Source organism: Cherax quadricarinatus, chromosome 41 (assembly GCF_038502225.1).
Source record: "Cherax quadricarinatus isolate ZL_2023a chromosome 41, ASM3850222v1, whole genome shotgun sequence".
Classification (NCBI taxonomy): Eukaryota; Metazoa; Arthropoda; class Malacostraca; order Decapoda; family Parastacidae; genus Cherax; species Cherax quadricarinatus.
The window spans coordinates 14,899,387-14,971,475 of NC_091332.1; the positions used below are offsets into that span (position 1 = coordinate 14,899,387).

Below are 72,089 nucleotides of genomic sequence, written 5' to 3' on the forward strand. Positions count from 1 at the left end.
GGTTCAGGAAACGTTATGAATTTAAATTGCAGGCGTGGATGTAATATAGAAACTGTCGATTTTAGGTAATTTTAGTATATTGTAAATAACATTATTAAACAGCCATTAAAGAACTATTACATCTGTCTATTTTGCTTGTTCTATTACAACTACAACTACGGCTACAGATAATACTGCTGCTATTATTTCTACAACTATCACTACTATTAGATGTATAGGTGCAATGCAGACATGTATAATTGTAAAGAAAATATGTAGAAGAAGCCTATATTGGGACTATGTGTTGTTGAGGGAAAAACTTTATCATCACATTCGGAGGATACATTATATCCACACTCACTTTATATATGTAGTCCAGAATAGGTAAAACTGGTCAATTAGTAAGAACGCATTTAAAATTAAGTCCTTTCTAAAATGTTCTCTTATATGTTTAAAGATATATTTTTTCATTTATCTTAATGTAAAAATTTATAATTTTGTACCAAAAAAAATTTAGAAAACGTGCCTAACCTTATTATAACAAGCCTTGGCACACGCCTCGACCCACAGACCATCCGCATCGGTGTTGCCCTTCTACTTGCCGCCCCTATTCTAGCCGAACACAGGTGTATTTGTGGCAGTGAAGCAGCAGACCGATTCGGGTACCACGGTCTTGTGTGCCGTAAATCCGAGGGAAAGATTGCAAGACATGAGGAGGTTAATAACATTATCAAGAGAAGCCTCACAACAGCCGAATGCCCAGCAGTAAGGGAGCCACCCCAGCTATGCAGATCTGATGGCAGCCAGAAGCGTCCAGATGGTATCACCCTTCAAGCCTGGACAGATGGGAAGCAGATGGTGTGGGACTATACATGTGCATCTACCTTGGCTGATTATTATTATTATAATCAAAAAAGAAGCGCTAAGCCACAAGGATTATACAGACCTTGGCTGATACCTATCTCCAATACACCAGGGAGGAAGGAGGGGCAGCTGCCAGCTTCAGGGAGTCCCAAAAGTCTAGAAAATATGAAGAACTTGCCCATCATTATATGTTTGTTCCTACAGGCTCAGAGACCCTTGGCTCATGGGGGAAGAGTGCATCTAAATTCCTTGAGGAGCTGGGAAAAAGACTCATCAGGGTATCTAGGGATCCCAGGGCAGCTAGTTTTCTGTTCCAGCGGCTCAGTGCGGCTGTTCAAAGGGGTAATGCCTGCTGTATTTTGGGCACACGCCCCAGCTCTGAGGAGCTGGATAAGATTTTCTCCCTATAATCGGTGATACACACGTAACAACATGTACCTTATATGCCACCTTTGTATCAACAATGTATCTCTTAAATCTTTTGTACCATATTATGTAATATATATATATGTATATATATATATATATATATATATATATATATATATATAGATATATATATATATATATATATATATATATATATATATATATATATATATATATAGTTCTAATCAAGGGTTTTTTGTATATTTGATCTATATCTGTACTTTTACTACTACTACTGCTACTATTATTATGACGAATGCTACAGTCATTATTATCGTTATTTTTTCATTACCATTAGATCTACAACACTGAGTAAAATCTCAACAGCTACTGCGGCAGCTGATGCTACTATTGCTGTTGCTACTAATACTACGACTGCTGATATAGCTATTGTTATTGTTAGTAATACTATTGTTATTATGCTACTAGTACTACTACTGTTAATGCAACTACTGTTGCTGTTGCTACTAGTATTAATGCTACTATTGCTACAGTACTACTACAATTGTTGCTATTACCTCTGAGGCTTTTTGTACAAAGATCGAGGCTGTTATCCGAAAATGTTTGGTATTTGCGTGCTGTGTAAGTATGTATTATTACAGATTGAGTACACATGTATTACCTACCTTGTAAGGATTTGTCCTTGATATTATTGTCAGAAGAAAGTAAAGTAATATTCCACAAGAAGAGCTTTACAAGGCTTTACTTCTTAAGTAATATGTATAGTATTTACACTGTTGGCGCGAAACACATGTATTACGATATAAGCAGACTTTATAATATCTACTACTAATACTAATACTGCTACATAGTAGCATGGCTACTACTAACATTGTTTTCAAATTCTAAACATCATTAGTCGTTCTTGTTATTATATTCATGGGTGAGGGTTACGGTAGTGGAGAATTCAAGAAGTAAATTAAAATCAAAGTTAGTGCAATATGATAGTTTCTGTTAAATTGTAAGAAAGAGAGAGAGTGCGTCAAAGGTATGACTTCCAGCGAGGAGGTGAGAGTGTTATGTATTAATATATGGTGAACTGACAATGAGGCCTGAGAGTCCTTGCAGAGTGGTGTCCGACGCTCTTGCCTGGTGTCCGCGAATGAGTCGTGTGTAGCCGATGAGAAGTCGAAACGAACACGACATCGACATCGGTGGGAATAATGGTCATACAACGCCTTGGACAATGGGAGGCATTCAGGTTCAGTCTAAGGAAGGGAAGCACAGGCCCAATTCCTTAGATCAAGAGCCCCTCACCGGCATCAGAAAATAATTTTTTCCAACTTTTCCATTTCTGTTTCTGTCTGCTATATCCGCATAATCAGGTCCGGACACTATGGCACTCTGCTGTCTTCTTACTCTAAAGTGTACATTACAAAACTCAAGATCTATTTAATATAAACCATTTCGGTGTTTTAAATTTCACAGTGTTGAAAAATTCTAATTCCAGCTTGGACGGAGTCCCTTCTGGAATTAGCATCTTAAGTGTCAGGTATTAAGGAAATTATTATTATTATTATTATTATTATTATTATTATTATTATTATTATTATTATTATTATTATTATTATTATTATTATTATTTAGAAAGCACTAAATCCACTGAGATCAAGCAGAGCGTGAGTAACGGAAGATAACCAGGCTTGATGCAAGCGGAGAGTAGCTCCTATCCCTCTGATCAAGACCCGTTCAATATTAAGCATACCCGTCTCCTGTAAGGGACATTAAAGGTATATTCCTACATAAGGTGCGTCATCACTAGGTTTCGATGGTATCATCGCGCTAAAGATAAAGTACTTGGTAGTCAAGGTGCATCTACCTTAAGGTGCCAGTGGGAAAAAAAAATTGGACGTCTTTATTTATGAACCGATTACATTCATTTTTGGTGTACTATTAGAAGCTTATATAACACCTCCTGTGCTGAAGTTTCAAAAATATCGGCCAAAAAGGAAATGAAATATGCAAAATTTACGAAAAATTACATTTGGCAGTACTCAAGTACTCAGTGGTACTTGGAAAAGTGGTTTTGACACTTTCTGCTGATAGAACACTTCTACTTTGAGTGAATTTGCTTTTCCATTTCGTACCTTCCTTTTTTGTTTCTTCCCTTTGTTCATCGCTATCACTTTCTCCTCACCTTGGAAGTGTGCGCTGGTACACATTTTTGACAAGGGACGACTGGACCAGTCATCCAGCTGTTCCTCTCACTTGTACCTAAAAAAAATTCTCCCCTGAATTATCTCACTATAAATTATTTTTGCTGTATTCATGGGGAACCCCCATGAATACAGCACGGGCTATGATTGCACCCTATCTTGATTACACCTTATCTGCACCATATCTTGATTGCACCCTATGGCATGAGCTATGATTGCACCTTATCTCCACCATATCTCGATTGCATGCTATCTCCAGGCGCCTGGAGATAGCGTGCAATCAAGTTTGATCTGGAGAATAGCTGTAATTCTTGCACCATGAACCCCTTCACCAGCATCAAGCACGACCTCTGAAGGGCCATAGGCCTACAGATGAATTCTTGGGCAGGACAAACGACTGTTTTGCGGAGAACAAAATATTGAAAAGACAGTGCTGTCCGAAATTTTAATATAGATTAGCCAGTTTGATGGTTGTGTTAATAAACATATCTCTTGTCTTCCTTGGTAGTGTGACTTTTTATTCTTTATTCATTATAATGTTGAGTAATTACAGTGTATTAATTATTATGCAAGAAAGGTATAAAATACCGACAGTTGAAAGTTAAGACACATGTGCAACATCTGGATATCTTTATTGTAGACGTTTCTCCATCCAGTGGCTTTATCAATACAGATTCTAGGACATAATTAGAAGACAGTAGAACTATATACAAAAGATGAGGTAATCAGTCCCTCAGCCTTGGAGTTAGTGTTCACACCACGATGCTGTAAACACTAACTCCAAGGTTGAGGGACTGATTACCTCTTTTGTATATAGTTCTGCTGTCTTCTAATTATGTCCTAGAATCTGTATTGATAAAGCCACTGGATGGCGAAACGTCTACAATAAAGATATCCAGATCCAGATATTGCACACGTGTATTAACTTTCGTATTAATTATTAACATATACACAAAAACTTTGAACTCGTGTAGGTCAATCAGCTTTATTTTATTTGACATATGTATAATTTTTTAAATAACTGTAAGTTTGTAAAGAAATGTATATTTGTGTGTATGTACGCCTAAGAACCAGCGTTTATTAGCTATTTTTAAAAACGCAAATAATGTTCGTCTACTGCAGATGGAAGCAGCTCGTAGCGCTGTAGTAGTGAAGTTGACTCAAAACCGTTAAATGGGTTAAAACCCGGGCTGGAAGAGACATGTTGGCAAACCTCGTAACACTTGCTGCCCCAGTTACCTAGCAGCAAATACCTTTAAGGTATCCATTTAGATTTTCCTGAGGGAAGGTCTTAAAGGAATTCAGAGGAAATCAATCACACTGCTTCGCCTTCTTAAATATTAACCTCCTAGGTTACTAATTACATGTAGTTAACGATTACATGTAAACGATTTCGGGGGTCACCGCCCCCCACAGCCAGGTCCCAGACTAGTTGGCCTCCAGATCAAGCGAAAGTTTCCGAGGTAACAAAGCTTTATGGAAGCCCACTGACTGGAAACACAGATGGGCCATTATTGATAATGGCAGATATAAAACATTATAAAAAAACAATTTTCGTAATGCTTTAAAAGTATTAAGAACAATAACAAATTTAAAAGCGAAGTCCTTAAAGCGTCAAGAATGAGTAACACGGGAAGCATCACTAGCACAACGATAATTCCTACACGCACGTTGTACTGTTGACATATTTTTCTTCCTCATTTTAGATACTCTTCTTTCCGGGACTTTGGCTATGAAAACATCTTTTCTTCACATCTATAAAGCATTCCACAAACTTGTTTTTTTAAATAGTTTCTTATTTACCATTTTCGAAGATGCCTCTTTAGGTGTATTTTCAGTGGTGTCCGTCAAGGTACTGTATTACCTCCTATCCGTTTTTTTTCTCATTGTTAACCTCAGCCGTATTCCTTACATGTATACTATGTTGTTATCTCAGGTTAATGAAGGTTGACTTCAAGAAGATTCTCTCCTTCATTTATTCTCACACAGACCTCACATCCACTGTTACTTCTGATCTGGTCCTTCAGTGAAGAAGCAACAAGATTGTCAGGTTCATCTTCATGACAAACCACTTTCTTCTGAAACCACGAAAGAAAACCCGTCTTTAATGTTATCAGAATGTAGTTCAAGGGTAAGTGTTAACCCGTAGGGGTCATACATCTCTTAGGGAATGGAAGACGATCAGGTTTGAAGAATGAAACACTTGTGCAACATTTTAGAATCTTTATTGTGGAAAAGTTTCGCCAGCCAGTGGCTTCTTCAGTCTAGTACAGAGAAGAATGGTGGAATATGGGAAGGAGTTTGAGGTTATCAGTCCTTCAACCTGGAGTCGACGTGTTCAGTCCATCAGTCTTGAAAAAGTACCAAACGTTGCACAAATGTCTCATACTTCAACTTGTCGGTTTTCTAAACCATTTACGATCATTTTTGACTCGAGGAAACTGAACACTCTGAACCTTAATGTTCAGAGTGTTCTGAAAAGCATTTTCTTCAATCTGTCGCCTTGGTTCAGCTCAACCACTTTATTTCATAAAAAAATACAAATTTCTTTTACGTCCGGCTCTGTCCTCCCTAAATCCTTTTAAGGAAATGTTTGACTGTTAATCAGTGCTAAAGCTTCATAAAACTCTGTTCTTGCATATCGGAGAATTTTTCCTTAATGTAAGCGAGTAACAGCTTGAATATTCATTATCTCAAAAGCCTTTAGCTCCAACCTTTCATCTCTCTCTCTTCTGTATGTATTTCATCTGAATTCCATTAAAAAAACAACGGCTTGTCCATCTCTTCTTTGCCAGACTTCGAACAATCTTCTCGCGAGAATCTGAAGACTTCTCATGCCAGACTTCGAACAAATATTTTATCAGATTTTTGAACACCCGTCCCATGAGGCTGCAAACAAGTGTCTTGACAGGCTTCGAACACCAGTCTCATGAGGCTTCAAACGCCCGTCTTGAAGGGCTTCGAACACCTGTCTCACAAGCTACCAAATACTGCTCAGTAATTTTTAACATAATCTTAAGAATTAAAAGATATGATAATGATTTTTCTCATTCCACGAATCAGTATGATTGAATCCTTCAAGACACGAGGCAATATTTACTCGACGGAAGATACCCATTAGTGATCCCTTCCCGAGGCTTGTAATAAACTGCTAATAATAATAATAATAATAATAATAATAATAATAATAATAATAATAATAATAATAATAATAATAATAATAATAATAATAATAATAATAATACCCCTGCTGCTGTTCTCAAGCTGAGAATTATAAGGCAGTGAGTTGATGGTAATTTCGTGAGGAAGAGAGAGAGGGAGGGATGATGGGAGGGAGGGAGAATAGGAGGGAGAGAAAGATGGCGAGGGAATTAAGGTGTACAGAAGCACTGGAAAATAGGAAGGATGGAGGGTGTTGGGGCTGGAGGAAAGGCGTTGGTGAGGGAGGGAAGAAGGGTGTTGGGGAGGGAGGAAAGAAGGGTGCTGGGGAGGGAGGAAGGATGTTGGGGAGGGAGGAAGGGTGTTGGGGAGGGAGGAAAGGCGTTGTTGAGGGAGGGAATAAGGGTGTTGGGGAAGGAGGGTGTTGGGGAGGGAAGGGAGGAAAGGCTGGAGGAAGGTCAAGGTCGAGGCTGGAAGGCAGCGTGACTATGTTGTCAAGGTTTCTCCCCCCACTTCCCCTTCTATTCCCTCTCCACCTCGTCAAACCTCTCCTTATCCTCTATCACCTTTCCCTTTACCCCTCTGTCGCCTCTTCCCTCTCTTCATCATCCCTTCTTCTATCTCGTATATTTCTTCCTCTCTTACTTTTCTCTTCTCTCTCTCACTTTCCCCTTCCCTTTCTCACTTTCCCCTTCCCTCTATCACTTTTCCCTTTCCTTTCTCATTTTTTCCTTCCCTCATTGATCACTGCCTACATTCTCCCATTTCTTTCAACATTCACTAGCGTCTTACAAAAAAAGTGGAATCCCATAAGGGATTATCATAGGTCCTTCAGTATTCTCGTACAAAGTAAACAATATGCTCATTAATGTCAAAAGAAATCTCTTGCTGTAATGCCAACGACAACAGTGCTCTCATAGTGCCTAATAAAGTTTTCAAGGGATACAGCTAACATGTTATAGTCTGACCTAGCCACACAGACAATGGGTGATACACAACAAATTGCCTTGGCAACCCGGGAAAACAAAAGCAATAGTGGTGGTGTCACTGGAAAAATGGCGACAGGGTCTGAAAGATACAAATACAGAGATCTTTATATGCACAACGTTTCATCCAACACTGGATGAAAAGTAAATAGCTGGTATGATAGACAATTGAGCTTTATCAAGTACATAGCTGATATGAGAAACAGTGTCTTAGAGAAGCACTCGGGGAGTGTTGTAACATATGAGAATGTCATGGGCTTAGGTGTGACCATAACTGATATTTGGATTTAAAGCTAAAAACGAGTAAACAGTTTTACTTTAGCTTGTAAAGAGTAACATGTCAATAGTAACCTCAATGAAATATCCAAAAATACCCTGTTTCTTGCTAAATCCGAAAGGGAATGGAAGGTGAATAGATCTGATCATATTCTCAAATCTGACAGACAGGGACATAAACCAGACAACTGTATGATCCTGTGCATGCGATACTAAAATTTGTATGAGAACGGCATGCATAGAAGACACAGCTAGCGTCCAAGATGACATAAACCAAGTCTCCCAGTGGGCTACTGACAACAGTAGGATGTTCAATGAGAAAAAACTTTAATTACTACAGTACGGAAGGACTGAGGAAATAAAAACAAAATCTGAGTACAAGAAAAACGAAGATTATTCAGTAGAACGTATATTTAATGTGAGAGACCTAGGAGTGATAATGTCAGAAGAGATCACGTTCAAGGAGCACAGTAAGTTATTATTGCATCTGCAAGGAAAAGGATAGGATAGATAACTAAAACTTTCAAACAAGAGATGCTAAGCAAGAATGATACGCTTCAGGTCACTTGTTCTCCCTCTAGGCTAGAATATTGTTGTATACCTTTCCAGCTCGTTTAAAATTAGTGAAGTACTTAAATTACTGTATTCGTATGGAGTCCCTCGACTTGTATTCCTTCCTGGAAGATAGTAGAGGGATTGGTCCCAAACCTGCACGCCGAAATCACTAAATATAAGAAGAGGCTTGGCAGACGGTACAAGACACCGTTGAAAAGCATAGGAGCGTAAGTACACTGGGAGTGAACTCACTAAGTGTGAATGACCCAAGATTCGTCAGCACCCTCCTTTCATTCATAAGGGGGATTACCAACAAACCTCTAGCTGTCTTTCAGAGGGAGCTCGACAAATTTCTCAAATCAGTTGCTGATCAGCCAGGCTATGGTGCATACGTTGAACTGCGGGCGGCGAGTACTAACAACTTGATCGATAAGGGCAGCAACCAGGAGGCCTGATTTGGGACCGGACGGCGGGGGCGGTGACCTCCGGATGCAACTACAGGTAACCTACAGGTAACAGGTAGCAATAACCTCCGTACATCAAGCGGCCTTCCCTAACATCAAAGCCTTGAAGGGATGGACAGAAAATCGCGAGTGTTTACGCTCGCGAGTAAGTGTGAGAATGTCGAAGTAAATCATAGCGAGTGAATGTGAGAGTTCTTGAGATCTCACTCAACTTATTCTTCCACGTTCAATAGAAGCTTGCTAAGTCATGACATTATATTCTGTTTTACCAAGACTTGTGTATAGTATTTCTTAAAATGTGGCTACAGATGAATGAATGGATGGGTAGGCGGACTGAGAAACGGATGGATGGATGTATGAATAGATAGCGAGAGGAACCAGATGTCATTTAGACACTGAGGCAGACATAGGAAAAGTCTTCCGTGGCTGACTCACTCTTCTACTTGAACCTGGCTCTGACCTGAGGGTCACCAGGGGTCAAGGCCAACATGGCCGGAAGAAAGAATCCTTATACGTTCTAAATGCAACGTATGCGGTCACCCTCATAGTGACCACTCACTTGACAGTGTCCTTATCTAGCACACACACTAAGAGTCCGGGATTCGATCCAGGCACGAGTGAAACGTTGGGTATGTTTCCTTGCACCTGCTGCCCCAGTTAACCAATCAATAAGTAGGTACCTGGGTGCTAGTCGACTGGTGTCGGTCGCATCCTGGAGAGAAGATTAAAGGACTACTATGGAAATAAGACAGACAGTCCTTGATGATACAGATTTTTTTAGAATATCTTGAGTGGTTAACCTCCAGGATAAAAATCCGAACAAAATCTTGTCTTATCTTACCTTCTGCAACACTGTGTTCTTGTTTGTCCACTTACTGAGGAAAATAGATATATAATATATATATCTTTATTTCTACAAGTACATATACAAGGTCTACAGGCCTAGCTAACATCAATGACATACTGCTATACAGAAAGCCGCTTGTTATGCAGAGCATGTCTGGCAAATTAGGTCAATTTTTTCGCAGGATACGACGCACACCAGTTTACTAACATCCAGGTACCCATTTTATACTGACGGGTGAACATGGACAGCAGATATTTTATGGAAACACGTTCTAATGTTTTCCAGCCGTACCGGGGATTCGAACTCCGGACCTCAGTGCGCTAGCGTGTATGTTATTGTATTTTATTAATGAAAAATAATATACCAGAAATTCTAAAGCGAAATCTTAAATATCATCTAACAGACATACAAACGGCAGACTTGAGTATACCCCTGATGGTTAATTCAGGGATAGGGTGTAAGTCTTTGGGTACAGATTTTCTCTCGCACTACCGATGAATATGGGGTGCACCATAACCATCCACATCGGTGGCAAAATTCCAACTCGTGTTCTTGCGCCTCAAAAAAAAAAAAAAATGTCGAAATATCTTTTATAAAGAATGGCTACTTAACAATATCTGCAAGAAAAATGCTTACTTGGGGATATTTTATAAAACGCTTACTTAAGCGTTTTATAAAGCACCCTCCTAAAAAACGCTCACCTAAGCATAACAATAAGAATGCTCACTACGGCTGTCTGTGAGATTTTTAACTAACACTTATGAGATTAACAAAATTACAGACCAAGCGTCTCCTTGCCTGCCAAGTTTCGCTCGCTTGGTCTAACAGTTACTATCACTTAGCGCTTATCATACTGAGGCTAGTTATCCGTGCCTGCTGGAGTTCTCCAGGGTTCTTGTGTTGTTCCTATTACAACCGCTGAAGACAAGCACATGACACATCACCTCTTGTTTCTCTCACATCATCTGCATGAATGTTTCCCCTGCAGACTGTTCAAACCTTATTACTACAAGCACTTACTGTCAGTGTAACATATAGAAATGATTTGTAACTCAGTTTTGGTGTAAACTTCATAACCAAAAAAGGACCTGTGTTTGATTCCCAGACAGAGCGAGATGTTCACCTAGCATTTAGTCAGCAATGAGCTAACGGTAAATGAATACCGGCAGATTGAATGATAACAAACACAGTGCAATTAAGGATACTTTAATGATAACGTTAAGCTACAAAATAGATTTTTCAAGTCCCACTAAAGTGAAAAAAAAGTCTGTTGTACAGGCGATGTACAACAGATTCAAATAATTACAATAGATGTAATTATTTAAGTGTCCATAATTGCGCCTTATATGTGTTTAGTCGACGGTTGCGGGTCACATCCTAGGAAAGAAGCCTAGTGGAAGTAAGACATACTTCGTGGCGTTATTTGGTTAACCTCAACTCTCCTGGGTTACATTGTCCTAAGAATATCTTCGGAAGAGAACATACGTGACAAAATTCCCTGGAACACGATGAGTAACTGACAGTGAACACTACTCCTGTAAGTCACCCCAGGCTGAAGAAATTCCATCTTACGTACTATGACAACAGGCTCAGCTTCGTTAATTAAGGAATAAGATGATGCCGTCCACACACCCACGCGCCCAAGTGTGGGAGGATGGCCATCTCGCTTACGCGGAAGATCACGCCCAAATAGATTACTACCTCAGTTTTGCCCTCGGGCAAATTCGTGAGAGAGGCTATGACTTGGGCAGGGGTAGGGTCCGTCCCGGAAGCGCGTGTAGGGAATGTGTAATATAACAATTTGTAAATATAACAATTTGTATAAATAGATAGTAATGATGGCTCGAATCGTGGTTTACTTGGTGGCATCCCCACACCTATATACCTGTATTTTGTAAAATATAATTCCGGGGAATGGCGAGGCGGCTTATCACGGACGATGAATCAAGTTAAAATTCCTGTTTTGGGCAATTTTAGCGCTTCATAAAATATAATAATAATAATAATAATAATAATAATAATAATAATAATAATAATAATAATAATAATAATAATAATAATAATAATAATAATAATAATAATAGTACTGTCGTACTCCAGATGTGAATGCTTAACTCACGAACTCCAGTTTAACACATTGGAAAAAAATTTCAACACTCGTGTACCTTCCTACTTATGAGAAGGTTGGTATTATTTACAGAGTGGGTAGGTGCCATTTTGCCACTTTTAATATTATTATTTAACATTAATGTATTACTTTGCCTTAGTGGGGGGTGAGGTAGGGTACTTGGCCCGGGTAGCACGCATGGTACACAAAGGCAGTACTCAAGGTCACCACTTTTTCATCTTTTAGGCTCCCATCACTCCCTCACACCTTCATTATACACTCCCTGAGAGCAGAGTTACATGGTGGTGGCTTCAGCAGGCTGCCTCTCACGGATGCTCTCACCGGAAACGCTCCCGGGCGCTCCATCTTCATAGACAAATTTCTGGTGTTTATTCACACTGAAGCTGCATGCATGATCACTAGTTAACCGGATGACGTGTGTTACCTTGGGGGCGCCAGTGGCCTTGTGGTATGTTTGGTGTAGGTGTATTTTAGTGCACAGGCAGAATGTGTGCCCAGGGATGTGGTGTTCATGCACTGTGTAATGTGCAGATTAAATACTACACATTTTGATATCCCGGAACTGAGCGTGGGCTAGAATAAATTTATGTTGTATAAACTTATTACAATCTGTTTAATGTGGCCTAGTAGTCTCTTATATTAATGGAACTTTAGTACTATTTTATGTCAAGTGTCGACTTCTTGCAGTTAAAGTGTAGCCTGGTTGCAGTTGAAGTTTAGTATAACCTAATAACATTTTAATGTGCGCATTAAAATTGCTCAAGCTTTTTTATGGGTTGTTCGTGTGGCTGAGAGGGAGGAAAGGGTGTTTGAGGGTCACGAACTTGAGTCTACAGGTTGCAGCTGCACCAGGTACACCAACATGACTATCACCACCATCCTGAAGGCGAGAGATGACTGGGTTGTGATAGATCAGCTGACCAGGGATATACCAGCTGGCTAGAGATACATCAGCTGGCTACGGCGATAGTTTACTAAATATCCCCACCCTCGGAGATATGAACCTCCAGGCCAGAGATTTAAAGGTCGAGAACTTACCAGCTATGAAATAATGTTAACATCATTGTATTAATTGGGAAGCTCTAAACCGTAAGTTATACAACGCCTGGGAATGGAAGATAGTCTGATTTGAGTTAATGAAGGGAGAAAAAATATTTTCCATTCCTTGAATCGACAGCCCTTCACCATTGCATTGAACTCTGTCACGCGGCTTTATTACCGAATTCCTGGCGTATATACTCTCTTTTTTAAATATTCAATACTGTCATAAATGCTCCCCATCCCTTAAACAACCCATTCCTAAAGAAATATATATATGTGACTAAATGTAAGTAATAAAACCTGTGACGAAATATTCACAACAGTTAATCTAAAAGATTAAAAGATCGCATATAAATCATTAGCATAGTCAATAAACTTGACATACTAAAGCATAAAGATCTATTTAAAGCATAGAGATTCAAAAGGCATAACAACAGCATAAAACCCGAGGCAGGAGGTGCAGCACAAATGAGTATAAAGTATATTTTTCAGAGTTATAGAGCTGGACTAGCTTACAAACTCAAGCTTTAAGTGCAAAAATAAACTCTGTCCTTAAAGGCATGGCAGGAAAAATATTTTACATATATGGTATTTTTCAAAGATTGTTGCCAATGGCACCGTGATACTGTTCTTATGATGGACAGTGCCATACCACTGTCAAAGATCACTTATTACTTTTATGATGTTATCTAATTTATTTTCTAAATTTTGAAATAGATTTGCACTCTCATAGAGTTGATGCGATTACCAACTCAATTTATAACTGAAGATAAGTACCACATTCCCTAAACATTCACAGTGTTCGGAGGATTTTTCTCCCAGTGACTGGGTTCTCCTCAGCACAATGAACAAACGATTACATCCGTCTAACATAAATAAATTTTCATTTCTCTTTTAATACTTTTTCCTGTTACCCGGGAGAGGCCTGCCAAAAGGATGTCAGGATACACGAAGGCATCCTCGTTAATGTTATCACTAAAATATTTTAACAAAGCTAATTAGCTTGGTTAACTACAACTATTGCCCTCAAGAGTCACTTTAAAAAATAACACATCAGGCAATGGGAGACAGCAAGATAGACTTCGTAAATAAGCATAAAATCAGCAACCAGACCGAGCTATTGAGATGGCTTAGTGTCACATGGGCGGCTGAATCCTAGTTGGCAGCCCACTCAGCAGCCGCTCGTGTGTGGTACACACCCTGATTACGTCCAAGATCCGGCCCTGTGTATGATATTTATTCTATAAATGAATCACACACACACACACACACACACACACACACACACACACACACACACACACACACACACACACACACACACACAGCATATTTGCACTTGCTTTGTAGTGATCGACTAGCCCCGACTTTCGCCAGGGCGCCTCACTCCCAGCACTTGTTATGCGTATTAAGATACAGAAGAAAACTGAGCGTGTGGAGACAGTCTTGCGAACTGAAGAGCATATAGTATATTGTATATATTATACATGTATAAACAAGAATTTCTTGGAAGGAGACGCACCGTCTATTTTTTCACGACTAATATCAGAGTAACTCTTCCATCATTAGGTATTCTGTTAAGCAGGAAAATAAATAAGAAACTTAATGCACTCTAAAATTGTCCAAACAAAATATGAAAGTTAAAAGAAAGCCCAAAAACTAAATTCAAAGTAACTTAACCATCCATTCACTGTGACATAGTGAAGGTTTGCCTCTAGCAGCTTATGAGGTCAACTTTCACCTGCTGCTCCAATTCACTTAGCTGTTATATGTACCTGGATGATTATTGACTGTTATGGAGTGGCATCCTGGAGAGTAACAGTATACTCATGATAGAACTGGGGTTTAAAATGAACTCGGGTAGAATTACACCTCTCACTCAGCCTGCACATTCATTTGTGAAAAAAAAAAATTATGCCCAAGTTTCCATAATCCTTCTCTTCTTATTTACTTAGCAGTAACTAGGTACATGAGTGTTAGTCGGCAATTTTGAGTCGCATCCAAAAAGTCCTCTTTTTCTTATATGCTCCTCCGAAGAGCTCCCTCTCCTCTTCCTGGATCTACTTAAGTTTACATTCTGGAGAAGAGTTGGTAAGTACAGTTTAATCTCACCAGTGACTGTTGGGTCACCACAGTTGATATTCAGTGCCCACACATGAGTTTCCAGGATGAAATATTATTAATACGTACGTACAAGAGCTTTGTCATTCCGACCATGAGTTCTAGTAGACAAGATCCCTTTTCCATATGGTCCTGATGCAACCGAAGAACTTATCAGGGCCATACTACAGGCGGTTGAAACCGCAATCCTGCACAAACCAAGCGACATGTGTAGAAGGAGCTAATTATTGTACAATGATGTGCGTGAGCAAAAAGACCGAGTCATTAAGTCACCGTATATTGCACAGACGACATCCAACACAAGTAAATAGGTCCTTACTGAGAAAAATGGTGAATCGTATACATCACATCTCCAGTTAAGGTGGATAGAAGACCTGAATGCTGCTCCCCGTTTGATGAACTTACCTTTGTGTCTGAAATTTGGTACTGGTTCAAATAAGCCACTGGCAAGAGGCCGGTGAAAACCTAACCCACACAAAACCCTTGTATGATGCTGTAAGACTTGTGGAAATCGTTAACTTCGAATTAACATCAGAATTCTTTCTCAGGATACCAAAGATCTGTAGTTAGAAAGCCTGCTATATTAACAAGGAGAGATCAGAATCACATATGGACAGTTAACATGACAGATGCTTTACTCACTATACAAGATTATTATTATATTCACAATCACAATAGAAGAACTAAATACAGCCATCAAACAGAGAAGTAACACTGCACTTGGCACTGATGGAATCACTCCATGGTGTAACACACTGCTGCACAAGAAGAGGAAACAATCTTTACTTTGATCAAAACCTTTAAAACAGCCAAAATCACATCTAGCCTGAAACCAAAAGAGCCCCGCTGAAGTGACCATTTGTTGTATTTCATTCTTTCACATGAGTTAGTCTGTGCCATTATATATATAATGGCGGTACCTCCCTATATGTATGTATATATATATATATATATATATATATATATATATATATATATATATATATATATATATATATATATATATATATATATATATAGGGAGATATATAACTGAGGATGCAAAATAACAGCATTTGAAAAAAATTTGTACCGTAATATCCTGTAGATTGGTTGATGATGTTTTAATATATTTTGGAAAAACCCTTGAGCTGCCATGGACCAGGATGCATCCCCTCCGTCATGCATTGTTGGCTGTCCCTATGTGAAGCCTCTTACTTGACCCACGACCCGAGGAGGGACACACTAGCTCTCTCTCTCTCTCTCTCTCTCTCTCTCTCTCTCTCCACTTGTCTGTCTTCATGCAATATTTTATCAGAAAAATGCAATTTGTTTAAGCAGGTAAGTAATAAAATTATATTTTTTATCAGTCCAGAGACATGCATATGTTTAATTTTTTTTCCAAGAGGAAGGAGACATAACGACTCCAATTTACATTCTTATTAATTTAGTCTATCATCATGCCTTTAAAGGCTTAGTTTTGTCCACCTCCAGGATGACTTAACTAACACTTGTGCAAGGTGAAACTCAGACTCCTACTACTAATACTGCTTCTAATACTTCGAGTAATACTTCAGATATTATTTCTACTAGTACAGCTGTTATTACTGCTAATAGCATATAGACTTTACTAGTGTTAGTACAACTATAGCTATTGCCAGTGTTAGTATTAATATAGGTGTTATTAAAAGTACTGCTACAGCTATTACAACTGCAAGTACCATGACAATTGACACTATTATAGATATTATTTTTGCTGCTGCTACTGTACTATTACTGCTGCTTCTATTATCGTTATTACTGCTGCTTCTATTATCGTTATTACTGCTATTGGCATGTTTATTTCTGTTACAGATTAAAGTAAATTTTTAGAGTGAAGATGCTGAGAAACACATATTTTTTGTATGTACAATGTTAAAAAGTTGACTTTCTCTCTGTTTTCTCAAACTGAATGGGAATGAAAACAAATCTATTGGGAATTTAAAACATGACTATAGAAAACGTCAGTAATTTATTAGCTTAACATTTTAGCAGCCTACAACAGAGTTAAATAACTGTAGTCTTGAATACATTAATGGAGTACCTTCAAGAAGGCACTGCATGGTGCACCCAACGTTGTAAATATCTACAAGAATACTGGTTAGTATATGCTTCTTTGGTGCTTATGTGAGGGGCTCTTTAAGATAACTGGCAAACACCTGAAGCAGCACCTTAATTAATATGACTGGCTCTCGGGTGTTCCCGTGAAGCAGTTCCTTAATTAAGGTGAATGGCATATAAGTGTTCGCGAGGAGCAGCACCTTAAGATGATTGATCAACCATTGTGTTTAGCTAAATGGGGTTGCGTAGGTCGAATCTCGGGCAACAGGTGCTGCACTGAGATTCTTCTGTTGTGTCTGGCCAAACAGGCCCCTCCTTAGTGAGTTTATTCAGGTATACACACATACAGTTACATAGATTATCATACATAGCAGCATATGTGTAGAACAATAAACATGGGGATCCATACCTCCCTTAAACTAGCAGTAATCTCCAATTCATGCTGCAAAGGAAAACATCCATTGACTGAGGTTCGAGCCTTCACCACTACGGTTGAATAAACCAAAAGGGTTCAGTTCTTTGCATAAATATGATTGCTACAACAAATAAGTCTATATCATGCGAATGATCTGACATGTGTGTGTGTGTGTGTGTGTACTCACCTATTTGTGGTTGCAGGGGTCGAGACTCAGCTCCTGGCCCCGCCTCTTCACTGAGTGCTACTAAGTCCTCTCTCTCCCTGCTTCATGAGCTTTATCATACCTCATCTTAAAGCTATGTATGGTTCCTGCCTCCACTACCTCACTTGCTAGGCTATTCCACTTCCTGACTACCCTATGACTGGAGAAATACTTCCTAATATCCCTTTGATTCATCTGGGTCTTCAATTTCCAGTTGTGACCCCTTGTTTCTGTGTCCCCTCTCTGAAACATCCTGTCTCTGTCCACCTTGTCTATTCCACGCAGCATTTTGTATGTCGTTATCATGTCTTCCCTAAACCCCCTGTCCTCCAGTGTCGTCAGGCCAATTTCCCTTAACTTTCTTCCTAGGACATTCCCCTAAGCTCTGGAACTAACCTTGTCGCAAACCTTTGCACTTTCTCTAATTTCTTGACGTGCTTGAGCAAGTGTGGGTTCCAAACAGGTGCTGCATACTCCAGTATGGGCCTGACGTACACGGTGTACATTGTCTTGAACGATTCCTTACTTAGGTATCGGAACGCTGTTCTCAGGTTTGTGTGTGTATGTGTGTGTGTGTCTGTCTGTCTGTGTGTTTGTGTGTCTGTGTGTGAGTGAGTGTTGCGGCTGCTATTCATGTTCTTAGATCAACAACTAGGGTGGTAGTTTTGAAATCTGAATAGCACTTAGACCTTCCAGATCATTCAGTGTTCCTCCTAACAAAAGATAAATATAGCATACCAGAGAAAAAAGACAAAGAAAAATTAAAAATAAAACAAGTAGCACAGATAAAACACATTACGCAAATAAATACTATCATACCAAGTTAAATAACTAGCTTCAGTTAATAACCCCAGCAAATTACTATTGTCACAATATTTTCCTAAAAGTTACCAGAGATCTCTTCTAGCACCTCGGTAATTAAGAAGACCTAAGTGGTGGACTTGTGTTCTACAAGCTATACAGAGGAGCACCTGCGAACTGGTGGCTATGGGTGAGATGTATGTCTGATTTTCAAGTGGCTGTACCCTGTATATTTTGTTGCATGTTTGTAGGGGCCACCGGGCCTGCCACTTTTCAAGGACGGAGAACAAGAGTAGATGTAAAGAGACCTCAGTAGATACCCAATCTACAACTTCCCCAGAGGAACTAGAGGAGTAGATGCGTGGAGACCTCAGTAGAGACCTGGTCTACAGATGTGTTCTCCTGAACACCTGTCAAAGCAGCATTTTTCTCCATGCTCACAAAAGTAGTCATCAGTGCAGGTCTTCAGCTCAGGATCTATGAAAGCCGGACATGTTCGACGCTGCGGTAGACACTTTCCTGTGAGGAAGGAAAAAAATGAGAAAACGATTCGAAGCAGATCAACAGATTAAAATTAAGATTAACAGATTAAGAAATATTCTACTAATTATTTTTAATTAACATACTATTTCTCGTTTACCAGAAAAAAAAGGAATTGCAGCCTATCCCTAAATATTTGTCGGACAAACCACTGAGACATACACAGAGATGTGTATATCTCAGTTCATATACACAGTGGAGTGTGTGCGTGTCTGTATCAGTTATATATGCAGAGGGATGTATATTTCACAGTATATATACTCTGAGTATATTTTACTCTGCATTTTAGGGATTCAATTATTCTTGATTAGTTGTGTTTAGGCTTCATACATCTTTAATGGACCTCAGGTAGTCGATAGACTTTAAACGTAACACCATCCAATTCTCTATCAGCTACTATCTATAAATCTCCATTTGATACGTCATATCACGCTGTAAGGCAAGATAAAATATCCAGGTCAAAAATCATTTATGTCCTCCTGCAGCTCTTACACCTTCCATATTAAAATATATTCTGTACTAGAGCTATATTTTCGTAGTTTGACTTCTGCTTAATAATGTCCTGAAGTGAAAATGGATCCACAAATTGAAAATACAGTTAGGTGACTTGCGACTTGGTAATGTTCCAGGACGGATCGAGATGTAGTTTATTCCCATTTTCAGTGTGTAGGTTAGTTGAGAATTTGTGTTGGTATTTTCTACATACTACTGGAACACACTGATGGTCATGATTTCACTTGCAGTGAATACAAATGTATCACGGTGAAAGTTATGGCTTCACCTGCACAGGGTACAAATATATGACATGAAAAGTCATGATTTCATCTGCGTTGAGTACAAATGTACCACAGGGAGTTCTGCAGTGAGCGCTGATCTTCACCTGTGCCGAGTAAAACTAGTACTCATAGTCTAGAACAAATAAACACAAGGAACTAGTACTAGCCTCTGGGTAAGGCTACTCACCAACGTGACCACAACAGTACACCCGTCCTTCATCTGTCCTGCACCAGTAGTCGCAAAAATTCGTCCTGGAAAACATTACAGAAACGACTGAAGTCTAGAATATGTGCGAGGGACATGAAATATTTATATACCCTATTCATCAATATCAGTCATCCTTTATAGCGTATGCGAATTTTCAGACGACGTTGTGTGTATATTGAAAGTCATAATCATGCCAGAACGCTTGAAATAAAAGGACGCTCTTGGTATGCTAGGACCTGATCAGGCAAAAGATTTGTCTCAGAAAGTTCGACACGAGGTAGGGGATGGTATATTAGCTACAGCTGAAATAAAGCTCTCTGAAATAATAAACTTTTTCGATGAAAAATCGAAAAGGAGATTTGGATGAAGTTTTTATTAAGTAGCAAGACAAATTTTCTGTTTCATAACACGAAAAACAAACCTTCATTTGGACAACGTTTCGTTCTAAGAGCTTTATAAAATCAAGACGCCGGGAAAGTTCTACTTTGAGAGGGAAACAGTATACAAATAAAAGTTTATTCTTCATACTTGTCTTTGTATACACTTTGTGCTACGCCTTGCAACCATTTTATTCACCTGTAACACAGACGGACCAGCCATTCAGTGGTCAACGTGAGTCTCTATAAAGCATATGAAGATCAGGTCATGGTAAACCTTAACAGCACTTTGCCCTTCATTCCAGCTGAGAGGACTCAACCCCCGTAGCTACTACACCATTAAGCATACAAGACAATCCGGGCATTTTACTCCCAGTGCCTCTATCACATGTTTTCCTATTGCTTATGGATAGTTTATAGTTATTCCTCTTCCCAGAGTGGGACGACAAACAACTGATTAGTCAATAACTTGTGTTAATCCACCACTGTGGCCAGTAACAGCTGTGTGTCTGCTTTGTGCTTAGCGGACAGAGGATCAAGCCTCTGTCATTCCTTGAGCTGAGTGATCTACACAGATTAAGCGGTTCGATAAGTAAATAAACATAAACTGAATAAATAACATTTTCTTTTCCCCTTTTGTTTCTCTGCGCCTTTTTTTCCTCTCATTCCTTTACTTTTCTCTCTTCCAAATGGTTCGAACTTACCTTTTCACACGCAGAAGTGGCTGGTCAGTAACCATTGTTACACTGCCGCTCACACCGCCCGCCAGCACTACCACCAGCATCGCCACGCCCACATATACGCCTAAATGCACTGCGGGAACAAATGTTTTGTTAACAGTGGCATAAGACAGAACACAAGAATGATCGAGTGGATGAGTTGAAGGAAGCAGTGGAGGATGGAGACCCAGCAATGTCATCATACATATCTTTCCTGTACCTAACAATGGATCCAAATTTCATACTGCCGAATATACTAAAGAAACGACACTTTGGAGGACAAACTTTATTGTTCTCAACGTTTGTCTCTTCTTAACTATTCACAATATGTGTCGAGCGTTTACGCAGTCTCACGATAACTCCTGCTATTACACTCTGTAAGGAATCTTCTGTACAATAATAATCTTTGATGCACATCACGCACAGTAGGTTCCAAGACACAAAATTTATTATGACCACTGTGTGTACGTGTGCTCACCTATATGTGGTTGCAGGGGTCGATTCACAGCTCCTGGCCCCATGTGTGTGTGTGTGTGTGTGTGTGTGTGTGTGTGTGTGTGTGTGTGTGTGTGTGTGTGTGTGTGTTTACCTTGTCTGCAACTGTCTTCATTCTTCTTTTCAATGTCTTCAGTGTATTTAAATTTCAATAAACTATCATTTGAGTCAGATGAGTACTGTTTTATATTATCTTATATTACTTAAATTTTAGACCTGACAGGAGAATAGTTTCTGTGAATAACTGAAAATTGACAAATAAAAAAATCTTTTAAAATTTAGCTGTTTTCCTTAAGGGGGGATCATCAGGTGATCCAGAAAGGAATCTTCTGGTGATCCAGAGGTGGGATCTTCTGGTGATCTAGAGGTGAGATCTTCAGGTGATCCAGAGGGAATCTTATGGTGATCCCGAGGTGGGATCTTCTGGTGATCTAGAGGGGGATCTTCAGGTGACCCAGAGGGGATTTTCAGGTAATCCAGACTCCAAAGGGGGAATCTTCAGGTAATCCAGACTCCAAAGGGGGGATCTTCGGGTGATCCAGAGGGGGCTCTTCAGGTGATCCAGAGGGGGCTCTTCAGGTGATCCCGAAATCGGATTCCATTATCAAATTACAATTGGAGAATACCATCAGATACAGTACCAACGTTGTGTTCGTGTTGTAAACATGTTAAGCGGAACTCTTGTTATTCACATCTATAATGCCGGTACAAGTCAAGTTCCAGGTGCAGATACAGGTACTGGTGCAGGTACAAGTACTGGTCCAGGTACAGATACTGGTGCAGGTACAAGTACTGGTACAGTAATTACACTTGTAATTACTGTACCAGTACTGGTACGTTTAAGTTGTACGAGAAAGTTCTGTACAACTTAAACAGAAACAATTGGATACTGTCAACTTTTTCCTACACTACTGCTACTATTACTTCTGTTCCCGAATTCACTTGCATAATTCAGTCTCATAAACGAATATAGGTTACACGAAGTTTGTATTTAATAAACTAAGCAGCTTTTACAACTAACACACTGCCTGGGATCAGAATGAGTATTACTATTATTATTATTATTATTATTATTATTATTATTATTATTATTATTATTATTATTATTATTATTATTAGTAGTAGTAGTAGTAGTAGTAGTAGTAAAAGTAGTAGTAAAAGTAGTAGTATATGCCCATTATCCTTTAAAATTATAAGTTTACAAACACTATGCAAATGCATATAGTATACACACACAGAACGTTTCTGTAAAGTAGGGAGGGCGTGAGTTGTGATCCGCGCATGCGAATAATTTCAAGAAGAAAGAAAAAGAACACAGCACCAGTGGTCTCAGTAACAGGAGACAAACATTTAGCAGCCTGCGGGAAGCCAGGGTCACGAATGCACACTCCCCTTCATGTGAGACCAACCGAACGACCGCGTACAAACACAATGTACTTCGAGTACAACCGTTTACGGATGCACTTTGTCCTGTCTCTGTAACCGCCTACCCGCGCACTCACTCGTAGACACAACCGATGTACTCTGCACTCAAGATTCACGTTCTACTTGTACCACACGAGGGTCGAACAGTCTGCTGAGACGTGGTTGCGATCTCGAGGTAGAGTGTGTGTTGGCTTTCTACACCTCCGACGCTCGGCCATAGCCCCGAACGGCGGAAGGAGTTCCCCGTCTCTTGCCATATGGTGAGAATAATGTAACCACCCACTGTGCTCTAGCGGGTCACTTTCCTAATGAAACTTTCTCTCCCACCGACTTGATGAAGGATTTGTGGGCTGTTGATTTATTTGTCAAGGAAAATTGCCTGACACGGGCCTTTGCGGTAAGATGACACATTCAGTAGCAGAGGGACAGGAGGAGGCTTGCAACTGATGATGTTGTATGCTCTATTGCAGCCCACGGCAGCAACGATCCCTGGTTTATTTGCGGTGGACTCAGTGGTATGAATGATATGTGAGAGTGTGTATGTGAGCATCATATAGAACAGCAGGGTTTTGGCAGCTGTTTGTCATTACTGTTGACATGCGGACTCGAGTGTCGCAAGACTACTTAAGTTATCATAAGTAGTCTTCGTTACTTCATTTTCCACACTTTCTTACCTCTAGCTATGAGATATTTACAAAATTAAATATAATATACTAAATGTAAATCAAGTACGTGCAGCTGCAGATATAGGTGAATGGACAGAGTCAAAGATTTTGACAATTCAGTTGCAGCTACAAGTGCATAAGGTGTTGATACAAACACACTTTAAGACATAGGTTAAGTCTTGACAGCAGGATAAAAGGAAGATTGTAGCCAAGATATTTATAAAGCTGTAGAGGAAAGACAACAAGACAAGCTTAAAAGTGTGTCACTTCTGAGGCACTCTTACTTAGTACACAAAGAGGTACACGATGCGTCCCATATTCTGTCTCCATGCTTGGTGTTACTAAAGCTTTGTGAACTAAGTTAGCAGAGACAGAGCATCGAGGCAGAGAATCAAAGAAGAGAGAGAAGGGTTAAAGAAACTGGAATCCTCCAGAGAGAAAGACTTCCGACGATTTTCAGAAGAAAACACATTATTAATGAAAGATAGGCCATTGTTAAGCAACATTTTATGCGTGAAACTAGTGTGTTAGAGTTGGAAGATAATACACACTTCTTTTGGAAAGCTGCCGAAGGAGACTGATGGTGAATTCCTACAGAAGATTCCCTATCATGGGTTGGAGGTGGAAGGGTAAGAAAAAGAACGTGGAAAGCAGATAAGCGGTCTTCTACTGATGAGAAATTAAAAGTCTGAAATGCTCTACGAGTGCCCAGTCTGAAAGTGACAACAGGCAATAAATACATCACCCAGAAATCCTTCGCACCTTGAGTTGTCAATCATGAATCAACATTGTGGCAAAGGAATGACTGAAGGGAACGTAAAGGAAGGGAAACTGAGGTGTAAATTGTGTATATATTATGTAATGTGTGTATCTGAAGAAGTGCGTGAGGGGAGACTAACAGTGGACATCAATCCAAATATGTGTGTAGGCAGAAGTAAAGATTGTTCAAGGTAGTGTGGAATAAGCCAGTCAGCAGGACCAGCCTCCTCAGCTTAAAAATAAATTATATTCGATTCTCTACTCACTGTTCAACAGTATTGTTTCTTGTGTGTGTGACCCTTGCTCGAAAAGCCTGTAATATGCTGCTACAAATATCTTACACCTGCTTATATACTCTTAAATTATCCTCACCCTCCCCCCCTCTTTCCCCAATCTCGTAGCTTTCTCCACCCTCCCTCCCTTTAGAGAGTGACTTTCTCTCTTTCCCAGCTCCCTAGGATTTCTCTACCATATTCTCTCCCTGTCTTTTTAATCTCATCTTAACTCACTACTGTTGCACCCATATATTTTTCTTATAGAAATCTCAAAAACAAACAGGGTTCATGTATATGGTTAGTTATATGCTATACTACATTCCTCTTAGTGGAAGATGAGAGTTTACATTAACATTATATTTGTTTACTGAGACACTCTGGCTCAAGTTCCACTCAAGCAGCAGTAAGCACAAACATTGCTACTAAATTAATGAGCAAAACAAAATGACACTGGGTTGCTATAGGCCGCTACTGATGCCAGAAAATCACCTATGATATCCTCGACGTTATTCGCATACATTTTAAGCAAACTGAAACTTTTAAACATATTTTGCAAAATAACAAATTATGAAGGAGGAATCATGTTCGCACTACCTCTGACAAGTGCCTGATCAACCAGGCTTTGCTGTGTATGTGAGCCAACAGGCCGCTAATAGCAACAGCCTGATTGACCAGGCAAGCAACAGAAAAGCTTGGCCCTAGGCCGGGCTCCGGGAGCAGGAAAGCACTTGAAACCGGTCACGGGTATGTGATGGCAGAAGTAGACCTGATTCCTCTTCGACTATCTCAAAAGTGGTGGTGGTATTTTGTACGTCTGGTTAAATAGTAAATTTTAATCGTGAAGTGTGTTTTAATCATGTGACCAGCTCAGTGGGATGTGTTTTAATCATGTGACCAGCTCAGTGGGATGTGTTTTAATCATGTGACCAGCTCAGTGGGATGTGTTTTAATCATGTGACCAGCTCAGTGGGATGTGTTTTAATCATGTGACCAGCTCGGTGGGATGTGTTTTAATCATGTGACCAGCTCAGTGGGATGTGTTTTAATCATGTGACCAGCTCGGTGGGATGTGTTTTAATCATGTGACCAGCTCAGTGGGATGTGTTTTAATCATGTGACCAGCTCAGTGGGATGTGTTTTAATCATGTGACCAGCTCAGTGGGATGTGTTTTAATCATGTGACCAGCTCAGTGGGATGTGTTTTAATCATGTGACCAGCTCGGTGGGATGTGTTTTAATCATGTGACCAGCTCGGTGGGATGTGTTTTAATAATGTGACCAGCTCAGTGGGATGTGTTTTAATCATGTGACCAGCTCGGTGGGATGTGTTTTAATCATGTGACCAGCTCAGTGGGATGTGTTTTAATCATGTGACCAGCTCAGTGGGATGTGTTTTAATCATGTGACCAGCTCGGTGGGATGTGTTTTAATCATGTGACCAGCTCAGTGGGATGTGTTTTAATCATGTGACCAGCTCAGTGGGATGTGTTTTAATCATGTGACCAGCTCGGTGGGATGTGTTTTAATCATGTGACCAGCTCAGTGGGATGTGTTTTAATCATGTGACCAGCTCAGTGGGATGTGTTTTAATCATGTGACCATCTCGGTGGGATGTGTTTTAATCATGTGACCAGCTCAGTGGGATGTGTTTTAATCATGTGACCAGCTCAGTGGGATGTGTTTTAATCATGTGACCAGCTCAGTGGGATGTGTTTTAATCATGTGACCAGCTCAGTGGGATGTGTTTTAATCATGTGACCAGCTCAGTGAGGTGTGTTTTAATCATGTGACCAGCTCAGTGGGGTGTGTTTTAATCATGTGACCAGCTCAGTGGGATGTGTTTTAATCATGTGACCAGCTCAGTGAGGTGTGTTTTAATCATGTGACCAGCTCAGTGGGGTGTGTTTTAATCATGTGACCAGCTCAGTGGGGTGTGTTTTAATCATGTGACCAGCTCAGTGGGGTGTGTTTTAATCATGTGACCAGCTCAGTGAGGTGTGTTTTAATCATGTGACCAGCTCAGTGGGGTGTGTTTTAATCATGTGACCAGCTCAGTGAGGTGTGTTTTAATCATGTGACCAGCTCAGTGGGGTGTGTTTTAATCATGTGACCAGCTCAGTGAGGTGTGTTTTAATCATGTGACCAGCTCAGTGGGGTGTGTTTTAATCATGTGACCAGCTCAGTGGGATGTGTTTTAATCATGTGACCAGCTCAGTGAGGTGTGTTTTAATCATGTGACCAGCTCAATGGGGTGTGTTTTAATCATGTGACCAGGTCAGTGGGGTGTGTTTTAATCATGTGACCAGCTCAGTGAGGTGTGTTTTAATCATGTGACCAGCTCAGTGGGGTGTGTTTTAATCATGTGACCAGCTCAGTGAGGTGTGTTTTAATCATGTGACCAGCTCAGTGGGGTGTGTTTTAATCATGTGACCAGCTCAGTGAGGTGTGTTTTAATCATGTGACCAGCTCAGTGGGGTGTGTTTTAATCATGTGACCAGCTCAGTGAGGTGTGTTTTAATCATGTGACCAGCTCAGTGGGGTGTGTTTTAATCATGTGACCAGCTCAGTGAGGTGTGTTTTAATCATGTGACCAGCTCAGTGGGATGTGTTTTAATCATGTGACCAGCTCAGTGGGGTGTGTTTTAATCATGTGACCAGCTCAGTGGGGTGTGTTTTAATCATGTGACCAGCTCAGTGAGGTGTGTTTTAATCATGTGACCAGCTCAGTGGGATGTGTTTTAATCATGTGACCAGCTCAGTGAGGTGTGTCTTAATCATGTGACCACCTCACTGAGGTGTGTTTTAGTCATGTGACCAGCTCAGTGGGGTGTGTCCTAATCATGTGACCAGCTCAGTGAGGTGTGTTTTAATCATGTGACCAGCTCAGTGGGGTGTGTTTTAATCATGTGACCAGCTCAGTGGGGTGTGTTTTAATCATGTGACCAGCTCAGTGAGGTGTGTTTTAATCATGTGACCACCTCATTGAGGTGTGTCTTAATCATGTGACCAGCTCAGTGAAATTTTTGGTCATCTGACTGGTCCGTCCAGCAGAATATAAATCGTACACCAGTGACGTAATACAGTCAGCTCTCTTACAAACCTCTCTGTATTGCAACTTTTCGTAAAAGAGATTGAAAAAAATACATCCACAATTGAAAAGCGCATGGAAAGGCATTCACAGTACCCGCTCTTCAATATTAGATGCACTTTTTTTTACAATAGCATTTACCAATAATTTCACTAAATAAAGGAGCTTTTTAAGAGAGTTGCAGGCTGAAATATATTTACGACACTTTAACAAAGAAACTGTTGGCTGTTGGGCCAGAACTCCTTGTTTATTGTAATCTGTAAATAGCATTTCGCAACTTCATATTTAGTTTCTCACACATTTACTAATTAATTCTGAAAATTTGTTGTCAAACAATTTTTTGTATTTACTATTTAATTTGCTTTTGATTTGGTTCTGATGTACTTTTATTTAATTTTCTTTTCTGGTATTTCTTTCTTCTTGTGGCCTCATAATATTATGGTACTCTGGTATGTGTGTACTTGAAGACTATTAGCAAGAAATATTGCTTAAAGTTTCCTTCGGAGTATATGCTACACCGATGTGTGTATCTCTGTGAATATCGTGAATATCCACTCACAGTTTACTTTAACCTCCATTTTAGGGATCAATATAATCTTGAACGCCAGTGTACAGGTAACTTGCAGTGTTACTGGCCCTCCGTATTGTCGATACGTTTAGAATTTAACAAACTAGGTTTCCACTTTTGAGCATACTGGAATAAACTGAACCGTCTCGCACACATAAATAAAAATGTATATTAAGCCAACATGATTATCGCTAAATTGTGGTCTGCGCCGGACAAGCGGATCATGGGGTCAAACAAGTCGTGCCCTCAGTAATTACTGCATGAACTGCGTGTCCAATCAACACCTCGACGACAAAAGAAGATTGTTCTCAGTCGTAATAATTTATATATTTATGTAATATTTTAAATGGCTTGGGCAAATTTTAATGATGATACAAGGTCGGTTTTAGGCTCATTGGAAAATGAAGTAGATTATCAATTTCTTAAGGGAAAACGTGTTGTGGTTGCGGATGACTGGTGTTGAGGAACACGGGAAGATAATCTAGTGAAAGACTCTGCTGAGAGAAGAGGAGAGAGGAGAGATGAGAGGAGGAGGAAGAGAGAGAGAAGGGGATGAAACAAATTGTTTAAATGAGATATTTTTTTGAAGAAAAATTTTTATTACAAAAAATGTACATCAATAGTGTGCTGGTACATTAACAGTGGTTACATTGTGGCAATAAAAGCTAGTTATGGCGAATAAGACACCTAGGTATCTTCAATGTACATAAGTCTCACTTATCGCTTTGTATTATATACCGTTTACAGTGTAATAATAAGCTAGAGATGTTTTCCCTGTCATACTCTGTCACAGGATGGGTTGCATACATGATGTTAGGGAATCTGTCAACCAGACCTGTCCTCTCCTTTCTAATGGTGACAGCTGGTGACTGCTTTATATATTATGATTATAGTTAAAATACCCGACACACACACACACACACACACACACAGAGGCAGACAGACAGACACACACACACACACACACACACACACACACACACACACACACACACACACACACACACACACACACACACACACACACACACACACACACACACATATGAAAGAAAAATACTAAACGAGTGAAATGTTCATCATTAAATCTTATGTCACCTTGTGAGACTAACCTGCAATCTTTGCATTTTGGCTAAGATGAGGCATGACAAGCGCAGAGACTCGACTGACTACAACACTGATCTCTTGATAAGGATGGAGCGATGAATATTTTCCATCACGTGCTACTCCACTTCCTGAATCGTTCATTATGAGTGGATTATTGAGAACCGTTACTTATGAATCTAAATAGGAGGAATTTAAAGAATAAGATAACACAATACCGTGACTGGAACAATACACAAATAACCCGTACATAGGAGACTGAAACTTATGACGACATGTCGGTGTGACTTGGACCATTAACTAGTCGCACAGAAACGCGAAGGGAAGGAAGCCGGAATATCTACGTCCCCGCCCAACTTTCCCTTTGTGCTTCTGTGTGACTAGTTAAAGGTCCAAGTCAGTTCGAAATGTTGTTATATGTTTCAATCTCCTATGTGCGGATTATTTGTGTAACGAGGGATTTAAGCTGCGAGAATACATCTGAGCATTATCTGGAGTTTATCACTTCTCAGACTATTCTTCTTTTCCCTTCCCCAGTTTGCATGACCTTGCATTTGTTTCGGTTGAGTTCCAGTAAGTTTCTTGTTTGACCATCGTTACTCCTGTCCAAGTCTTCCTGTGGCGTGTCTCTATCCTCTCCTTTTCTTATTCTCTCATTACCAAGAATACAAAAGATGAAATCCTCTTCTGGCAGGTCATTGAGATATATTAAGAACAGTAACGATCGTTATACTGATTCCATGGGGAGTTCCACTTGTTACCTCTTTCTCATCCTGAGACTGTTGCCAGTATCATTACCGAAAACAAAATTTACTTTGTCTGCATTTTATTACTTTATTATTGATCCACTGGAACACTTTTCCCTGTACATCTTCCTGCTGTCTCAATTGTCAAATGCTTTCCTGCAGTCCAAGAATACGCAATGGATCCATATCTATCCTTCTTGCCTGATCTAGTTATTCTGTCATAGAATTTCAGGAAATTCGTAAGGCAGGACTTTTTTTTTCCCTAAATACATAACCGGTGTCTATACCAAAGTTCTTCCTCTCTAGGTATTTATCCTTCAAGGAAGGGTCCCCCAGTGTCGGTGAGGGGCTCTTGATCTAAGGAACTGAACCTGCTCTCCTTCCTTGAATCGAATCAATCCTCCAGGCATGTCTTACCACTGCGGGTTTAGTTCCCTCCCCTCCCACGAACATAATAATTATCTAAGTACTCGAACAACTTTATTCTGTTTATCTTTCACAGAACATTGCACAACACACAAGAAGATGATATTAGCCTGTAAAGCTTCATACCTCAGGTATAGACTTGTAGTCCAACATTTTTCGTGCGTTTTCCTGTGAATATAAAACTTATTGGATTACCGAATTCCCTTATGTATATTTTTTTTAGACGTGAACAAGGATTGCAAATATATATTTTTTTTTGCTTGATAAAGTGACTTTTATTCAGAGGTGTCGTTGACATAAGAAATTCTTTGTAAACAGACGCAAATTATTATGACCCTCTGAATTAAAACGACCTTGTATATGAAAGTTTCTGTCATTGATGTATTATTATTCCTGAGTTTCCCTGACGTGTTACTGACCTGTTACTGATTTTTTTCTGAGTTTCTATATTTTTCTTCTTTAGCTTTAAGCAAAAATCCTGAATCTGCTTGCAATATATCAGACAACTGTAGACATAAATCCAAATGTACGCCTGTTAGCCCTTCTGGGGCTTAGTTCATAAACCTTTTGTGTACCCATATGTTCTTGCGCTAACGTCCACAGGATGGAAATGGGCGCAAAATAAACTAGCCACTTCTACAACAAAATATAAAATCTTGTTACTGGCGCTAGTTAAGCCAGCACTGAAGCAACCTGAACCGTCCTGCCGCAGAAAATGAGATTTTAGAATCGAAAATCACCCCCTCCTCCCACGAGGTAGTGTTCTACAACATTGGCTGGAGTTGGGAAACCCTTTAATGTGCCAGAGGTCAGCAGTATCCTGAAGGCTACAGATGTTGCAAGCTCCTGCAACACAATGTGAGCCAACACTCGACAGCAGTATCAACAAGGACAACAAACACACTATGAACAAAGGCTACAACAAAAGTATCAACATAAGACAAAAACTAGAATATCAACGAAACGAAGACAATCAACAGCATCAACGAAAGAAAGACAAGGGTATCAACGAAACAAACAAGAGCATCTACAAAGCAATAGCAATAATATCTACAAAAAAATAAGGAAACTTATGAAAGAAAGTCAATAACATCAAATTAAATAAAGATATAAACAAGAGTATCAGTTAAGCAACAATGACAAATGCTTGAAGAAAAACAAGAGTACAGCAAAACAATAAGACTGTCAACGGTAAAAAAACAGTAACAAGACAACAAAAAAATAAGAGCATACACAAAAATAATAACAACAACATCAACTTGAACCATACCCAAAAACCAACCAAATAAAAAATGAAAGAAAAAAGACAATATCAATTAGCGTGTTCAGATCCAACAGATTAATACAAACATACCAAAGATTCATTGGATAATTATTTTTTAGCATATCTAAAATAAATGACTGGCAGATTTATAAATATAATTCTGCAATAACTTGCAGAATTATATTTATAAATCTGCCAGATATAAATCTGGAGATATACACCCACTCATACACATACCCATGTGCATGAGTGGGTGTATATCTCCAGTTGTGTGTGTGTGTGTAGATGTATGTCTCTAGGTGCATGTATGGGTGTATATCTCCAGGTGTATGTGTGGGTGCATATCCCCAGGTGCATTTGTGGGTGTATATCTCCAGATGCGTGTGTGGGTGTATATCCTCTTGTATTTGCGCGTTTATATTTCCCCGTCTCTGTCACACACAGCTACTCAGCTCGCTGGAATTTTCCCCCACACTAATTTCCTCCTCCACCATCCCCGCCTCTCCCACCGTCCTCCATCTATCACTCTCCCATTATCTCCCACTCACCATCCTCCTCCTCCCTCATACCACTAACCGTCCCACCTCCTCTCCTTCCCTCTCCTCCCTACCTCCATCTTTCCTCACACAAACCAAACTGGCTATTCTCTTCTTAATCCCGTGTCCCATATTCTCTCTTCACCTCTTTCCTAGTTCAAGGTTTGCTCTCTTCCCAAGTTCTCCCTAGTTTCAGATTTATCCTTGAGCTAGTTTTTCCCCTTGCAACATAAAATATGCCTTTTTTTAAACAACCACTGGTACGTATATTACAATTTCATATAGCAACTATAAGTATACTTAACAATAACAATTGTAATATAGTTAACAATAATGTATTTTGCATCGTCGTTCATTTCAGCCTGTCACTTATAAATGAACCTTCCTTTATTGGTTTACAAAAATCTAGGAAAAGCGCCATAACGAACAAATTACAAGTCATACATAAGGTCGTAAACAAACACATAAATGTAACAAATACAAAAAACAAATGCATGAAGAAGACAAGTAATCTGAGTCCTTGGCAGTGTTCACCTTCACCTCTTGGTCATGCACGGCTCTTGAATTGCATTACCCTTCCCTCTTTACATCCCATTATACCTGTTTTATTTAATTGTCCTTAAAACCTGCCTTCATCTTAACCTGATTCTGGAATAACTAACTGCTTACGCTGTCTTTTAAATCAAATTCAACAGTTATTCAGTCTCGCCCAGGAGATTTTGACTACAGATTAATGCATCACATCGTGAGTCCTCACACATTATTATTATAATCAAGGGGGAAGCGCTAAACCCGGAGGATTATACAGCGCCTGGGGGGGGGGATGTGGAAGGCATTCAGGCTTAATTCGGGGAACTGGAGCTCAGATCCAATTCCCTAAATCAAGAGCCCCTCACCAACATCAAGGAACCTTCCTTGAGGGGAGTCCTCACACAGAAACAATACAGCAATGCAATCCTTTTATGGCTTTGTCTTGCAAAAATTCAAGTTTTTGTTCGGCATTTGCAAAATTACATAAATTAAGTGATAACGACAATTTAATTTTCATTTTGATTTGCAGCGTTATTTATGAACTTACGTGTTATGTACTGACACCAGAGACAGCATCAGGTCTGCAACGCAGGGAGATAAAAACTGGTCGGGCATGTCTTCAGACTTGATAGCCGGACCGTAAGACACCCGAAAAGCGTTACCAAACTCTTTCATTGTCCTTAGTAGAAGGCAAGAGGCGTTTTACGAGGCGTGGGCGCCGCTGCCTCACATTCTCAAGAAAGATTGTTTCCTCATAATGACAAGAAGTCATAGCACTAAATCTTGAGACTGCCTAGTTCTCCTAACATAAAAAAAAAAGCTTACGACCTTGCGTTTTTTAAGTAAAACTATTATTATTATTATTATTATTATTATTATTAATCGTGAATGGAATAGAGGCGATGACATTACCTCCATTCCACTTCCTAATTTATACTAATACTAATTGCAGTGGATAGTTTTCAGGTATCCACTAGAAACAAACTGGAATTTTTAAAGTAGCACGTGAATGGAATATTATCCAGAGTACCATTGCAACTCCAATATACACTCGTTTCCACGCCTTCCATGTCACCAGTTCGGCACCTAAACACTCCCAGAGAATAATCTGCTTTCATTGTTGCCAGACCGGAGCCTTCCACCCCTTGACCCTCGCTCACGGATGTTCCTCTTGGGAAAACCCCAATGAGTGTTGCTCACCAAGATGGCAAAACTTGGAGAGCACCGGGTGGCAGGCATGCACCACCCGTCCCTTCAGGTTACGAGGTAGGACCAGCAGCTTGATCTCAGCCTCCTCAAATGTAGATAAATAAATGTAGATAAATTTATTTTATTATTATTATATTTGTATTACTCTGATTAAATTAGTGTGCTCCTAACATAACAAAGGTAAGTGTCAGCTTCACTCTGTGTTAAGATAATTTGACAAAGTATTGTTTTCTTGGAATTTAACTGTAAGCAGTTGCTTTAGCCTCAGGATGAATATAAAACATCGTCATAAGCTTCAGTCTCCTGATTGTTGGTTGTTTTGTGTAAGTGGCGAACATGTCTGTCTCTTTGTATTTGTAATGAAATACAAACACAACATATATTAAAATACAAATTCTCTCAGTACTCTGGTTAAAATTAGTATTTGTTTATAAACCCGAGAGAAGTCAAAATGATCGACTGTCCATGAATAAAGAAAAGAATGGAAAGTGACTCGAACCGTGGTCCTTGCATGTACAAAGGTCCAATGCTGTACCATTTAGCCACGAGGGTTCTAATACAATTATTTTACAACCGGCACTTCTGCGACATAACTGTATGAGTCATCAACTGTTACACTACTATCTCATTCCCCACCAACTCAACTTACATTGAACATCTACTCTCGTCTCCCTCAAGGCCACATTGTCTATAAATATAGATAAATCGTAATGAAAGACTGTCAGTGAATAAGTGGAGGAAGAGACGAGGACATACTTGCGACATCATGTTAGAACCTTCGTGGCTGCATTACGGTAGTGCTGGGCATCCTACTCGCATGAACCAAGGTTAGAATCCCCGTCCAGTCTTCTAGTTTGTTAGGTTTAAAAGCCCATGGATTAAACGTTGGTTATTATGGTTGTTCTTTATTTGTGTAATGCTAGTCATGAACGGTTTAGAATCTAAAACAGGAACATTATTATTATTATTATTATTATTATTATTATTATTATTATTAATATTATTGCATTTATAGAATTAAAATGGTATAAGTCATACAACACCTGGAAAATAAGAGGCAAATAAATCTGATCCAAGGAAGTTGAGGGTAATTCCAATTCCGTGGATCAAAAGCCCTTCACCAACTTCAAAATACCGTTCTTGAATTGGTATATTAAACTCAGTATATACGCAGAGATATACACCCTTGTATACATGATCGTGGCTGGGCAGGCCGGGTAAGCTATTCACTTAGCAGTGTATAGTAGATACCTAAAGTTATAGTCGGATGCTGTGAGTCTCATCCAAGAGAAGAGGACGTACAAAACTCAGGATACTCAAGAAAGTCAATGCGTCATCGAGGACTGTCTGTCTTATTTCCATTGGGGTCATTTTAATCTTATCCCTCAGGATGCAACCCATAACATTCGACTAACACCCAGGTGCCTACTTAATGCTAAATGAAGAGGGACAGCACGTGAAAGGAAACATCCCTAGCGTTTCTACCCGTGCCGGGGATTGGACCACGACTGCTCATTGTGTGAGGTGAGAGCGGTGCCAGCCGAGCCAGGGACTAAAGTTACAGTGACAACGAACTATTTGCAAGTTCATTATGTGACAACAGTCTCAATAAAAGAAACACTTGCTAGTCGTGCACATTATGTGGTAACAGTGTTGAGAGAATAGAAGGGAGAGGCTAACACAGAAAACGTGTGGTAAGGTTACTGCGTGAAAATAGCTGTACAACACGAGCATTAGCTTTACTACGCGAGCAGTAGCTTTACCACACGATGAGTAGCTTTACCACATGAGCAACATACCACATGAGCAATAGCTTTGCCACACGAGCAGTGTGGCAAAGCTATTGCCGAGGACACAGCTGTGGACTGTAGGCTGGGAGGTAAAGTCGGTGATAGGGTGAAGAGGTGAAAGCCTCATAATGATTAGACACAGGAGTTACTGCTTCAGAGGGAAGGAAACCAGATCCATGGTAAAGGTGAGGCAGTGGCCAAGGTAAGGTGATGGTGATGGTCAAGGTGAGATGGTGATGGTCAAGGTGAGAAGATGGTGATGGTCAAGGTGATGTGGTGGTGATGGTCAAGGTGATGTGGTGGTGATGGTCAAGGTGATGTGGTGGTGATGGTCAAGATGATGTGGTGGTGATGGTCAAGGTGAGATGATGGTGAAGGTGAGATGATGGTGAAGGTGAGATGGTGGTGAAGGTGATGTGGTGGTGATGGTCAAGGTGATGTGGTGATGGTGGATGGTGGTGAAGGTGAGGTGATGGTGGCGGTGATGGTGATGTAATAAACCTACCAACTCCTAATTAAATTTGCCACATGTGTATAAATTTTGATAGAAGCTTCAGAAATTATTACTATTATTTTAATCATTATTGTTATTACTGATACTATTATTATTTCTACTGCTAAGACTATTACTACTAATACTGCTATTATTATCATTGTTATTATTATTGTGGTTATTATTATTGTCATTGTGTAGATGGTATTGTGAAATATTTCCACCCTTTTCCTCTCTGTAACTGTGAGCGTAGTCAAACTAACGTAAAATAAATATAATCTGTAACACCAGTAAATTACTAATAATATTCATATTGTAAAAGGCGTAAATTAATTGAAGAAATATGTTAAGATATATGATGATTAAAGATTGTTATTGTTTCTCTGTTCATGTTCCAATATGTTTTCACAAGAACGTTTAACTTGAAATAAACTATTAATTCATTTTTCCCGTGGCTAGTTAATGTTCTAAAATTATAGTTGATCGTAATAATTAATATGATTGTTAACAAGAGAAAATAAATGGGTTTGAACCATTATAAAGAATTTTTTTCAAAGATGTTGTTGTAAATTTGAAGAAATTTTGGAGGGAAGACGAGGCGGCGCGCTAACACACGCGGCCTACGTAGTCTACCTTATTTTGTGGTACTATTCTAGCCGATTAAGCCCCTGATGTTAACAAGTGAGTTTCTGTCCAATACTAATGTGTATATAACAATTTAGAGAAGCCATGTATTGATATAAAGGTGTTTTCTTGAAAAATAGCAGAGTAGAATAAACCGGCTTAAGTAAGCCAGTATTATTATTAAGCTATATAGACAGACTGGTTATAAATGACCATAATTTTTAAAGGGGTGGACCGGTAAGCCAGCGGAAGGCCTCGGTCAGATGACCAAAAGCTCCAAAGGCGGGTCATCATCTGACTAAGACCCGCGTCAGGAAACATTTGTCCTGTTTCCTGACGAACCTTACCTAACCTAACCTAAGTAAGCCAGTCTATCGTGTGAATTTAATGTTTGTGTGCTGTATAGCCCTTGTGGCTTAGCGCTTCTTTTTGATTATAATAATAATAATGTTTGTGCCTTATACTTTTTAATATTGTAATACCCCTCAAGGAAGGTTCCTTGATGCTGGTGAGGGGCTCTTGATCTAGGGAATTGGATCTGTCCTCCAGTTCCCTGAATTAAACCTGAATGCTTTCCACATCCCCCCCGGGCGCTGTATAATCCTACGGGTTTAGTGCTCCCCTTTATTATAATAATAATATAATATAGCTGACACTTATATATTGTGAGATTAGGGTTAACTGTAGGATTAGTAATAAATTAGGGGTGTAAAAAGACATGTTTATGTTACACAAATAACTCGCACATAAAATGAAACTTGTGACAACTTTACGCTCCGACTTGGACCATTAACAAGTCACAGAGAAGCACAGAGGGAAGGGTGGGACCGGGAGTAGAACGAGAGGAGGTAGTAGGATAATGGTAGTAGTAGTAGTACTACTACTGGTAGTAATAGTATACTAATAGTAGTATACTACTACTAGTAGTAGTAGTATGCTACTAGTATACTACTAGTAGTAGTAGTATGAGTGCAGCAGTGGCAGAGTTGGCAATAAGAAGGGTGTAGTAGTAGTGACACGTTTATGTTGGAACCATGTGACAGTCTAGACTAAGCTAGGCCAGGCAAGCATACCTTAGCCTAACTATCTTTAAAACTATTTTCTTTTAGTATATTACTAGATTCCTAATGTTACTTATTAGAGATGTGTAATACAACTTTTTTCTGTTAATTAACCGTCCACCCTGTAGCTTACCCCAATGCTATCTCTTATTTTCTAGTCTATACCTTAATACTATATTTGTTGCATTTTTCCCACTATGTAGTTTAATGTGTCTGATGACCTAACCTAGCTTTGTACCTGTTTTCCTATAGTTATAGAACTGTGTTTCGGTCTTCTTTTTTCTGCCTCGTATGGTATTCATGTTAACCTATATATTTTTTGTTTAATATATTTGTCTGTCTGATATGTTCATATTAAATTAATGTGATAACTGTGTTTTTAGAGTTTTATTATGTGCTGACCTTACCTTAGTAAAATTAATATTTTTGGTTTATAGTGTTTAGTAGTAAGATATCCTGAAAAAATGTCAGGGATTTACTAGAGAACCTGGTGAATTTAGTTCCTGGAGGGAATCACAATTCGTGTTATTAAATTGTATTTTTTGATATTGTCATTCACCCTTGAGCCATGTACACCGGGTCCGTGGAGCCTTAAACTGTATTATACATATTTTTTCAATCTAGGAGAGTTAAAGCTGTATAGTCCTTGTGGCTTAGCGCTTCTTTTTTATTATAATAATAATAATAGGAGAGTTAAAAACTGGTAAAATTCCCACTGCTCATTTTCCAGGCGATGCTACTCTATGATCCAGTACCTATCAGATATACTGTGTTTTGCCTTAAATGCCTCTTCATGACTCCTTCACTGGGTTTTCTTGCTCTTAGCCCATTTCCTTGTCTCTTCTGCTATAACTTTATTTCCTTTCAAGTCTACTACTATTACTAATCCCCTCAAGGAGGTTGCTTGACGCTGGTAAGGGGCTCTTGATCTAGGGAATTGGATCTGTGCTCCAGTTCCTTGAATTGAGCCAGAATGCCTTCCATTCCCCCCAAAGGTACTGTATAATCCTTACGGGTTTAGAGCTTCCCATAATAATAATAATAATAATAATAATAATAATAATAATAATAATAATAACTATTACTAACAGAGAAGGTGGTGACAGCATGATTTTTTTACTGATAGAAATGAGCCTTACCTCTCACTTCTTAAATTTTATTTTCTTCCTTTTTTTTTTGTTCACCCCTGGTTTCCGCCTGTGGGAATATAGACAATATGACATTATATGGTGCTTTGTCAACCCAAGGGTGGGATGGGGTGGCCACTTTATTTCAGTGATGGTCAAAGTGAAGTGGTGGTGGAGGTGAAGGTGGTCAAACTGAGGTGGTGGATAAGGTTGGCAATGAGAGAAGGTGGAGCATTGGGACTGGGATCCAGGCCCCGGCTGATTGTCTGAAACCTATTCTAGGTTCTGAGGAAAATCCATGTCCGTGGGGATGCTTTGAATGGTGTGGGATTGGTAGATGTTTCTCTCAATAAGACACAATATACTATTCGTACCATTATACTTAAAGGTTTCGTCCACCATGGACTTTGTCAATTCTCACATAGATAGGAAGAAAATGAGTATATATAATATACCAGTGGTTCTCAGCTCGTTTCAGCCCATGGACCATCAGCCCAATTATAAAAATATCGTAGACCATTTCATTTTTTGAGTAATGATATACAAAGGCAAAGCAAAGACAAGAGGCAATATGATTTGGAATATATTTCTTATGAACAGAAATTCGAAAAGTTATGTAAAATCCTAGATATTTAACATTTTGGTCTGAAATATATATATGCGCCAATCTCCAGTTTATTACCAAATATAGTAAACGTTCTGTGGACCACCCAAAATGTCACCATGGATCACCAGTTGAGAAGCACTGTAATATACTCACGCAAGGTGAAGAGATGAGCGAGTGCCGTCATTTGCAGTAAAGTGTTCAGTCAAGTGGAAACTTCGAAGTTTAAAATAGTTCGGGTCAGTAGGCTGTCACCAGTGCTTTTTTTTTTTTTTTTTTTTATTACCACACCGGCCGATTCCCACCAAGGCAGGGTGGCCCGAAAAAGAAAAACTTTCACCATCATTCACTCCATCACTGTCTTGCCAGAAGGGTGCTTTACACTACAGTTTTTAAACTGCAACATTAACACCCCTCCTTCAGAGTGCAGGCACTGTACTTCCCATCTCCAGGACTCAAGTCCGGCCTGCCGGTTTCCCTGAATCCCTTCATAAATGTTACTTTGCTCACACTCCAACAGCACGTCAAGTATTAAAAACCATTTGTCTCCATTCACTCCTATCAAACACGCTCACGCATGCCTGCTGGAAGTCCAAGCCCCTCGCACACAAAACCTCCTTTACCCCCTCCCTCCAACCCTTCCTAGGCCGACCCCTACCCCGCCTTCCTTCCACTACAGACTGATACACTCTTGAAGTCATTCTGTTTCGCTCCATTCTCTCTACATGTCCGAACCACCTCAACAACCCTTCCTCAGCCCTCTGGACAACAGTTTTGGTAATCCCGCACCTCCTCCTAACTTCCAAACTACGAATTCTCTGCATTATATTCACACCACACATTGCCCTCAGACATGACATCTCCACTGCCTCCAGCCTTCTCCTCGCTGCAACATTCATCACCCACGCTTCACACCCATATAAGAGCGTTGGTAAAACTATACTCTCATACATTCCCCTCTTTGCCTCCAAGGACAAAGTTCTTTGTCTCCACAGACTCCTAAGTGCACCACTCACTCTTTTTCCCTCATCAATTCTATGATTCACCTCATCTTTCATAGACCCATCCGCTGACACGTCCACTCCCAAATATCTGAATACGTTCACCTCCTCCATACTCTCTCCCTCCAATCTGATATTCAATCTTTCATCACCTAATCTTTTTGTTATCCTCATAACCTTACTCTTTCCTGTATTCACCTTTAATTTTCTTCTTTTGCACACCCTACCAAATTCATCCACCAATCTCTGCAACTTCTCTTCAGAATCTCCCAAGAGCACAGTGTCATCAGCAAAGAGCAGCTGTGACAACTCCCACTTTGTGTGTGATTCTTTATCTTTTAACTCCACGCCTCTTGCCAAGACCCTCGCATTTACTTCTCTTACAACCCCATCTATAAATATATTAAACAACCACGGTGACATCACACATCCTTGTCTAAGGCCTACTTTTACTGGGAAAAAATTTCCCTCTTTCCTACATACTCTAACTTGAGCCTCACTATCCTCGTAAAAACTCTTCACTGCTTTCAGTAACCTACCTCCTACACCATACACTTGCAACATCTGCCACATTGCCCCCCTATCCATCCTGTCATACGCCTTTTCCAAATCCATAAATGCCACAAAGACCTCTTTAGCCTTATCTAAATACTGTTCACTTATATGTTTCACTGTAAACACCTGGTCCACACACCCCCTACCTTTCCTAAAGCCTCCTTGTTCATCTGCTATCCTATTCTCCGTCTTACTCTTAATTCTTTCAATTATAACTCTACCATACACTTTACCAGGTACACTCAACAGACTTATCCCCCTATAATTTTTGCACTCTCTTTTATCCCCTTTGCCTTTATACAAAGGAACTATGCATGCTCTCTGCCAATCCCTAGGTACCTTACCCTCTTCCATACATTTATTAAATAATTGCACCAACCACTCCAAAACTATATCCCCACCTGCTTTTAACATTTCTATCTTTATCCCATCAATCCCGGCTGCCTTACCCCCTTTCATTTTACCTACTGCCTCACGAACTTCCCCCACACTCACAACTGGCTCTTCCTCACTCCTACAAGATGTTATTCCTCCTTGCCCTATACACGAAATCACAGCTTCCCTATCTTCATCAACATTTAACAATTCCTCAAAATATTCCTTCCATCTTCCCAATACCTCTAACTCTCCATTTAATAACGCTCCTCTCCTATTTTTAACTGACAAATCCATTTGTTCTCTAGGCTTTCTTAACTTGTTAATCTCACTCCAAAACTTTTTCTTATTTTCAACAAAATTTGTTGATAACATCTCACCCACTCTCTCATTTGCTCTCTTTTTACATTGCTTCACCACTCTCTTAACTTCTCTCTTTTTCTCCATATACTCTTCCCTCCTTGCATCACTTCTACTTTGTAAAAACTTCTCATATGCTAACTTTTTCTCCCTTACTACTCTCTTTACATCATCATTCCACCAATCGCTCCTCTTCCCTCCTGCACCCACTTTCCTGTAACCACAAACTTCTGCTGAACACTCTAACACTACATTTTTAAACCTACCCCATATCTCTTCGACCCCATTGCCTATGCTCTCATTAGCCCATCTATCCTCCAATAGCTGTTTATATCTTACCCTAACTGCCTCCTCTTTTAGTTTATAAACCTTCACCTCTCTCTTCCCTGATGCTTCTATTCTCCTTGTATCCCATCTACCTTTTACTCTCAGTGTAGCTACAACTAGAAAGTGATCTGATATATCTGTGGCCCCTCTATAAACATGTACATCCTGAAGTCTACTCAACAGTCTTTTATCTACCAATACATAATCCAACAAACTACTGTCATTTCTCCCTACATCATATCGTGTATACTTATTTATCCTCTTTTTCTTAAAATATGTATTACCTATAACTAAACCCCTTTCTATACAAAGTTCAATCAAAGGGCTCCCATTATCATTTACACCTGGCACCCCAAACTTACCTACCACACCCTCTCTAAAAGTTTCTCCTACTTTAGCATTCAAGTCCCCTACCACAATTACTCTCTCACTTGGTTCAAAGGCTCCTATACATTCACTTAACATCTCCCAAAATCTCTCTCTCTCCTCTGCATTCCTCTCTTCTCCAGGTGCATACACGCTTATTATGACCCACTTCTCGCATCCAACCTTTACTTTAATCCACATAATTCTTGAATTTACACATTCATATTCTCTTTTCTCCTTCCATAACCAGTGCTTCTCCATATTATATAATAGGGTCATATCTAGTAAGAATAAGTCTGCTGAAATTTTCAAAAATTAGAAATGAACTTAATTTGTGTGAGGGAGGGGGTTAGTAGTGGCGATCAGCGCAGATTCTAACACCTACACTATACATAGTGCAGATATTTTTCATGGAATCTGCCTGTCAGAAACTTCTCTGTTAGCTGAACCTCGTGTTCAGGTTCCTGGAAGTTTCACCAACAACTAGCCACTTATTCATCTTACCGTATATAACTTCAAATTTGGTATAAACCTTGATAATAAATACCGACAAGTTGGTTTAGAAAGACACGTAAGCAAACACTATGACATATTTATTAGAAAACGTTTCGGTCCTGGGACCCTGATCACTTCTAACATACAGAGGTAGAAAGACATTATATATATATAGGCGGAGAGTGAGGTGTGACGCACGTGACCTGAGGAATGTCATCAGAACATAACATACCTCTGTATGTTAGAAGTGATCAAGGTCCCAGGACCGAAACGTTTTCTAATAAATATGTCATAGTGTTTGCTTACGTGTCTTTCTAAACCAACTTCAAATTTACACAATCATTACCTATTTGTTGTAGTGAACAAATTCACTATCATATTACAGAAATCATAATCACAGTGCAAATAAAACTTCCATGTCAATTTTTTTTTTTACGTTTCACAATACATATTCACAATTCAATCACTGTCTTAGAGTCAGTCAGTTATAACTAATTTATCCATGTCCGTCAACGGTAGTCACTTAAGACTTCATATTCCTGTAGACAGACTAATTAATGTATGTCCAGTAGCAAATTTACGGACAATTATAAATTTTACATACCGTGGTCTACTGAGGAAGTCTGGAGACGTTCTCGCAATATCATGGATGTCAGGTTTGATCCAAGAAAGGAAAGGGGTAGCTCCAATTGCTTGGATCACGAGCCACTTACCGGCCTCAGAGCAGCCACCCTGAATCAACTAAGTAACAACTTACCCCCCACCCCCCCGTGAAATAAATTACTAGGTTTCAGCAAAGAGGTAGAAGTGTTTTTTCAATCAGTTGGTTCATTAATGTGAGTTTAAAGCCTATCAACTACATGCAGCCTATCAGTTGTATGTAACTTCTTTACCATCAATCAAGTATACTTTGATCCCCAAAAATTAGGATTAAAGTGAACTCTCGATGTATATTCACTTACACTACTCAGTGTACGTTTCCCTGTCCCAGTTTCCCAAGCAGTAAATTGGATGTATTTCGGTCGGTGCGCGATCCGAGAGAGGCATTCCTATATTCCATAACCCCAATTCTCAGTGCACGCGATTGGAATAGATCAGAATGCGGTATGAGTTGGTAATGCAGTTGAATATTAGCATGGAAGATTTGAAGTGAATCGGAAGAGGCAGTCACAAATCATCATATGGTAACTAATATTCAAATTTCTTAAATAAAATGGTAACTCAATGCATGCATAGCCCAGTCTAATTCAAACTTTTCAAAGAAATCAAAATCCTAAAATACACATGTACATTAAGCTTGAAGTTGCTCTGAAACTGCGTCATCAAGTTATCAGCATGGTAGGGTTGAAGCTAATCATACGTGACACAAATTATTGCATGAAAAGCAACATTTCACTTCTTACAGTTCCTTCCAGAAAAAACAAACGTTTCTCTAAAATTGGTCAGCTTTTAAGTGCGCACTGTAAGTTTTATGCAAGCTTAGTGTACTTAACACATTTTTTTTATTGAACGCATGCAGATGTTATAGGCACATAAAAGACCATTAATTTGATTTAACCTAGGATAACCAAATAAGAACATAAGAACATAAGAAAGGAGGAACGCTGCAGGAGGCCTGTTGGCCCATACTAGGCAGGTCCTTTACAATTCATCCCACTAACAATACATTTGCCCAACCCAATTTTCAATGCCACCCAAGAAATAAGCTCTGATGTGAAAGTCCCACTCAAATCCAACCCCTCCCACTCATGTACTTATCCAACCTAGATTTGAAACTACCCAAAGTCCCAGAATCAATAACCCAACTAGGTAGACTGTTCCACTCATCAACTACCCTATTTCCAAACCAATACTTTCCTATGTCCTTTCTAAATCTAAACTTATCTAATTTAAATCCATTACTGCGGGTTCTCTCTTGGAGAGACATCCTCAAGACCTTATTAATATCCCCTTTATTAATACCTATCTTCCACTTATACACTTCGATCAGGTCTCCCCTCATTCTTCGTCTAACAAGTGAATGTAACTTAAGAGTCTTCAATCTTTCTTCATAAGGAAGATTTCTAATGCTGTGTATTAATTTAGTCATCCTACGCTGAATGTTTTCTAACAAATTTATGTCCATTTTGTAATACGGAGACCAGAAATGAGCTGCATAATCTAGGTGAGGCCTTACTAATGATGTATAAAGCTGCAGTATGACCTCTGGACTTCTGTTGCTTACACTTCTTGATATAAATCCCAGTAATCTATTTGCCTTATTACGTACGCTTAGGCATTGCTGTCTTGGTTTAATTAAGGTTGCTGCTCACCATAACCCCCAAGTCCTTTTCGCAATCTGTATGGCTAAGTTCTACATCATTTAACTTATAAGTACTAGGGTTATGGGCACTCCCAAGCTTCAGAACCTTGCATTTATCTACATTGAACTGCATCTGCCACTTTTCTGACCAAGAATAGAGTTTGTTTAAATCCTCCTGAAGTTCCATAACATCTACGTTTGAATCAATTATCCTACCTATCTTTGTGTCATCGGCGAATTTGCTCATATCACTAGTAATTCCCTCATCAAGATCATTGATATATATTATAAACAACAACGGGCCCAAGACTGATCCCTGTGGAACGCCACTTGTTACAGATCCCCACTCGGATTTAACCCCATTTATGGACACTCTCTGCTTCCTGTCAGTGAGCCATGACTCGATCCACGAGAGCACTTTTCCCCCAATGCCATGAGCTGCCACTTTCTTTAACAGTCTATGGTGCGGAACTCTATCAAAAGCCTTACTAAAATCTAAGTAAATAATATCAAATTCTTTATTGTGGTCAACAGCCTCAAAAGCTTTACTGAAGAAAGTTAATAAATTAGTTAGACAAGACCGGCCTCTTGTGAATCCATGCTGAGTATCATTAATCAAGCTATGCTTATCGAGATGGCTTCTTATAATCTCAGCTATAATTGACTCTAGTAATTTGCCTACAATTGAGGTCAGGCTTATTGGGCGGTAATTTGACGGTAACGACTTGTCCCCTGTTTTAAAAATAGGAATTACATTAGCCATCTTCCACATATCAGACACTACACCTGTTTGAAGAGATAAATTAAAAATATTAGTTAATGGTTCACAGAGTTCCATTTTGCATTCCTTAAGAACCCTTGAAAAAACCTCATCAGGACCCGGCGACTTATTTTGCTTCAGTCTGTCTATCTGCTTCACAACCATCTCACTAGTGACTGTGATGTTACATAATTTATCTTCTTCTAGCCCACTGTAAAAATTAATTACTGGAATATTGTTAGTGTCTTCCTGTGTAAAAACTGAGAGAAAATAATTATTTAAAATCAAGCACATTTCATTCTCTTTGTCAGTAAGGTGCCCATAGTTATTTTTAAGGGGACCTATCTTATCTCTAACTTTTGTTCTATAGACCTGGAAAAAACTTTTTGGGTTAGTTTTAGAATCCCTAGCAACTTTAATTTCATAGTCCCTTTTAGCTTTTCTTATCCCCTTTTTAATGTCCCTCTTAATGTCAATATACTGATTCATAAGATGACCCTCACCTCTTTTGATACGCCTATAAATTCCTTTCTTATGCCCTAGTAGATATTTGAGCCTATTATTCATCCATTTTGGGTCATTTCTATTTGATCTAATTTCTTTATATGGGATAAATGCTCTTTGAGCAGCATGTATAGTGTTCAGAAAACTGTCATATTGATAGCTCTCTTCGTTACCCCAGTCAACAGATGATAAGTGTTCTCTAAGCCCATCGTAATCTGCTAAGCGAAAATCTGGGACTGTTACTGAGTTATCGCTACTATCGTACTTCCATTCAATGCTAAATGTAATTGATTTGTGGTCGCTAGCACCCAGTTCCTCTGAAATTTCTAAATTATTAACAAGGGATTCATTGTTTGCCATAACTAAGTCAAGCAGGTTATTTCCCCTTGTAGGTTCTGTCACAAACTGCTTCAAAAAACAATCCTGAAATACTTCTAAGAAGTCGTATGATTCTAAATTCCCAGTCAAGAAATTCCAATCAACATGACTAAAGTTAAAGTCTCCTAGAATTACTACATTATCGTGCCTTGTGGCCTTAACAATTTCCTCCCATAGTAGTTTCCCTTGGTCCCTATCTAAGTTTGGGGGACGGTATATCACTCCTAAAATCAGTTTTTCATGCCCCTCTGAAAATTCTATCCAAACAGACTCTGTATGTGTTACTTCAGACTTAATACCCGTTTTTATGCAACAGTTCAAGCGATCTCGGACATACAATGCCACCCCACCCCCCTTTCCCAATACTTCTATCTTCTTGGAACAATTTAAAACCCTGAATATGACATTCCGCAGGCATGTCCCGACTTTTTGAATTAAACCACGTCTCAGTTAAGGCAAATACATCAATGTTACCTGCACTAGCAACTAATCTCAACTCGTCCATCTTATTCCTAGCACTACGGCAATTAGCATAATAAACATTGAAAGACTCTCCTTTCTCTTTACCCTTCCTGCTCATTTCTATTTTTCTACTAAACCTATTACTGTCCTTATCACCCAAGGTCCCTGGCTTTTCAATATCTACCTCGTTCTTATTATTACTAGTTCCCCTAGAACTCGTAATATTACTACACTGGGACTTCACTGTTTTCCTGCCAAAACCCATACCACTAACTACTCCTAGTTTAAAGTCCTAACTGCTCCCTCCACTGCAGTTGCCAGTGCTCCCACCCCACACCTAGATAAGTGAACCCCATCCCTGGCATACATGTCATTTCTGCCATAGAAGAGGTCCCAGTTGTCAACGAATGTTACCGCATTTTCCTTACAGTATTTGTCCAGCCAGCAATTGACACCAATTGCCCTGGACAACCATTCATTTCCAACTCCCCTCCTTGGCAAAATACCACATATGAGAGGGTTCCCACCCTTACTCCTAATTATTTCTATTGCTGACCTATACCTGCTAATCAGGTCTTCACTCCTACGTCTGCCAACATCGTTGCCTCCAGCACTGAGACAGATAATAGGATTACTCCCATTACCTCTCATGATGTCATCCAGACGGCTAACAATATCCTCCATCCCAGCCCCAGGAAAGCAAACTCTCTGTCTCCTACTCCTGTCCTTCAAGCAGAACGCCCTATCCATATACCTAACTTGGCTATCCCCAACAACAACAATATTCGTACCTTCCTTGGTGTCGTTCGTCGTGACGTTCCCAGTAGTCGACTCACATTCGTCGGGTAGCACTGAGAATGTATTAGATGTTTCCACAACAGTTTCCACGGCAGTCTCTTTCTTCTTCATCGTTTCTACCTTTCCATTCGTCTTCTTGATCGTCAACTTCTTTCCCTGCTGTCCAGCCACTGACCAGTTTCCCTTCTTGACCTGAGGACTCAAAACAGGAGGACTACTACGAATCTTTTTGTTTTCCTCGGTCAGTCGCCGAATTTCCATATTCGCCATCCTCAATTCTTCCTTAAGCTGTTGGTAAAGTTGCTCGATGGAGGGCATCTTGCTTCAATTCTAGAGAGCGCGCAAACAGGTCTTCACAGAGCCAAGTACACGTCAACACTGCGCAAAAGCCAACTCAATCAGGAGCTACTGCGCAGCACGTCCGCACGGCCCAACAGCGATGCGAACAGTTTCACAGAAAGTAATTTGATAAATATAATTGGCTCATGATAACTTACATAACACCAAGAGACTGTTTCCTTTGAGCAAAACACAGCATTAAAAGTTTAATACTGGCCAGATGATGCATTTTTCAGTTTGCATAAAATCCAACAAAATTTGTGCCTACACAGTCTTAACACACGAAAACATCTCATTCATTTCATACATCAGCAACTGAAGATTGATGGCGTTCACAGTTTAATTTTCAATGATAAAATCGCTAAATGTGTAGGGGTCATATCGCAGTGGAATGGTACGCATTCAAATTAGATCCAAGCAGGGGAAGGATAAGCCCAGTTCCTTGGATCAAGAGCCCCTGAGCATCAAGGCAAAATGCAATAATGTAAAAAAATACTGCCATCTCGAGATTAAAAGTGACAAAATGACATCCGTATATTCCACTAAATAAAGTAGGGAACGCGAGTTTTGAAATTTTGAAGCCTGTCAGAGGAGCCTGTCTCCACCAATCACGAAAAAAAACTGGGAGGACCTGTTGTGTATAGGGTACCCATGCATGCAAATAGTCCCATGAATCTTGCCCTAGATAAAAATATAACTCCTATAGAATAAGGTGTTCCCGAGTAATAACGAAAATTTGTTAGAAAGCAAACGAAAAAAACGTTGCTAAGAATGTTCCGAAAAAATAGGACAGTTCCCCCTCGTTAAACTTAAAAATGTCATAAAACCTCAGATTTATTTTTTTCCAGTTTTCTTTTCTCGATTACATTAGCTAGTGAAAACTCTCTACAATCCTGTAAGAAAATATAATTGAATTAAATTTAAAAAAATATAATTTGATAAAATTTGCAAAATTTGAAGCCGATCAAATGAGTCATTCTCCGGTTATGGCACGAATTCCTTTTTTTTTTTTTCGTTTCTTTTTTTAAGTATATCAAGAAATTTGCCTACACGAAACTTAAAAGGTACTATCTTAGCCCAAAGATGCATCAGCCAGTATTTAACCTGATTTAACGGGAATAAAATTTCATACTATTTTACACAAAATGGTCAAAATGAATTTTTAGGCACGGACTTTTAACGTCTGAAGGTACGTAACTGAGAGTTTTGGAAGTTGTACGAGCCATTCCAGGATGCTAGGAATGATGGGCTTAACAACTTTGGTCATAGGGCACGTGAACATGTAAGTTGTTTCGGTAGTTTGGTCATCGTTACCGTACACATGTTGAAAATTTAAAGCGAATTGGATGAGGCGTTCTCGAGTTAGGAGCTAAATAAATTCGAAAAAAGGGAAGAAGAAAAATCAGGCAGCGTTTTCAAGATCCTATTTCGTGTAAACCTAACAATAGTTGTGGAAAATTGCATTTATCTGAATGTAACTAATTATGTACATAACAGTAAATGATAACAAAGATAATTATTATTTATCAATGCTAGACAAGTAGGAATTTGGGACACCTAGGTCGCAAAAAATGTCCCGCTTCGATACCTACCACTTTCAACGACAAGTTGCTCTGGACCTATTAATTAAATGAAATATACATACACCAGGAATACTGGTAAATATATAAATTTGTGACTATATTAAAAATAATAAATGGTTATATATATATACACAATTACATAACAGAAGGAAAATATATCTTAATATCACTCACCAATTTGACTGGATATTAAGTTGTATCATACTCAGAAAAACCTCACTAACTAAATTTATGAAAATAATGCTGGCCAGAATTACACACAAATCTAGAGAGCTTATCTGAGGTTCCTGGTGCTGTCTTGTCCAGTCGTCTGATATCTCAAGTTATGCAGGAATGCATATCCACCAATTTCGCCTCCTATTTGAGAGGTGTCAGCACAATTTTAACCTCTAGAGCACGTTGTATCCAATTCAAAACCAAGATGGAGAGTCTCGTCTGCGCAGACGCAGGCTTTCCGTTTTCCATGACAAATATTAAATACAGTATGGCCATCTATTTACATATAAATACTGAATTTCTGGAAAATATATACAGTATTTTCCACAATAGTGGCTAATGATTAAATCTTTGTTATAATATTCCGCAGTAGCTATTTAGAAAAATGTTTTTTATTGTTTATGAGAGCGATAAGTATTTTGGTTTATTGATTAAATTCCTTGACAAGTAACTGAACATCATTGCATATACCCTAGAAAATATATACCCCTCGGTCTATATACACTGAAATTTACTTTCAGATTAAGGAATAAATTTCTTGACCGATGGTGTAGGTGTCATACAGCCTGATATAGTTACACGCGCGTGCAGTCTACAAGCTTCATACAGAACAAACGAGCGAGCCAAAGTACCTGAACACTCTACTAGGCTTCAAAGTGGCTGACGAACGGGTGCAGTTAGAATCTCGAAACAAAATTATACTAATCACTCTATTTGCCCGGCGTTAGCAGTGCTTAGTTAGTTAGTTAAAGATTAGCCGGTATTCTCCCGGCCCGGGCCTTGTCCAAGTGGTGGCCCGGCCTTGGCTCCCTCTTTAGGGAGTGTCTGAGACCTAAGTCTCCCATGGGAGGAGGCACAAGTACCTCCTCATCTTTGGGACCAACTGTCCCCAGGCCTAGCCACAAGCTAGGCCTCTCTGGTCTGCCATCCCCACCCCAAGGGGGCTAATGGGAATGACAGTCTTATAAGCTAAAGGCTCGGGCTCAGGCACCTACCCTACCCTAGAAGGGTTAGGCATGGTGTCGATCGCAGTGCTGAGTTAGTTAGTTAAAGATTAGCCGGTATTCTCCCGGCCCGGGCCTTGTCCAAGTGGTGGCCCGGCCTTGGCTCCCTCTTTAGGGAGTGTCTGAGACCTAAGTCTCCCATGGGAGGAGGCACAAGTACCTCCTCATCTTTGGGACCAACTGTCCCCAGGCCTAACCACAAGCTAGGCCTCTCTGGTCTGCCATCCCCACCCCAAGGGGGCTAATGGGAATGACAGTCTTATAAGCTAAAGGCTCGGGCTCAGGCACCTACCCTACCCTAGAAGGGCTGGGCATGGTGTCGATCGCACTGCTGAGTTAGTTAAAGATTAGCCGGTATTCTCCCGGCCCGGGCCTTGTCCAAGTGGTGGCCCGGCCTTGGCTCCCTCTTTAGGGAGTGTCTGAGACCTAAGTCTCCCATGGGAGGAGGCACAAGTACCTCCTCATCTTTGGGACCAACTGTCCCCAGGCCTAGCCACAAGCTAGGCCTCTCTGGTCTGCCATCCCCGCCCCAAGGGGGCAAATGGGAATGACAGTCTTATGAGCTAAAGGCTCGGGCTCAGGCACCTACCCTACCCTAGAAGGGTTAGGCATGGTGTCGATCGCACTGCTGAGAAGTTGGAAGTGGTTTTGCTGGTGATGATTGTAAGGAAAATGCTACAATTATTTAGTTATGTGAAATTTAACTATACGCAAATGGAAACGGGTAACAAATGTTTTCGTAAGGAACAGAACCATTTTAGTGATGTGATATTAAATTACAGTGGAAGCGAAGTGTATATATAACCAGTGCTTTTATGTTCTCAATCACATTCGTAGGAGAAACGCACAAGAGGTAGGATTTAAAGTATTAGTGACGACTGAGGAAAAAGTTGACAAGGGTTAAAATCTTGGCTATTTACGGATTTTTTTTTCTATTGTTATACAGCGCCGGTGCAGGTGTTACGCCAGAGAAGCACGTTCATATAATTATATAGAACATTTTTGTTGTTTTTCCTAATTCAGAGTTATTTTCTAAATTGTCCATGCCCCTCAAGGTAGGAACCTGGATGCCAGCGAGGGGCTCTTGATCCAAGGATGGGGACCAGCCTTTTCATTGGATCGAACAAGATCAATTTTAATTACCCCATGCACTGTACGACTCCTACGGTTTCCTCAGAATAAGAATTATAATAATAATAGCCATAATGGAAACGCGCGGCCAGTTTACTTACTGACGGCAATTTATTATTATTAAAAGTGAATCCATTCGGATGAAGGGTACTCCAGTTATCAACCAAATTAAAACGATCATTGTTCGCATCGCTGTTGGGCCGTGCGGACGCACTGTGCAGTAGCTCCCACTACAACTGGTTTCTGCGCAGTTTTCACTGTTCAGACATGGCGGAGTACACCGGCAGGAGGATAAATACAGTTTGCATTGAGCTGTTGAGGGGTTCTCTGAGCCCTGCTACTATGAACGTCGTTCTGCCTGCAATTATTAGGGATTTATATGGTATCCCTAATGAGGAACTGTATGGTGTGGCCCTTAATGGGATGAAACGAGTATTTGTAAAGTTCCTGAGGAATAGCTACTACAGCAGTGTGGTGGAGGAGTATCAGGAACGGCGAATGTGTCTCAACTCGACGATGGATGTGTGCTTGCATGACGTATCTACATTCTACACGTGGGTACGAGTGAGGAATGTACCCTTCGAGGCAACGCAGTTTGGTATACAGGAAGTTTTTCGCAAGTATGGTGTCATTCATGAAGCCAGAGGTGGGGTTTGGCGGGATGGACCATATGTGGGCCTCCCGGAAGGGTCATACAATATCAAGATGACTTTAAAGACGCCTATACCTTCGTATGTAATGTTGCCAGGCACCAGAAATCAGGTATATGTGTCGTATGTGGGGCAGAGGAGAACGTGTCGTCTTTGTGGCTCTTTTGACCATATAGCGGCACAATGTGCACGTAGAGTTGCCCCGGGGGTGTCAGTCCCGGTGGAGGACATCCAGCAGGCGAGTGTGGTGGCGGCGGCGAAGAATGGGACTACTCTATGGAGTGAGGAGGTGGAGAAGGAGGGTGAACAGATGGGGACGTGTGTCACACTCCCGGTGGAGGAGGAAGTTCCTTCTCCAACATCTGAGGTGGTGGAGGAAGTGGTGGAGACGACACAGGAGGTGTCCTTGGAGTCAGTGCTCCAGGAATTCTTGGAGGAGGCCTTGGTAGGAGGGGACATGGATGAACGGATCAGTGAAAAGCAGCAATTGCAAGGCCTGAGTGAGAAGTCGGAAGTAGTAGGGAACACTGGAAAGGATACACTTGTAGTGGCAGAGGTACACAGGGAGGATGTACCTGAGGAAGAGGTGGCTTTGGGAGGCAGCTCTAGGAAGAGACCAGCGGGGCTGACTGAATTAGATGATGTTTTAACACCTGGGCAAAGACCAGGTAAGAAGGTTTGGGCGGAGGTGGTCCGCAATTCCCCTACAGGGGGGGGGAGTACAGGGAAAATCGGGGGAGAGACAAGGGGGGGTAGGAAGTTCTATTAAAAAGAGTAATAAGGAAAGTGTAAGCAGCTTGAAGGGAAGTGTGAGCAAGCCACAGCGGCATAGGGGTAAGCCGCCTCTCCTTGACCATTCAGGTGTGTAACGATAAATGCTAATGGCTTAAAAACTGAGGTTAAAAGGGTGTGGTTGGAGTGGTTCCTTAAAAGGTACGATGTTGATGTTGGTTTCCTACAGGAGCATAACTATAAGTCAGGTAGTGAGTTGAGATTGAGAGGATATAAGTTGTTTGTGAGCATGGCAACGCTTTTAAAGGGCGGAGTGGCTGTTTTAGTAAAGGAGACCAGTGCCTTGCGAGTCATGGGGTGGGAGGAGGGGGGTGGGGGGAGGGTTGTTCGGGTGGATGGGTGGTGGGGGGAGAGTAGGGTATGTTTTGTGGGAGTTTATATGCCTGCGATTGGTAACGTAAGGATAAAATCAGATTTTGTTCGTGACGTTTTGTTATATCATCTCAGGGGTTTACCTGCCATAGCGATAATTGGAGGTGATTGGAATTGTGTGATTAGGCATGTAGACGTAGTTCCTAGGGGGGCGGGGTGTGTGTTGGGTGTTTTAAGGGATGCATTGGGTGATGTCGGGGTGGTAGATGTGGTTGGCAGGGGGGGTATCAGGTTGAGTAAACCTATGTACAGGGGAGTTATGAGGCAAGGTTGGATAGGATTTATGTGAGGCAGGGGATAGGAGTGGAGAGAGTTAGAACAGTAGACGTGGGTTTTTCAGACCACAGAGCAGTGTTGGCTGATCTTAGGGTGGATGGTATTCCGAGAATATATCAGGGCTATTGGAAATTAAATGTGAGGCTTTTACAGGAGGAGGATCAAGGTCGGTCTTTTCAGTCATGGTGGAAGGGCTTTTGGGAGGCTAGGGATGAGGAGGTGGATTTGTTAGATTGGTGGGAGTTGCAGGCAAAGGTGAAAATTGTAGAATTTTTTAGGAAGAGGGGCAGGGAAAGGGCACGTTGGAGGTTTGGATTGCAGAATTATTTAGAGGGTCAGTTGAATGATTGTTATGCGGGGGGGAGTAGGGAGGGAGGGGAAGGAGTTATGGGGGAACTTAGGAGTCGTTTAGTAGAGATGCATAATGAACGTTTTGATGCACTCAGGGTCAGGGCAGGATTGGAGGACGTACTAAAGGGTGATAAGCCAACCGGGTATGTTCTCAGAAAATTCAAGGACAGACAGTTGAGGACTACCGTGGCGCATATTGTTGTGGAGGGTGGGGAGGGTTATGTGAGGGGACAGGGTCTCACTGACACAGATTCTATCAGTAGGTATGCTGATGATTGGTTTACGGAGAAATGGAAGAGAAGGGGAGGGGTAGGTGGGATAGAAACATTTAGTGGGATTAGGGTACCGCAGGGTATGGGGAAGAGGGATAGGGAGTTGGAGGGAGGCATTATGGGGGAGGAGGTGGGGGAAGTGGTGAATGGGTTGAGTCAGGGGAAGGCACCGGGAATAGATGGGTTATCTAATGATTTTTACAAAGCGCATTGGGAGGTTCTGAGGGAGTGCCTAGTGGAGGTTCTGAATTATATGTTGAAATGGGGCAGAATGGCGCAAACACAGAGAACTGGGGTCGTTGTCTTGGTGCCAAAGAAGGGAGGAGAGGAGAAGGGTTTGGGAGATTATCGTCCGTTGTCGTTAATGTGTACAGATTACAAAATTTTTGCGAAGGTATTGGGGAACAGGTTAAAGAAGGTAATTGGGAGTAGAGTACATGAGGGACAGTATGGGATTCCGGGAAGGACTATGAAGAATGGGCATAGTGCGATAAGGGATTTTATAGAGAACTGTCAGGGAGGGGGCGTCCTTGGCTTGGATTGGGCTCAGGCATATGACTGTGTGAAGAGGGACTTTTTGTGGGGATGTTTGGAGAAATTGGGTTTTGGAGGGGGGGTAGTGAGGTGGGTGCGCACGCTGTATGAGGGGGCTGTAATGAGGGTGCAAGTTAATGGTAAGCTGGGGGGGGCGGTGATGATGGAACAGGGATTAAGGCAGGGTTGCCCGCTGTCACAGTTGCTTTTTGCATGCGTGCAACATCCTTTCTTTGAGGCTGTGGACGAGGAATTGGGGGAGGTGGGGGGGGGAAGTATGGGGGGCATAGTAGGTTATGTGGATGATACAACTGTGTTAGTTACGAGTGGGGAGGCTTTACGTAGGGTGGGAGAGGTCATTAGGAGCTTTGGGTATGTTTCAGGAATGGTAGTTAATTTAGCAAAGTCTAGGTTATTAGAAGTAGGAACATGGGTTGGGGGGAGATTGGGGGAGGAGATGGGATGGACGGTTTGTGATAGAATTAAGGTGTGTGGGATATGGTATATGAAGCAATTGCAGGAATGTAGGAGGATTAACTCAGAAGCAGTCACGAGTAGGGTTATAGGCAAGTTAAAAGGTTTGAGGGCCAGTGAAGTGGCGTTACAGCAGAGGGTGTTGGTAATTAATTCGGTGGTGTATAGCAAGGTCTGGGGTGTAGCGGAGGTGTTCCCTTTGAGGGTGCAGGATATACAGGAAATACAGAGGAGGGTGTTGAGGTTTGTGTGGGGGTTTGGGAGGGCCTGGTTGTCCAAAGATGTGGTCATGACGGAGGTGAAAAGGGGGGGTCTAGGTTTGTTGGACTTAGGGTCTAGGGTAATGGTTTTATATATTAAGCAGAGGTATTTAAGGGTGGGGGGGGAGAGGGGTGTTAGGGTGGATAGGGTGATGAGGGATGCTAGAAACTGGTGGAGTGGTAGGGATTTGAGAAAGTGTGAAGATGTAATAAGATTCATGTTGGCAGTGGGGCAGGTAAAAAGGTTGAAGGTAAAAGCAGTGGTGGGTGTGGTGTGGGGAAGGGGTGCATTGCAGGGGGTCACAGTTTACCCCATGTATAACTGGAGGGTCATATGGAGGGAGTTCAGGACGCTTCGGATACCAGCAAGGGTTAGGGAGTTGGTGTATCGTTTTCTAATGGGTGTGGTGGCATCTAAGTATATGTTGCATAAGATGGGGTTTGTTAGAGAGGCAACATGTTTATTCTGTGGGGAGGAGGAGACGGCATATCATGTGGTATATTTTTGTTCATCTTTGGAAGTGGTGAGAGTCTGGATGGCGGGGGTTATTAGGCTGTTGGGGGGGGGAGTTGGTCTTTTCTTAGATCGTTGTCAATGGATGTTAGTGGGGTAGCAAGTGAGGTGGGTAGGGCTTTGATGTATGTCATGGCAGATTATTTGCATGTTTCTTGGGGTATGAGGCAGATTGTAGGGCAGTTGAGGATAAAAGCGTTAGCAGCGAGGTTTTATAGGACAAGGTGTAGGAATAGGTTAATATATGGGAGGAGATGGGATTCAAGTTTTTCGATAGGTTATCGTAATTTTTCTGTAGCACAGCTTCTAAGGGAACAGGGGGGGGGGGGTAAGGGTAGGGTCTTTTTTGTGAGGGGGGGGTGTAAGGTTAGGATAGCAGTGTGGAAGGTGGTGTGAGGGTGAGATAGTGAGGGCATATATTTATGAAATGGCTATGTTCCTGTAGAGATATTTGATATTGGCGATCAGTACCTTGGATACATTGTCATAATTGGAATGCCTTGCAGTACATATTGGTTGGGTATATTATTGCACTCACTATCGAGGAGAGGTGGTTTAAGTGGCTGTTATGGCTTTTTAGGCCAAGTAGTACTGAACACGTGAAAAAATGATTTACCAGTGAATTATAGTATGTGTTTTTATTAACGTTGAGAAGGGGTTTTAAAATATAAAATAAAGCAAGTAACAACTGTAGTCAAGTTTTTTTAGTAGTTTTAACGTGTAGCTGCAAGTACTTTCCATATTACCCTTGATTAGTTTTTCTTTAGATAATTAGTATACAAGTATTTCCTTTATAACGGTACTTCTTTATAAAAGAAGGATTGTAATACCTTGGCACAAGAGAATGTGAAGAATATGACTTAGTCAAGGAGGTTTAATTGTGTTTCAGATAGGGAGATTAGAATTTTGTTTAGTCATTAACAAGTTTGCCCCGTCCTTGTGAGAACCCATTTGATATGGTTTATATTAAATATGTACATAGGTTGTTTAAAGAAGTGTATCCTCTAATTTATGTGTAAAACACATGTTATACAATGATGTTCTGATTTTCATGGTTGTTGTTTTTTTTTTATTATTGTTATGGAATATTGTGGATGTATATTCTTCCAATTATACAAGTGTGTCCGTGTAGTAACATAATGTACATATCTGTGTTCTTATGTATTTTGATTGTTAGGTTACTTGAGGGTTTTTTTTTTGTCAAAACGGTGCATGAAAATATTTTTTGTATGCACTGGTTTATTAATTTGTTAAAAAGGGGTTTGTAAATGGTGGTAATTCACCTAAGGGTAACGTGTTATTTAAGTTCTGGAATGTGTGGTAGAGGAATTTTGATAATATCCAGTATAGTTCTTTTTATTAATCACTTATACGTTCTTGTATTCGTTGTTAAAATGAGGGGGGTAAGGAACCGATTATATGGGTATGACTTTGTATATAGCCTTTTATGTATAATGTACTACGTGTGATTTTCTTTGGATTATATAGTCTTTTGTGAGTAAGAAACTGTATTTGAATTTATTAAACCTTACTGTATGTTTGGGTGTGGGTTGCCTTTTGTGTAGTCACATGTATGATTGAATTTTTGGGGATGGCAATCATGTTAAATTGAAGTGTGACTATTAAGTATAGGTTAAGAGCTGGGATAGGGAATATGGAATTGTTGTTTCATATTTAATGGATAACATGTCTTAGTTTATGTAACGTATGCATAGTATACATATGAATATGTATTGTGCTTTTTTAATAAAATATAAAAAAAAAAAAATTAAAACGAAAAGTAGGATGAAAACAATCAGATAGCAATTAAAATGTTCTCCCTTTGGGGATACCTAGTAAGGCAGACAATGCGGGTTATGGCATTTTGTGAAGGCGTTTCGTCCATTTGGGACTTTATCAACTGATATCGTAACGATGATCTCATTTCATTGTCAGTATAGTTTACCACTATGTTGCTTGGCCTATATGAAGCTGTATTTTTCAGGTACTATGTATAATTTGCCCTCGATGCTTTTCTTCAGCTACAACTTGGTGCTGTGGGCTGTTTAGTGAATATAGGTTTATCACCCCTATTAAATATTTTATTTTGAAAGGTTAAATTCAGTATGATTTACATTATTGTTTCTTCAGTTGATTTCCATTTGTATGGGTCTTCCATACAAACGGAGGAACGAAAATTGAGTGCTGAACGTGACTCATACCACAGTATTTTTTTATGAATTAAAAAACACAAATAGCCACTGAATGAGTGAAAGGGGATTTTGCCAAAGTGATTTATAATTATTTATAAATTGCTCTGTTAAGTTTGAAACTTGTTGACTACACGGAGGTTATTCACGCTGCATTTCGCCTGTACATCAATCAAGAATGATTTTATTCTTTAACACAGGGAGTGCATTGAACTTTGTATAGATACACTTAGACTCTCGATGTATATACCCTGTATTTCGTAATTATGTTTTGCCGAATAGGTAAACTTGCGATTTTGGCTTAAATAGCAACGCTCTTCTTGCTGAATAAGGCAAACGAAAATTTGTGTATGTAATAATTTCGCAAAAACCATTCTGAACCTAACGAAACAAAATATATTTTATTGTGTTTGTTTATTATTAAGTTATTGTAAACTTATCTAAAATATATTTAGTTTGATTAGGCTAAATTAAATTACGCTTGTTATAATAAGGTTAGGTAAGTTTTCTAAGGTTCTTTTGGTACAAAATTAATGTTTACATTAACATAAATGAAAAAATATATCTAAACGTATAAGAGAAAATTTTGGAAAGGACTTAATTTTGAAAGTTTTTGCAAATTGACCAGTTTTACCTATTCGGCACGACATTTACATATAAATGAATAAGTGTTTAAACGTGTTTACTTTTACAGTAATGGTGGACCCCGTTAGCATCCCGGCAGAGCCTGACAAGGCAACGCCCTGGCCTATTAATCATCCCTATGGACAAGGTGAGCATTGTCAAACATATTTTACATAGTTTAATTTACATACTCGGGGGGGGGGGGTTGCATTGCTTCTGTTACACACTTCATCCAAGGAATTGGTGGTACACTCGTTTGAAACCAGATTGCCTTCTATTCACTAATCGGATATAACCCCAACGCTACGCAATTAGTGGTACTACTTTGGTATGCGATCTACGTGTCATGAAGCTACTTTGGTATGCGATCTACAACAAGAAAAGTAATAACCTAATTTAACCTAACCTAGGTTAGGTTTGGTTGTAGATCGCATACCAAAATAGAAATTGATTCTTGTAGATTACGTTGGCTATGTAGATCGCATACCGAAGTAGCACCCAATTAGTTTAGCGTCTCCCTGTAAATATTACAATACTTAACAGCTGTATTTCTACCTTCCTGCAGGTAAGTGACTAATTCCAGCTCGGCAAAGACGTGACACCAACTTAAGGTAAGTGAGCTTCTTTGTTGCAGGAAACTGCTGACCCGATGCTGAATTCGGGTCGTGACACACTTGACTTCGTCTGGGATGTCGGAGCATGGAGCCTCTTGAGTTACAAGCTAGCTACGCTATTGCCACTGCTCTGTTAACTATGGTCATGGCTACTCCATCTCGTGTCTGTAAATTAATGGCTGGACATACTGGTAATGGTCATTGTAGTGGGAAGATTTTTTTTTTTTTTGGTGGTGAATAAATCGATGATTCGCTGGCATAAATATAGCTCATTTTTATTGTGGACGACAATTAGGTTAATCATTTTCAGTTCATTAAACACTCAAAAGCTTTTCATCTATTTCCAGACGAATACGAGGTAAATAAATATTTTTTAAGAGTTAACTGAAACTAAAGGAAGGTTCGTAGTTAAGGCTCAAGTTTCAGTAGAATTTTTCATAGACTCCACCTTGAAACTTACTTGTGTTCGTTATAGCGAAGGTATGTAACCAAATAATTGATTTAACTGTGTAGTATGTTATTAAGGTAGTGTTTGCAAGGTAGCTGCTTTAATGCCGGAAAGTCGCTGCCGTAATTGGACATTACTATGTAAGTTAAGCCTTAGATCTGAGAAATATCAAGATTTATTTTGAATTTCTTGCCTCTTTTGCTCAAAATATATATTTTTTCTCATTGTCATGGTGGTTTCGTGGAATGGGAATTTTATCAGTTTCAACTTTTAATCTCAGAATCAAACCGAAATTGGAAAAGAAATAAAGGGAGATGTTACATTTGTATTGAAGTAAAAGTCAGGGTAAATAACTAGGAATATTATGAAAAAATATTTTACGGATTGATATGTAAAGAGCGTTTTCCATGTACATTGTACCAGGCATGTTAGCTTTCAGAAAGTGAAGTTGCATCCTGTTCACTTTCAGCAGGTGAAGTTCCTTAAGCATGTTCACTTTCTTTAGCTCTCCAGAAGGTGGTTCACCTTAACTTGGTGGGGAGGTTTGTTGTTTGTCCCTAATGGCAGAGGACTGCTTGTCTGAGAGGGGTTACATTTCCCCATAGGTTGTTTGTTTAGGAACCCAACAATTATTTCGGCATAAATGGTGGGAGTATTTTCTTTTTCGACTAAACTTGTTGACATGGCCTAACTATGAACATGGATTGTGCAATGTAAAAAATTGACTTGCATTGTTAGTGATTTCTGTAATATGGCAGAATTTTGCCACTATAGTGGTTTTCATAATTGTGTCAAGTCGATAATGTTAAAATGGTCATTCAGCTTTAAGAGCTGAAGCGAGAGCTAAAAGCTCTCGCTTCACACGGCGAGGGTCTGGGTTCGATTCCCAGCCAGAGTAGAAACATTGGGCGTGTTTCTTTACACTTGTCTATGCTCCCCATCAGTAAAATGGGTACTTGGGTGTTAGTCGACTGGTGTGGGTCGCATCTTGGGACACTGAATTAATTTGCCCGAAATACTCGGCATAACAAGGGGCTTTCTATATAGTAGGATGTCATTGATGTCAGCTAGGCCTGTATACCATGTACATGAACTTGTAGTACATAGAGATATTATTATTATATTATTATTATTACATATGCAACTTGCATAATATTATAAATAGAAGAGAGTACCATAAAATCATTTTCTATAAATTTCTAAGCACTAAATTTTCTGTGAAAGAGCAGAACTAAGGTTTAACTACTATATTTTTGGTATGAAATGTTTTCGGTTTTGGTTTGTTTCTAGTGGAAATAAGTTAGACTTTTCTGGGTTATCCTAGGTTCTCTTCACATATGCTGCTGTGTATAATAATGCAACTATTTGTGTATACCTGAATAAACTTACTAATGTTACAGTAATAGGCACATGTATGTTAGGTGTTCATAATATCACTCTCCATTTCTGTAGCTTCATTCATAAGTACCTTTTAGCTCTCTAAGTTTCTAGATTTTGTCCGGATTAACCCAAAGGGTTAGTAACCCAAAATGACCAAATAAAATCAGAATGTTATCGAGAACTGTCATTTCCCATTGTGGTCATCAGGGACTGTCTTATTTCTATTAGGGTTCTTTAATCTTGCCACCCCACAGCAGTAGACTAAAATCCATGTACCTGTTGACTGTTTGGTGAACAGGGACAGCAGGTGTAAGGATACATGCCCCAATATTTCCGCTTGTATATATGATTTCTGTTATGTCTGCCCGAAATGCCCCGGCATGATAGTGGCTTTCTTTGTACCTAACAAATTATAAAATGTAATCACACATTGTAATCTTTGCAAATAAATAAATTTTGTATTTGTGTTCAGAGGATATAAAAATTTCCACAATAGCTTTTTTATGTGGTATCCCCTGTAGGTCTGTTCCACAACTTTTGCAGTACAAGTGATGGTACACGAAACTGAGTCAAATTCATAGACTTGGTGACTATTACATTCATTTATTTTCAGAAGTATAGTCTGTATTATAACATTACTCATTATAACTGTAAAAGGTTTCATTAACAGCATTGGCTCCACTGTCAGTAGTAATTGAGAGAGCATCTCTAATGATCAGCAAAATCAACTTGAAAAGAAGTGTTGCAGGAAACAACATAAATTACAAGCTATTCCTTGACAGGGACTGCATATATATGACCATCTTAAGCCTGCATGTGCATGACACTAGATTCAGAAGAGACTAGGGAGCTGTTGCCTCAAGACCTGTGATAGGGAGCAATCCATTATGGTGAAATATTCGATTCCCAAAGTTCAGGTACAATCTCAATACTTCGCCACAACTAAATTTTATAGAAAATCTTTAGGTAGTGCAGCTGATGTTGAAGTGAATCTTGCAGGCTTAACTTCACTATCACTGTGCTGTAACTTGATGCAAAATTGATTTAAAGATTTTTACTTTTAGATGCCCCATACAATGGAAAAAAAATACTGCTCCAACAATTTCATCCGAAGAGGTATTCTTGTCACTAAATATGTTGAGGAGAAAACGTCAGTGAAGCTTTGGTAACAATATCAGGAATTTTATTTTATTTTGAAATGCAAAATCTGTCGCAACTTTCTGTTCATAAAAGAAAAATATTTTTTTTTATCTCTGGTTGTTGTATCTTATGAAATGGACATTTTTTTTTATGTTTAGCCTCTGTAAGTGCAAATTTACCAATTTACTAATATAGTTAATAAACTTTGTATTACTGGATTCTGTGCGAGAGCTCAATAAGGCATCTTTGGGTCGGCTTCAAACTGTTTTCTCTCTCAAAGAAAGCTACGCCTTGATTTTGGATTGTGTAGGTTTGCCAGTTTTATAAAAATAATGGTTCCTGTGCAGTAGCTGGAGAATGTCTCTTCAGATGGACTTGAACCCTTAAACGCTAGTGTATCATATTTAGATACTTAGGCATTTAGATAATTACCTTCATTTGAAATTTGTTGCACTGTAATATTCCTTTTGTATACATGGAGGTAGATGGGCTGAGCTTATGGGATACAGGGGGATATCTTTCTCGGATCACGCAGCGACTAAAATACATCTGCTTTTCAAAGTGATAGGCAAGACGTAAATCAAGGTGAAGCTGAGGTTAACATCTTCCACTTCACAACTCGATTCGTCCTTAAGCTGGAAATTCTTCTTGAAGTATACGCTCTTGATTACAGCTCTTTGAAGCAAGAGGTGGTGAAGGACGCTTCAGATGTTTACTCTCAGTCCAATCCTGGCTTCATTAGCCCCTCAAGTGTCGTGAGTCTTGAGGTCGGGGAGTCGAAACTCTCTGAAATATAAATTCTGCGACGTGATCAGGAGCTTGGCTCCCAGTGGAAGAGGTGACACCTGCACACCCACCGATGAAAGGTGGAGTATAACATTACAGTGTTAAAAGGGCTTGGAACTTATTTTTGCCCGAAAATGTTTGAATGTGAGGGAGGGTGTTAGAGAAGGAGGGAAGAAAAAATGAGAGGTGTAGGAAAAAAGAAAAGGGGAAATGAGGAGGAAAGTTGTGCTAAGCTTTATCACTCTCTTTGGATAAAATAACAATAATAAAGAATAGCCTCCCTATAGCAGTCTGCAGTTAGGTTAGGTTAAGTAAGATTCGTCAGGAAACAGGCAATTGTTTCATGACGCCAGTCTTAGTCATACGATGACCCGCCACCCGTCATCTGACCGAGGCCTTCCACTGGCTTACTGGCTCACCCCTTTAAAAATTTGTTATTGGTATATGGTCTGGAGTGCTTCACAACTTCGCACACCTCTAGTCAAAAGCAGCAGCAGGTATGCGTGTTTTTTGAATGAAAGTAAACTATGTGCACAGTTGTTTGTGTATAGACACTTGTAGTTGTCTGTATATGCACACAAAGCTGCTTCTGTATATTATAACTTGAGACGTATGCCTCTGTGTAATACACTACGAAGAATCTGTATATATACACTGAGAATGTCATACATGTAATTAATTTTGAACGCTCTTCCCTCGCTGCCTAGCCTGAAGCTAAGCATCCGCCAGCCTGTTGGTGCTAGCGGCTCATAGGCCACTTAGTATAACCCGGCACATCAGGCATTTTGCGGAAGTTTACTCTTGAAAACTTCTACTTTCGTTCTGACAATACTTAAAGTGTATGCTAGTAACGAGTTGAACAATCTGAGGCCACAGATGTTGACAGTGTTCTAATTGTGCCTGCGGCGCCCCTGCCTTTCATTGAGTTTATTTTACACTTTATCCCTTATATCCAGTAAGATTTCAGTGAGCGTATTTGGGACTGTACACTCTGGTTATCTTCCATGTATAAATTATCAGGTATCTTTCCTTCCTCCATTTCAGAGGGTACGTTTCGAGTGTTTTAAGGTCTCAATCGTTTAAATGTTGCAGTGATTCTGTACGAGCAGAAGCACCTCATTCTCTTACTTTGAAAGGTGCTGCTAGCACAGATTAATATTCCAAACGTGAGATCACAAGCAATTTTAAAAAATGTATATCAATGGCGTAATTTTCTTATTTTGCAGGTTTTCATAGTCTACCCTGTTATTATCCTGTCTTTTGTTACAGTGGTCCTGTTTTCTCTGCACGATAAATGTTATGACATTATTCCTGAATCTTTTATTTTTTTTTTTATTTTACATTCTGAGAGTATAGTCTGTCTGTGTCCTGCCTTCTGTGCTCGTTTTTTATTGTTTATTCTTCCCAGTTCTAAGAATTTGGCATTTATCGCTACTGAACATCACGTTAAAGGTACACTAAAAGATTAAGATAAGATAAGATAAGATTTCGTTCGGATTTTTAACCCCGGAGGGTTAGCCACCCAGGATAACCCAAGAAAGTCAGGGCGTCATCGAGGACTGTCTAACTTATTTCCATTGGGGTCCTTAATCTTGTCCCCCAGGATGCGACCCACACCAGTCGACTAACACCCAGGTACCTATTTGCTGCTAGGTGAACAGGACAACAGGTGTAAGGAAACGTGTCGAAATGTTTCCACCCGCCGGGAATCGAACCCGGGCCCTCCGTGTGTGAAGCGGGAGCGGTTAAATAATGTGTATATACACTGAATGTGTCTCAGTGCATATACACAGTGCATATACACTGGGATGCACACAGGTCAACCTGGCTGTTCATCAGATCCCAGGTTAAAGTCATGTGGTGTGCTATCAGTTAAGCATTACGTGCTTTCGTCTTTATTGTCTTTCCCTTTCTCGCTAACCATCTCTCACTTCTTCTTTCCCTTCTCTCACTTCTCTAATCTTCCTCAATTATCCCTTACTTTTTTCCCCCATATTTCCCTCTCCCTTCAGTTCAGTTATATCTTTTACGTCTTAATTTATCTTCCCTTTCACTTTTCGTCCTTTCCCCTCTCGTCTTTCTCATCTCCGTTTTTCATTTTTCCTTTCTATTTTTGTTTCCCATTTCTTTTCTCATCTCTTCCTGTCTTTTTCTTCTCTTCACCCTCTTTCCCGTCTTCCATCTCCCCCGTCTTACCTGTTTCCTCTCTCTTCTCTCTTCAGTCTTTCCTCTCTATTCTTTCTCCATTCTCCTCCATTATTCTCAATCCTTATTTCTCCATTATCTCGTAACTTCTTTCTGCCCTATTCTTCTCTCCTTTTCATTTTTTTTCTCTCCTATTTCCTTCTCTCTCGCTCGCTCTTTTTCCTCTTCTTTCTTCCTCTTCTCCCTCTCCCCATACAGTGGCCTCGTCACTATTAGATTGTGATCTCGGCCGATTGTGCAGTCAATGCAATTTATTTCCAAATCGTTCTCAATTTATTTCGAAAATTTGTAAAACTGATCCATTCTGATAAGATCAGTGGAGGGAGGGTGACCGGCTTGTGTGTGTGTGTGTGTGTGTGTGTGTGTGTGTGTGTGTGTGTGTGTGTGTGCGTGTGTTTACGTACTCGCCTATATGTGGTTGCAGGAGTGGAATTCTAGCTCCTGGCTCCGCCTCTCAATTTGCTGCTTGTCAGATTCACTCCCTCCTAGCCTCGTGAGCTTTATCATACCTACTGTTCATGGAACCTGCCGCTACTGCTTCGACACCAAGATCATTCCGCTTCCCGACCACCCTATGACTGAAGAAATATTTCCTGACATCCCTGTGGTTCATTTGTGCCTTTAAATTTGAGCAGCTGTTTCCCCGAGTTTCCGTTTCTCGTCTCTCAAACTTCCTATCGCTGTCTATTCTCTAAATTTCCCTAAGAGTTACGTATGTTACGTTTCCCCGTGATTCTTCTCTTCCATAGTCGTTAGATTCGGTTTCATTAGCCTCTCCTTATAGCTCATACCCCTTAAATCAGGAACAAGCCTGGTTGTATGCTTCTGCACTTCATCCAGTTTCTTAACATGCTTCCTCAGGTGTGGGTTTCATGTTGATGCTGCACACTCCAAGGTGGGCCTGACATATGTTGTATGAAGAACCCGGAATAACCGTTCAGATTCCCGAAGGACACTTAGATTAGCCAGGCGAGCATTGGCTGAGGAGGTTATTCGATTAATGTGAACCTCTGGCGATATGCTAGGCACTATACTCACCCCTTCTCCGAATGAGGTCTGCAGCATTTGTCCCTGTGGTCTATACTGTGTCCGGTTTTTTGGCCCCCCTTCCCCACTTTTCATAACCTTGCATTTTGTTATCTGCGCTCGCAGAAGTTAGTTACCAGCTATTAGAAGCACTTGGCCTGCTGTGTGCATGTGGCAGACAGATCTGAAAATTCCTAATAACCTAATATAACATTACAAGTGGGGGTACCTTTCCCCCTCTCTCTCTCCCCCATCTATCTATCCAAACTAAATCCAAGCATTGTGGCTTATTTTCACTGGCGTCTCCCTCAGGATGCCACCCACAACAATCGACTAACTCCTGAGTACGTATTTACTTATAGGTGACAATGAGAGCCGAACGTGCTACTACTATGGCTACTACAGGACTTGCAGCATTGGATTAAAATTTGTCAAATTTAGAAAGGATATAAGAAAGCAAGCACTGATTTGGCAGTAGAGTTGTGGGTGAGAGGAACAAATTGCAAGTAGCGTCATTGAAGTGAGAACTTTGGGTAGCACTGAGAGAAAATTCAATAAGTCTGGGACTTAGAGTTCAACATCCTTTCTTCATGCATAAGGGGGATTACCAACAAACCCCCAGCTGTTTTCAAGAGGGAACTCTACTGTTCCTCAAAACAGTTCCTGATCAGCTGGGTTGTGATGCATACGTTAGACTGCGGTCGGAGGGCACTAACAGCTTGATCTATCAGGCCAGTAACCAGGAGGCCTGGTCTAGGACTGGGCCGCTGGTGAAAGGGGGAGCTTCCCTCCGGAAGCGATTTCAAGTAATCTAGAGGGAGCTTCGAAAAAAGGTTGCACAAGTACACGAGTGGGTGTGGGTGGGTACGAGTTGAACTTGCCTAGTAGATGAGTAAATACGTACAGCAATTTCTTATCTTAATTGACGAGGCGTTTCGCCTACTCAGGCTACTTCAACCAAGATAGAGGAGATAGCAGTGATGTAGACTCGAGCTTATCAGTCCTTCATCCTGGAGAAGTAAGTTTGTGGTGGTCAGTCCCTAACTCAGCCTTGTGTGTTTTCAGCTTCATAGCTTCGATGTGTTTTACTGGCATGTAGGCCTGCAGGAGTGTTCTTATGTTCTTGCTACTACCACCCTCAATGCGGTGTGAAACCGTAACTTCCCTTCGGGAGTCATCGGATTGAATTTCAACTCTCGTTTTTTCCCCAGTTGTGACGAAATTTGCACTTGAAAGAACTCAGGCCTCCGGGAGTCCGTACCTCCTGCCTCCGAAACCGCGAGCGTGGCTGCGTCTTCGTCCGGTCCTGGTTGTCATTTTATCTGAATTTACCATTTTTTCAATGTTTATTGATCCGTCAAACTTGTATAGTCCATTAATATTTATCACAAATTACTGATGGTTCTCTTGAATATACAGAGATCAGGAGTATTGTAACAAAATTAGTATTTTGAAGAGCTTCAAAGATTATATCAACGAGAAGAGAAGCGAAAAAAAAAGTATTCGTTGATTTTTCCTTTAGTTTCAAATATTACATAAAATCCTCTCATGAATTATAATAAAACTAATTAAATTGTTTCACTATACACAAATGATTCATTAACATAAATGAGAATGTATTTTTTTCATGGGTTTTGAAGGACATTTCTTTCCACAATTAAAGCCAAGCTGGAAGGATGAGGACACAGCGGCCGCTGGTTCTAGCAGCCGCCGCCACGCGTCACACAACAGCAACCCGTCACCCTACTGAGTTTTGGGGTGAAAACGGCGAATTCAACACAAAAAATCTGCCATTAATTCTGTTTAGATTAGACAGTTTGGAGAGAGGGGGGAAAGGCCATACAATGGGATGGCCGACGGCTCAAAAATTAAATACGGCATAAAAACATGGACAGATGGGGGAGTGTGTGGCAAAGATGTGTAATTTCCTGGAAAAATGGGGCAGAGTGGCTGTAGAGAGTGGGGGACTCTTGGTTGACACTAGAATCTATAATTGGTCGGACCTTTGGTTATTTTAAACATCTGGCAGTTAGTTCCCAGACTTGTTATCTCACGTAACCGAAAATGTAATTTTTATTTGAAGTTAAACATTAATCTTCTACAGATGTAAAATATAAAGTCAAGGTAAATAAATTGTGTTTTGTAGTTTTGTAACAATCATCAGAAACTTAACAGAACAAGCCTGTGTCTTAGATGCTTCATCCAGGACCCAGCTTGATCCAATCTGCAGAAAAATCCTAAACCACGTTAAAAAAAAAAAAGAAATCGGTGGAGTGGATAGGGAAGAAGGGGTCATGTCATAAGCAGGGAAGCGGAAGGTCGGGTAGGGGGCGCAGGGTGGGGTGAGAAGATTTACCTAGCAGGTGTACAGGAGGCTCTGCTAAACTTAGTGCCTTAATTCTGCGCGATGTTGTTGTGTACCCTGATGACTACCCCTGTAGGCTCCTCCTCCTAACTGTTGCCCTCTATTAAGATGAATTTGGCCTTATTTCACATCATTATAGATTATGCCGGAATGATGAGAGAACACACGACGATGACATATCTAAGGAAGCTATAAAGTTGTACCACTAAGAGAAAAGAGAGATTCCATAGTTTACAAAGTGTAACTAGGTAAATCCTTATAGTGAAAGAGCATGGAAAACATGCAGAAAGACGGAAGAAAATTGGGAGTTATGCAGGAAAGCTGGAAATTCCTATACGGGGATATCACTATATGGTTCGTACGAAAGAAAGTAGTGCTTTCTTGTGAATGTAATAATAATATACCATAATACGAAGAAAAAATGGAAAATGACACGATATTGAAGGTCAAATTAGAACCACAGGTGATGTATAACCACTTAAGGTGACAAATGAAGAAAGGGAAGGGTGTGAGCTGACAAAGGATGAGACAGTATTTGTGAAGAATGGAAAAGTTGAACAAGTTAAAAAGCCTTCAAGGAAATGCTGGAGATGCCAGCAATCAACACAAATTTGTGGAGGTTATAACTTCAAAGGAAAAGATAAAATTTATTAAGATCATGTATAACAAAAGTAATGGGACCAGAAAGGATATTACCATGGTATTGCATTAATGAACAGAGGAACAGAGACCCTATAGTAAGGATGTCCAAGAAATCGATGTAAACGAGGTAACTTTCACACAGCTGAAAAAATGCAGAATTAAGTATAGAGACAATAAATACAAGAAGCAGCAAACTGGAGACTAGCTTTGATGACTGGCTGAAATAATAGGAAAGATAAGAACCTGGAGTATGCGGCAACAGCAAGGTGCCTGAACGTAAACAAGCGCATTAGGTACTAGCGAAAATTCTACAGTTCTTAATTATAACTGATAAAAGAGTTAAGAAACTTAACCCAGTAACTCTAGAAGAGTGAGCGAGAAGAGGCTGTTTGAAATATGGAAAGAGCCAGGAGACAAGGTGACATGTTGGCAGTTAAAGAAAAATTAACCGCTATAATGTTAGTAAGTACTTTTTTTTCTCACCCGTGGGGTTGTAAGTGGAACTACGTAAGCGAACTCATAGTTTCAAGAGTAGGTATGATGGGGTCAGTGTGGGGGGGCACACACACACACACACACACACACACACACACACACACACATACACACACACACACACATACACACAATACTCACACACACAATACTCACACACACACAAAATACACACACACACACACACACACAATACACACACACACACACAATACACACACACACATACACACACACACACACACACACACACACCTTCAACACATCATTTGAAACTGGGCAACTCCCTGAGGTATAGAAGATGGCAAATGTAGTCCCAATTTTTAAAAAGGGAGACAGACATGAGGCACTAAACTACAGACCTGTATCACTAACGTGTATAGTATGCAAGGTCATGGAGAAGATCATCAGGAGGAGAGTGGTGGAGCACCTGGAAAGAAACAAGTGTATAATTGACAACCAGCACGGTTTCAGGGAAGGAAAATCCTGTCACAAACCTACTAGAGTTTTATGACAAGGTGACAGAAGTAAGACAAGAGAGAGAGAGGGGTGGATCGACTGCATTTTTTTTTGGACTGCAAGAAGGCCTTCGACACAGTTCCTCACAAGAGGTTACTGCAAAAGCTAGAGGATCAGGCACACATAACAGGAAAGGCACTGCAATGGATCTGAGAATACCTGACAAGGAGGCAACAACGAGTCATGGTACGTGACGAGGCGTCAGAGTGGGCGCCTGTGACAAGCGGGGTTCCACAGGGGTCAGTCCTAGGACATGTGCTGTTCTTGGTATATGTGAACGACATAACGGA

At 40.1% G+C, this 72,089-nt stretch overlaps 1 protein-coding gene across 1 annotated transcript; it reads right to left on the reverse strand.

Moving 5' to 3' along the window:
• Positions 1-16,298: 16,298 nt before the first annotated feature.
• Positions 16,299-24,774, reverse strand: LOC128695746 (uncharacterized). Its single transcript, XM_053786564.1, has 4 exons — positions 24,736-24,774; positions 21,111-21,219; positions 20,009-20,073; positions 16,299-19,024 (listed from the first exon to the last, which is right to left on the reverse strand). Coding segments are annotated over exons 1-4 (324 nt in total). The 5' UTR covers positions 24,737-24,774; the 3' UTR covers positions 16,299-18,875.
• Between the last annotated feature and the right edge of the window lie 47,315 nt (positions 24,775-72,089).

Bases quoted from the DNA above. Each gene is read 5' to 3' on its own strand.
- LOC128695746 (XM_053786564.1), bottom strand. The intron at 20,074-21,110 runs GTAAGTTCGAAC...AATGTTTTCCAG, and splicing joins CCACTTCTGCGTGTGAAAAG to GACGAATTTTTGCGACTACT. The intron at 19,025-20,008 runs GTGAGTAGCCTT...CCTTCCTCACAG, and splicing joins GTACTGTTGTGGTCACGTTG to GAAAGTGTCTACCGCAGCGT.